The sequence below is a fragment of the Mirounga angustirostris genome, unplaced genomic scaffold (assembly GCF_029215605.1).
Source record: "Mirounga angustirostris isolate CCGP_5_RB_7025 unplaced genomic scaffold, mMirAng1.0.hap1 SCAF_13, whole genome shotgun sequence".
NCBI lineage: Eukaryota > Metazoa > Chordata > Mammalia > Carnivora > Phocidae > Mirounga > Mirounga angustirostris.
This window is the reverse complement of record NW_026991721.1, coordinates 4050892-4122126: the sequence shown is the minus strand read 5'-3', so window position 1 is coordinate 4122126 and position 71235 is coordinate 4050892. Positions and strand designations below refer to the sequence as shown.

The 71235-nt window shown below is 53.0% G+C and overlaps 1 long non-coding RNA gene across 1 annotated transcript; it reads right to left on the bottom strand.

Moving 5' to 3' along the window:
• Window positions 1-32207: 32207 nt before the first annotated feature.
• Window positions 32208-37295, bottom strand: LOC135362243 (uncharacterized). Its single transcript, XR_010406717.1, has 2 exons — window positions 37235-37295; window positions 32208-32837 (listed from the first exon to the last, which is right to left on the bottom strand). It is a non-coding gene; the product is annotated as an uncharacterized LOC135362243 (long non-coding RNA).
• Window positions 37296-71235: the final 33940 nt, after the last annotated feature.

Sequence of the window (71235 nt, the reverse complement as noted above, 5' to 3'; positions counted from 1 at the left end):
TCCAGAGGGCCCTGCCGGCAGGAGGCTCCTGGCAGGGGGAGAACAAGTGAGGAGGGGAGGGCGGGCAGAGGTCGAGGGGCAGGAGCAGACCCTGCCTGCCGTGTTCCTCCCAAGGGGACAAAGCCACCTGTGCCTTCTGAAGCTTTGGTCTCTGGCCGTGGGCTGCAGGCTCCGCTGGGCCGGGTCTCTAGGCCGCAGGTGGGGCTGCCCTTTGGCCCCACATCCTTGGTGGTGGTGTCAGGGGCTCCGGTGCCACAGAATCTTCGGAACAGGGAGGCAACTCCAGGCAAGGTGGGGACCTTTCCTCCACTGGTCACTGGGTGCAGGAGGGGCCACACCAGGAGACTGTGCCTGGTACCCGGGGCTGAGGTCTCCTCCGACCCAGCTTCACATGGGGCTGTTCAGGGCTTTGCCAGCAACTCGGGCCATTTCTCAAGGAGGGTTTCAGGAAACGTTGGTCCCAGAAGATGCTCCAGGAGAGGGACTTTGGAGGTGGAATTGGCTTGAGAAACTCTGCTTGCTCTCTTCTCTGGGAGGGGCCTTGTAAAGGCTCCAGCCAGTCCTCAGTAAAGACTTGGCTTTATCCTGTGACTTCCACCCCCCTTGGGTCCTGTCCGCATCCTATGGAAGCAGCGTCTGCTTTGGGAAACACTGGCCACGGGCGTCTGTGCCCGCCCTGCACTGGGAGGGCATCTGCGTGCAGGGTGATGGGCTTTCTTTCCCCGGCTTTGGGCTTGGGAGTGCACCTCGTCTGGAGGAGGCGTTAGCTGCTGCCCCTACTCCAAGCTGCAGATGGCTCCTCCTCCCCTCCCAGAGCCAGGGACACTCCAGAATCTTCCATGTTGCTTGCTCCCCTTTCTGCCTGTGTAGTGGGAAGGGAAGTGGCCAGGTGGCCGAGGGCACTAGGCTCTGTCCTGGCCTGGTGCTGGGGTCTCATGCAGTTCCAGGGAAAGAGCATGAGAGGTCTTTCTTCAGGCTGCTGGCCCTGGGGGAGACTGGGGCAAGAGAGGACCCCTGGGCCCAGCCGTGCTGGCCGTGTGCAGAGGGGGCTGGGAAGGAAGCTGCCTGGGCAGAGAGGGACTTCCCAATCCTCAGCTTCAGAGCTGGATGGCCTGGGGCTGCCCAGAGACCAGTGAGGAACCAGTGACCCATGGCAGGCTGCAGGCTCCGTGCATGAGGGCCGGGCCAGGGAGAGGCTCAGCGAGGCCAGAGGAGGGGAACCAGGTGTGCAAGGGGGATTTGGTAAAGGGTTAGGGATCGAGTCTCCAGAAGCTTCACTCGGAACATGGCTGGGAGCCTGCTGGCTGCCCTGGGGGCAGGGAACAGGATTTACCTGTGCGAGCTAGAGCAGAACCCGGACCTTGGCAAGTGGGGTGTGGGGAAGAATGGCACAGCAGTCGGGGGTTGAGAACATGGGCATCGGCTCAGTAGTGAGCACCCCATCTCTGGAGGTATTCTAGCAGGAGCTAGGCCCCATCAAGCTGTCAGCCAGGCAGAGACGGCCCAGGGTGGAGGCTAAGAGCGTGAGGGGTGGTGTTCGTTCGTTCACTCACTGCCCACCATGGGTGAGACATGGGTCTGGGTTTGAATTCCCTTTTCCCCTTCCTCGCTCTGCAACCTGGGGCTGCTCACTTAACTTCTCTGAGCCCTGGCTTCCTCACCTGTGAAACATCTGTGGTTTCTATCCCTTTCCCTGCTGGGATGAGTCAGTCTGAAAACTGGGGCCTCGAAAAGCCCTCTGGGAAGTTCAGGTCTCGGGTCAGGCCAAAGGGGGTGCCCTGGCCATGCAGGAGGCAGAGTGCAGATGTGGGCATGAGGAGGGACCCCACCGAGCTTGCCTTTAGCCTCTAGCTGTACCACCTCAGCCTTCATGTGACCCCAGGATCTTCCAGAAGAGCTGCCCAAACTGGCTCTCCCTGCCTTGGTGGGCCGGCCGCCCCTCTCTGCGCTCACAGCGAGGCCCGGCAAGCAGCGATGGGGGGCCCAGGAAACAGCCCTGTGTGCCTTGTGGCTGGGCGATCGTGAGGGTCTTGGGTGGGCTTGGTCTACTGAGTGGTGTAATGGGGACGCATGCGGCCTCTGTGTGCAGGAGTGGGGGCCCCAGGCCTATGACAGGCAGGAATCCTGCCGCTTGGGGCCCCTCCTCAGGGGCTGGCCCGGCGTGGGAATGCTCTGGCTCAGGCTTCATGTGCTCAAGCAGATTGACAAGGTCCAGGGCCTGCGCTCTGCCTCCCAGGGGACAAGATTGATGGTTGATCAGTGAGGGGCAGGCGGCCAAAGCAGGGTGTGCTGGGAACAGTGAGCCCCTGACTCCCTCCTGGTCCCTCCCTCTCCGCCCAGGCCTGGCCCCGGCCTCTCGGTTGGGATATCAGAGGGGAAGGGCCTGGCACCCCACGGTGGCCCTGAGTTGGTGGTGGCACCATGGCAGGAGGTCAGCCCCAGGCATCCACCCTGCCAAGGCCATGAAGTGTGCCGAAGGGGACGCGGCCCTTGTTCCCGCAGCCTGCCCCAGGTCCTCCTGCTCCTACTAGCTGCCCTTTCCCCCTGCCTCGGGCAAATGTGGCACATCACGGCTCTCATACCCCCTCTATTCCTTCTGTAGGCAGGCCGGCTCCCTGCCAGGCTCAGGACCTCCCAGACTCCTGCTCTGTAAAAATCGGTAAGTTCCTAACCTCGGCCGGCTTCCAAAATGGGCTCAGGGTAGAGATGGGAGGTGGTACTTGGGGGAGGAGTGTGGTGTGCGGAGATCGGCCTGACGAGATGAGGAACCTGGGCAAACCAAGTGTCTTCTCCTAGTCCAGCTGCTTTTCCGTGGTGACTTGTCCTGGCCAAGGTCTCAGCCTCCTGATGCTGGAAGGGCCCTTGCAGGTGGTCCCAGCAGGTGGGGTTCAGAGAGCCCTGGGCTCTGACGAGGAGCACCGGGGGCTGTGGCCAGGGTGAAAGTGAGGGCTTCCAGGGCTCCATCGGCTGTCAGCCTTGTCCTCACTCCTGTCTGCTTGCCTACTGGGGCAGCAGAGAACTGAGATGGGCAACACCCTCCAAAGACACGTGTCAAGGCTGGGGACACCCCCGGGCCTCCTCTCTCCCATCTGGGACTCTCCTCTGGCTTCTTCAGTGGGATGGGAAAGGAGCTCCTGGCTCATCTGTGGGAGGAGACGGGGGGTGAGGAGGGGAGTCTGTTCTGGGAGCCCTAAAGTAGGAGCCTGGACTTGGCAACGTCGGAGAAGAGAAAAGAGTAGCCCCCATACCTTGGCCAGGGCCCTGTGGAGGCCCCTACTACACTTTTCACCAGCCACAGGGTTGTTGGCCCAGTGGCGGGGATACTGAGTCCATAAGGTGACTCTGACATAAGGTCCGGGCAGCACCCAGACTGCAGAGCTGGATCTTGCTTGGGGTAGACAGTGGGTATTTGAGAGAGTCTCTTGTGCAACCAGAGTTAGATCAGAAGGGACCCATCCATCCACTCGCCATCTAACTTTTCATCCATCCTCCAGCCAGTCTTTTTCTATCCTTGATTCCAATCCTCCATGTAGCCATCCACCTGTCCATTGGTTCATTAACCCATTCATTACTTACTTATCTGTCTCTTCAGTCATCTGTTGATCCATCCATTCAAAGATCCATCCATCCATCCATCCATCCATCCATCCATCCATCCATCCATCTATCCATCATCCATCCATCCATCCTATCCATTCATCCATCCATCCATCCATCCATCCATCCATCCATCCATCCATCCATCTATCCATCCATCATCCATCCATCCATCCATCCATCCACCCATCCAACATCCATCCATCCATCCTATCCATTCATCCATCCATCCATCCATCCATCCATCCATCCATCCATCCATCCATCTGTCCCTCCCTCCCTCTTCCTACCCCACTCATAAAGGCGGCACTCATTTATCCAACTGTCCACTTGGTTACCTAATTATCCCACTGTCCATTCACCCATCCACGCATTGATCCAGCCAAGTATCCATGAACAGATAATGCCACTCAAAGCTGCCATAATGGTCACGGAGCGTTTCTTGGGTTTTATGACTATCCTTACTTGGTAGATGAAAACACTGAAACATAGAGGGCAGCATATTTATTAGAAATAACTACTCAGGGTAGTAGTTATTGAACCCAGTAGACCTGGGTTCAAATCCTGACTCCATCTCATTAGCTGTGCGGTCATGGCTCAGTCATTTGCCTCTCTTCTTGTGTAAAATAATGTGACCACTGAGATTTTTCTGGGAAGTAAAGACAAATGTTTTCTGCACATAGTAGCTGCTTAATGAAAGTCTGGTGCCCTGGAGAAGTGTCCATGGGAGGGAGGGCTGTACCCAGGGCTTGTTCCTCTAGTCTCTGAGCTCCTTGAAATCCTGTGCAGATGGCGCCTGTCCATCCAGTGCAGCTGACTGGTGCCAACACCAGGGAGGTCTTTGGGGCCATTGGGGATCATTGGAAGCTTGTCACCCAGGTGTGATATTGACCTGGCCTCCTGCTGCCTATGAGGGAAGCCTGGCTTCCCTGGCCCAGGCTGCAACCCCAAGCATGCGACCCGAAGACCCATGGCCTGGGCTCCCAGGTTGTAGTTTCCCACTGACCCCTCTGCCAATGTGCCCCAACTGGTGCCCAGATGGTGGACACAGGATGTGTGCACATACGGAGTGTAAGAGAAATCAGAGCTGAAGGCCTCCGAGCTCATCTTGCCAGGCAGACCTGTCCCTTTCCCGTGGTAGGTAAATACAGGACTCTATTTATGTGGCAACACAGCCAACCAGCAGTGGCGGGGTAGGTGGCTTATGTGATGGCAGCATGGCTCTTGGCAGCCCCTCGAGTGCTGCAGGAGAGGGAGGCCTCCTTCACGATGGGGCCTGTACACTGGGTCCCGCTGCTGGGGTGTCACCTGTTTGGCCCGGGAGTCCTAGATGGCCCCGGCATAAGGCCTCGCCTGCTAACTGGGCTCCCGGCTCTCGGTGCAGCCCCTCTGGGGGGACACACGTCTGCAGGCTCCCTAGTGCCCAGTAGGCATTACCACTGTCCCTCACAGAATCCTCCTGTCCTCATTTTACAGATGGGGTGCTTGGGGTCCAGAGAGGAGAGATGCTCGTTCCAGGTCACGCGGAGAAGGGTGGGTCTGACTCAGCCATGCTCTGGGTCACCTGTCCTCAGCCTGGCCAAGTGGGGCCTTCCCCGACCCCTCACCCCGGGAGTTCTGAAGCTGGCAGCCGCTGGTTGTGGAGGGGCGACCAGGCTACGGTGGACCCCATCCTCCTCACCGCCTCTCCCCCATCACACGGCTCTCAATACCAGAAACACACCTACCCTTTCCACCTCCGCTGGAGGAAATCTCGGGTGTGCTGCCCAAGCCTGCTCGGGTTGCCTCCTCTGAGAAGCCCTCCCTGAACTCCAAGTCCCAAGGCTGCGGCTCCTGAGGCTCTGTGGACCTGTTTCTTCTTCTGCCACAGGGCAGAGCAACCTGACCTGGATATCACCTTGTAGATGAAACGAGAAAACCACTACAAATCTCCTGTGTCCCACGCACACACACACGGAGTTCTAAAGCCCTATGGCAGATGGATACTGATGTGTCCCACTCCCTCGGCAGAAACCAACTCTTCGCAGACAGCAGCTGTGTCTGGTTTCTGTTTGGCCCCTCTTCCCATGCTGGCCCAGGACGGAGGCGAGGGAAGAGCCACTGGGGGGTTGAAAGGGTGGATGGACAGATGGACAAAGTGAAAGAATAAATGGATGCATGATTTAGTGGATGAGCCGGGGGGCAGGGAGAGATGGAAAGAGAAAGAAGGAGAGGTCCGGACAGCTCAGTTAACCCCACAGGCTCTGGAGCCAGACTAGGGCTCCTATCCCAGCTCGGCCACAATCGCTATGCGACTTGGGTTAAGGGCGGTACCTCTCTGTGTCTCATTTCTGTTGTTTCATCTATAAAAGAGAACATCACTGTACCTACCCAGTAGTGCTGTTGTGAAGTTAAAAAAAAACCAATCCTGCAAGAGCCTATCTTAGTGCAAGAACACCCTCAGTAAATGACACTTAAACTTCTTCCCTCCTGGACAGAACTGACTCCAGTTCCCAGCAAGGCCAGGTAGCTGCAAAGCCATTCCTGCCCTGGGCATGCCCCTGCCCTCCTCCCCCGGCACCACCAGCTCCCCACCTCCAACCTGTCAAAATCCCCTGGATCAGCGCCTCTCCCAGGTATGTCCTGGTTATGTAATCATTGCCGGAGCAGATACACACCAACTTGGGTTCTTCCCTGCTCTCTTGTGTTTACTCTTTGGCTCAGGGGAGAGTTCCATTCAGAAGAAACTGCTTTTGTTTCTCAGCCTTCCCTTGGGAAAGCTGCGTTAGGGAGGAGCTCAATGAGCCAGAAGGGGAGGGAAGGAGGGGTGGTGGCAGAGGGGGGGAGGAGAGAGGGAAGCAGGCCCTTGAACAGTCCAGGGCTTTCTTGATACACACACATGGCTTATCATGCATTTTATCTCTTTAAAAGAAAAGCCTCAAAGAATTTTTTGCATGACCTGAATTTTTGGTAACCCTAAAAAATGGTTAAGAAAAAAAGTGGACTGTTATCCACTTCCCTAGTCATGACCTTTTATTTCACTTCTTACCATGTTTTGTTGCCCTTTTATTCATACATGCATGCATCCATCTGTCCATCACACTTCCACCCATCCACCCACCCACCTATCTGTGCACCAGTTCATCCATCTGCCCATCCATCCAGTTATCTATCCATCCATCCATCATCCATCCACCTACTCACCATCCATCCATCATCCATCTATCCACCCATCCAGCCATCATCCATACACCCATCCATCCATCAATCCACCCACCATTCATCCATCCATCTATCCACCTACCCACTACCCATCCATTCGTCCATCCCTCTGTCCATCCATCTATCCACCTGCCCACCACCCATCCATCCAGTCATCAATCCACCCATTCATCCATCCATCACTCCATCCATCCATCCACTCACCCATCACCCATCCATCTATCCACCTACCCACCACCCATCCACTCATCCATCCATCCACCCATCCATCCATCATCCATCCACTCATCCATCCGTCCACCCATCCATCCATCCATCTACCCATCCATCCACTCATCCATACATCCATCCATGTACCCACTACCCATGCACTCATCTATCCATCTACCCATCCATCCATCCATCCACTCATCCATCCATCTGTCCACTCATCAATCCATCTGCCCATCCACCCACCTACCCACCACCCACCCACTCATCCATCCACCTATCTATCCGTCCATCCATCCCTTCTTTCCTCTAGCATGTGTTGAATTAGCAGTAGAAGAAATTCTGGACTAGAAGTTCTGTAACCTGGTTCCCATTCTCAACACAGCCACTGTGTTGAAGCAGATCACTCTGTGCAGAAAGCAAGGTTTGCGATTGTCATGTACCCATGTCTGAGCCTCAGGTCTGCCATTTTCTCTCATGCCCTTGGCCAAATCCTTTGATTTCCTCATCTGTGAAACAGGGCAACAATGGTACTTCTCTTATTATTTTGAGGGTACAATAAAAGAATTTACATGGGAGTTCCTGGAATCACATTAGGTTTCTAGTGGGAGCTATTCTAGAACTGTGCTTTGGGTGGAGGATGCCACAATGCAAGCAACAGATAGCTCTCCCTTTGGGGCTTCCTGGGCAGTGGAGGAGAAAAAGAACCAGCCAGCATCAGATGGGGGGGTCTATATTAGGTGGGGGTGGAGAAGAATGAAAGGGAATGAGGTCAGAGAGGCATTGCAGGGAAGGGTCTCGATGGCCATGGTGAGGAGGCTAGATGCAGGGTTTTGAGCAGGGTAGAGTGTGGTTGGATTGGTGTTTGGGAAGGACCCTTCTGGCTGCTGTGTAGAGAAGGGTTAGAAATGTTGGAAACGGGGTCCCACAGGGAGGGAGACCATTTAAGAGGATTGCAGTTACCTGTAGGAAAGACCAGAAGACTGCATGACATGGGGGTGTGGCACTAAACCTCACAGATATTTTTTCCTCCTAAATGCAAAAACTATCCAGGCATCAGAATCAATGGTTTAGGCATCAGGTGACCTAGGTCGAGCTAGAGCCCCAGTCATTTGGTAATGCAGTGTTCATGCCTTACCTTCCAATCCTGTGTCTCCAGCAGACATTGCTAATCAATTGCAGCTCTCCTTCCCTTAAAGCCTAAAACAGTGCTGTCTAATATGGTAGCCACTGGCCACCATTTAAATACAGCTTTTTAGATCCAAGTCAATTAAAATGAAATAAAATGAGCAATTCTGTTGCTCAGCAGCAACAGCCACGTTTCAAGTGCTTGATGCATACCTGCATGTGGCTAGTGGCTCCCAGGCTGGACAGAGCAGATAAAGAGCATTTCCACCATCATGAAAGTTCTCTCGGACTTCGCCGGCCTCGGTCAGGCTGCCGTAGCCAGTCCACTGGAGCTGGGAAGGATAATGAGCATTCTGTCCTGGGGCCAAGCCCCAGACCCGCCGTGGTCACATCTCACTCCAGGCTGGGTCTTTCCTTTCTATTTGAACTTTACATTCAGTAAAGTCATTCTTAAAAGACCTAAGTCCTTCTGGGCTGACCCTTTTTAAGTTCGCTTTCTTTTTGTCTCTTAAGGAAAAAAAAAAAAAAACAACCAAAACAAATAAAATCCTTGCCTTGCCATGTGGCCACAGACATAATTGGCAAGTGTCACTTCTGCCCTAAGCTCACCTTATTCTTCCAGCCTCCAGAGACTGGATGCTTCTGTTTTTGAGTCTATTTTTAGTGCTTCTGAGTGAATGTCATTGCTGCCGGAGGCTGACATTTCATACTCTGGGAACCTTGACCTGCTGCTTTTCCGGTTGTGAGCCGAACCTGCTTTTTCATGCCCCAGAAGGAAAGAACAATGATCATTAATAATTGGCATCTTCTGGAAAATCGGAAATGGAGCCTCCGTGATCTGAGGCTGCCCTTAACCCCAGCTGCGCTGCTTGTTGTGGCCACCGCGTGGCTGATCTACCCAAGGTTCCACGGCTGCCAGGGTCACAGCCTGGGGCCACCAGCCATGCCAAAGCAGGGCAGGTGGGCAGTCTGGCAGTAGGCTGGCCACAGGACCCAGGGGCAGAGGACGCTGAGGCAGAGTGGTAAGAAGTTGGTGTAGAGACCTGTGGCACCCCTGCAGAGATTAGCCCTGGGGACACCCTCCAGAGGCAGGGTTCTGTGGAAGTGGGAGGAGGGGGGTTTGCCTTGCTCTCGATGGGTGGGGGTGTCTCAGCTGGGCTGGGGAGCTTGATTGAGCCTCTGGTGCTGGGCTGGGTCCTATTCTGGGTCCTGGGAGGCACAGAGGGGAGTGAAGACCAGGAAAGAGGTGGGGGGTGGTTATTGGGACAGAGAAGGAGCCCTGGCTGGGGGCTGGCTCAGGGAGTGGGGACAGAAGGGTGTGAGGCCTCCCTCCTGCTGGCAGGGACGGATGATGCTGCATTTGTCCCCCATGCCCTTCCCTCCCCCAGGTGCAAAGGTGGCCCACTCAGTCCCTTCGGGAGTGGGAAACAAGGGCTGGCCTGGCCTTTAGGGAAGAGAGTCGGTGCTTGCCGAAATCACCTTTGACAAGGCAAGCAAAGGTCGCGGGAACAATTCCTCCCTTTCACGCTGGGCGATCTGGCAGGAGCGTGCTGGAGCTGACAGAGGGTGGCAGCCCCTCCCAAGCAGCCCAAGACAAACAGGGCGGCAGGAAGTTCCCACGCTCCCAGGCGGGAGCCGCCGGGAGCCTCTGCAGTCACCTGCCCGCCAGGCTGCAAGGGGGCGGGGCCTCAGCCGCCCACAGGTGAGCAGCAGCCGCACTGCCCGGGGGAGGGGCCTGCAGGAGCACCCCTGGGGAGCACCAACTGCACACCCCGAACTCACAAACATCGGCTCTCTGAATCCTTGCGAGGCTCTTACTGAGTTAATATTATGATCTTCACTTCACAGGGTGGGAGGTTAGAGACCCACGGAGGTTAGGCGACTCGCCTCGGGTCCTACAGACAAGAAAACGAAGAGCTGGGATTTGGACTCAGGCTTCTCTGGTTCCAAAGTCTGTTGATGCTCTTTTGTCTTGTCATGTATTCACTCTGCAAACTTTGCCCCACATCACGGCAGGATTTCACCATTAGCAGCGACCTAGGGTTCCATCTGCGAAATGGGGGACTGGGTCCCAGCCTGCTTTCTGGGGAATATGCCAGAAGGTGATAGGACAACATATCTAGCTGTGAGGGGAAGACCCTGGAGGGACACATTTTTGGTTCCCAGATTTTTGTTTTGGTGCTACTTTCGGGGATCTCTGGTGCAGAACTGTGTGGACTTTCACTCAAAATCAGGGTGGCCGAGAGCAAGCACCTCTACCACCCATGAACACCCCATTCCAAAGGAGGAGATGGAACGAAGACCGGGATCCCTAAGCCAGGGCCACGCCTGGCTTACCTCTTTCATTCAGAGAAATGTGTCCTGGAGGGCAGGACTGTCCCTTCCCTTGATCGACACTGACTGAGAGCCTACTGCATGCAGGCTTGGGGCTCTCGGGGTGCAGACAAGAACCCCCCCACCCTCAGCACCCCACACAGTGCCTGACACATAGCAAGCGTGGAGAAGGAGCCACTCCTAGATAACCAGTGGTCACCACCGGCTGCCAGGGACAGAGGCTCCCGGAGGATCCTTGAGCCTTCAGGTCTCTGAGGATCCCTGGAATGGCCACACAGCTGCCTCACTGGGGACCCCCACCTTGGCCGGTCCCCACACACAGGGCAGCAGGTCAAGGCACCGTCGTGCTGGTCCTGGGGCCTCATCAGGGCCCATGGTAATGACAGGTTAGGCCAAGTCGAGGGGGCCTGGCTCAGGCTGGAGTTTAAGGCAGGCTGAAGCTGCTGGAGCCCGGATGATGGTCAGAGCCAAGAGGCTTAGACCGAGGGTGGAGCCCTGGGGTTGGTCCTGGCTGTGTGGCTGCAGGAGAGGCTCTCGCCCTCTCTGGGCTCACAGCCATGAAACCAGCGTGACCCCTACAGCCCCTTGCACCTGTCAGATTCCAGATTCTCAAGGCCAGGAGCCCCTTGTACCGTAGTCTCAGAGCAGGTGCACCCGAATGACCCGTGTCTGAGGGCAAATCCCTGACCGAGTCCCTCCTCGGCCAGCCTCCCTCTGGCTCCTGGCTCCCAGCTGCGGGAACAGGGAGTCAGGCCCACGGTCAGCCCTGCCCATTCATTCCTTCCACTGCCCGCCAACTTCTGCACCTGCCCATCTGTTTATCCCCGCTTCGGGCCAACATTTGCCACCCCCACCCTCCCACACTTATCCAACCATCCCATCCCTTCAAGTTATCTGTCAGCCAGCCAGCCATGCACATGGGCGTCCACCCTTCCAGCCCGCCACTGGGCCGCCTGTCCATCCGCCTGTGGGGTTGTCCCTCTGTGGGCCTGCTGATGCACCTGCACCTCATCCGCTCCCTCGAGTCCCCAGCGCCAGAAGTCGTAAGTCGGCGAGAGCAAGGCTGTATGGATTCTGGGTGAAAACCCGCAGTGGTTAGAAGTGAACAATTCTGACCATTCTCCTGCCACCATGCTGCCCTCCTGGCCCGAGAAGGCAGGGTAACGACAAATGACCTCCTCTGCGGCTTCTCATTCCCCCACGCTCGGCCGCATCCCCTGCCCATTTTCCATTCCAATTTCTTTCTTCCTTAAGCCACACTGATAACACATTTTTGATAAAAGGAAAACAAAACTTCCAGGCGAGATAAAGGAAAGGCCAGGTCCTCTGTCGGCTGGGAAGGAGCGTTCCGCGTTCCCTGTTACTTTCCCTGTTGGAATGTGAAATATTTGTCCGGAGCCTTTCCCATCGGTGGGGGCATTCCAATGGCCCCAGGCACACCGGGAGGGAGCGACTGGTCTGGCTACTCTGGGTTTGTGGGATCAGTTGAACTGGCTGAACTGGGACCCGGACATCATGTTCCAAGGGTGCAGTGTGTCTGACCGAGTCAACCTCACACCCTCCCGGGGCTGGGCTGTGTCAGAGGCTGCACCCAGGCTCTGGTGTGGGCTCTGGACACGTGTGGCTTTCTTTCCTCTCCTGTGTGGGAGAAGCAGCTAAGCATCCCACTTTGGAGGGGGAGACTGAGGGCCAGAGTGGGTACGGGAGGCCTTGAGGTCCCACTCAGTGGACACAGGTCAGGTCTGACACCAACATCCAGTCTTGTGGCCACGGCCAGGAGGGCTGCCGTGCACGTGGCCCCCTCTCCCCAGGTCCCCATTCTGTGTGAGTGTGTGTGAGAGAAGGATGCCTCCTGCACCCACACACCCCTTGTGCTTAGTAAACGTGATGACGGCCTGGTGTTGAGGCTGCATAGGCCCACGCCTGCCTCTGTGGGATAGCTTTTGTCTCCTCTCAGCGTGGGGCCCTACCTGCCGTGTCCCCCTCTCCGCGAGAGCACCCCGGTCCCAGCGATCTCTGAAAAGTCCTTGGACACCAGACTCCACCGTATGACTGGCTGCTGGTTCCCTTGCAGAACACAGGCACCGGGGGGAAGGGTCAGGCCCGGGCTGGCAGCTGGTTCAAGATGGCCCCCGATGAGCCTCACCTCTTGGTATTGACTCTCTCGTGGAGCTCCTTCCCACCTTAAAGGGCTCACCTTGCAGCCAGTGGAAGCTGTGGAAATGAGGGTGTATGACTCCCCCAGGCCATGTTGGAAAGGGCGTTGTGGCTTCTGTCCTGCTTTCTTCAACCACTCACTCTGGGGGAAGATGTCCACCATGTTGTGAGGATGCTCACGCAGCCCTGGGAGAGGTCCACGCGGCGAGGGACTGGGCCTCGCACCAGCAACTTGGTGAGAGCGCCACCCTGGAGGTGGACCCTCCCAGCCCTTGCCAAGCCTCGGATGACCGCGGCCCTGGCCGACATCTTGACGCCAGCCTCATGATGGATGCTGATCCAGAACCACCCAACTCAGCGGCTCCCGGGTCTCTGACCCACGGAAACTGTGGGGGATGGTAAATATTTGTTGTTTTCAGCCAGTAAGTTCGGGGGGAATATGTTATGAGGCAAAAGCTAACGAATATGCGAGGTTTGAATTGTGCTCCCCTGCTGACTAACTTTGAGCCTTGGTTTCTCCCCTGTAAGACAGGATCACCACAACTCCCCTGGAGTGCTGTTTGCAAAGCACCACGCTCCATGCCTGGCCTCCCCACGCGGGGATCACTGCTGTGCTTGGACCCGCCACCGAGGACGGGACAGCCCTTGCCGGCATGGGCAGCTTCTTACACCCCTAGCGTGCCCTGCCACACACACACGTAAACACACAAATGTGCATGCACGCACGCACACAGTCGCCGGGCCCAGCGCCGAATGATGGGGGCACCCTGCAGAAACAGTGAATGAAGTCAGTCGTTTCTCCTTTGCGAAATTTGTTAAGAAAACGTTAATTATGATAAAATACCCACAACGTAAAATGTAGCATCTTAATCCGTTTTTAAGTGTGCCGTTCAGGAGTGTTAAGCACATTCACACTGTTGCGTGGCCATCAGCTCTGTCCCTCTCCAGAATGTTTTCATCTTCCCAAACTGCAACTCTGTCCCATGGACACTAACTCCCTGGCCCCCTGCCCCTGGCGCCCTTCGTCCTCCTCTCTATGTCCGCGAATCTGGAGACTCTAGGACCTCATATGAGCGGGATTGTGCAGCATCTGTCCTTTTGTGTCTGGTCTGTGTCACTCAGCATCATGTCCTCCAGGTCCATCCCCACTGTAACAGGTGTCAACGGGCCCTTCCTCTTTGAGGCTGAAGAACATTCCATAGTGGAGTGTCTCTTACACTCCTTTGTCCTGACCATGAGGTCACTGAGGTCAAACATGAAGTCTTATCTATTTTTTTTAAAAGATTTTATTTATTTATTTGAGAGAGAGAGAGAGTGCACACAAACAGGGGAAGGGGCAGAGGGAGAAGCAGACTCCTTATTGCACAGGGAGCTGGATGTGGGGCTTGATCCCAGGATCCGGGATCATGACCCAAGCTGAAGGCAGATGCTTAACCGACTGAGCCACCCAGGTGCCCTCTATCTATCTATTTATTCCCCACAACCCCTTCTTGGGAACTGGCTCTGAACAAGCCCGACTCGAGTTGTATTTATGGAAGAAATGACTAGAGTCCGAACATCTGGGTTTGTGTCTTGGTTCTGCTGCTTGCTGGCTGGTGGCCTCAGGCAGGTGGCTTGCCCTCTTGAGGGCCCAACTCCTCATCCACAGAGTGGGGATGGTGGCCCACTCACAGGGCACCTGTAGGGGTCAAATGGGATGACTCTGTGCAGCTAGTGGGGTGCATGCGGGTATAGACTCTTCCTGGCTTGACCTCCAGAGCCAGAGAGGGTGCCGCTCCTTTGCTTGACCCTGGCCGGCGTGCCACGCAGCAGGGGGCCGGGCGTGGCGGCCCCTCCATAGCTTCAACATGGTGGCACCGGAATTACCACCCGTCTTCTGAGATAAGGCAGTCCGTCCTGCATTCCATGCCTGCTCATTCCATCCATAAGCCCCCGGGGCCACGCTGAGAGGTCTTGTACCCAGGACTGCCAGCGGAGGACAGCAGGGGAGGAGCTAGACCCTACCTGTTCCACACGAGGTGTAATTTCATACGTGAGCCCGTCACTTCCCTGGTGGCTGGTGGCTCTGCGATTCTGACTGCCCTCGAGGGAGTCCATGTCGGGACAGCCAGCATCAGCTTCGTGTCCAGCCTGGGCCTGTGGGACCTCGGGCGAGTCGCCTGCCTGGGGTGACAACAGGGGCTGGGGGGTCAGATGGCCTGGGTCGAACCTCGGGCCAGCCACTGGCATCTTAGGTGGCCTCGGGGACCCTTGCTGAATTGCTCTGTGCCTCGGTTTCTCCATCTGTAAAATGGGGGTAATAATTCTCTTCGCCATTCTCTGAGGTTGTTGTGTGGACAGAACATGTTGAGGCTGGGGGTGTGCTTGACACATGCCAAGTGCACCGTGAGCCTTCCAGGCTTTGCTCCTTGCTCTGAGACTTGGTGCTTTTGTCTGTACGAGGGGGAGCCCTCACTGCACCCCGCGGGAAAGGCCTATTTCTCTCTTTGCTTCCCCACCCCGCGTAGGCGTGGTGAACTGGCGAAGCTGTCTTTCCAGAGTAGAGGAGCTTCTCAAATACATTTCTTCCAAACTTCCATCAGCCTACTTCCCGGAGCCCCGCGTACCCGACCCTCTACCTGCGTCCCCACATGGGTGGTTCGTGGGCACCGCACCCCTTGCCCCTCACTCCTGCTCAGCAAATGCACTGCTGTCTACCCAGGTGGGAAGCCAGAGCCCCATCATCAACGCCTTCCAGCCTCGCTGCCCACACCAGCTCCTCACTCAAGCTGGGCCACTCGGCCCTCCTCGGCACCTCTCAATTCCAACCCGCTGCCGCCACCCTGGAGAGGCCACCAGCAGCCTTCTCTGGACACCTTGGTGCTGTACCTGCCTATACCCTACCATTCACTTGGAACCTTTTAAAGCCCCGAATCTCACTGCTGTAGTGGCCTCTTGGGACAAACCTCCCCCGGCTCTTGTACACCAGCCTTACTCCATTCCTTCTAGTGCCTCCAACAACCTGGGTCCTTTCCAGCCCCAGGGCCTTTGCACTTACTGTTCTCCTTGCCTACAGGGCCCTTCGCTCCATTTCCCACATCCTTGGCTCCTTCCCATCCTCAGGCCCCATCCTAAGTCTCCGTTGTCGGAGGGTCATCACCACACTTCATCTACGTGAGTCTGAATGAGAGAAACACGGGCACCAAAAGTACAGAAACAGCTCTTCTGTTTCTCTGTGCGCCTACCTCTCTCTGTACTTCACTTCTGACCACCCAAACCCTTCTGTGTCTCCATGACTCTCAGACTCTTCCAGAACACTTCTGGCCACCAAGTGTGTGGGTTTTTCTCCACACCAAGCAACTCTCAGATTCTCCAGACACCAGCTGGGTGTCTTACAAATTAACTCAATTTTGATGATACTCACCCACCCTGACTGCTCGGTCCCACAAGACTGATGCCTACTGAACTACTCAAGACAAGAGTTTACTTACCAGATTACCAGTTTATTATACAAGGATATAACTCAGGAATGAGACAGAAGTCTCTGCAGGGAGCGATGCGTGAAGGCGAGGTGGGGCAGAGGGCGCGGAGCTTCTGTGGGCTCTCAGGGGCCCGCTCTCTCGGCACCCCCACGTGGCCGCCAGCCCAAGCTTCCTGAGCATGGTCCTTTTGGGTTGGCTATGGAAGCCTCTTTACATAGGCACGATGGACTGAGTCATTGGCCACTGGTGACTCAGCCAACCCCCAGCCCCTGTCCCACCTTCTAATCATACTATTGGTTCCCCTGGCAACCAGCCCGTCCTGAGGCTGCTGGGTCAAGGTGGGGGCTTTCCTAGGGTCACCTCTTAACGTAAACCCAGGTGTGGCGGCCTGGACTTGAACTTCTGTGCTTCTCCCATCTCTCCTGCTTCTGGGCCTTCGTGCCTTCAGTTCCTGCTGCCGATTCTTCCCCCTTCTTTCTCCCCCATTCCTCACTTGCCTGCCTAACTCCGGCTTGGCCTTTGGCTCTGTGGTTCCCACTCTGTTGCCTCTTCTTGGGTTCAGAGGAAACTTCCTTTCTCAGCCTCCCTGACGCTGCGGACCTCAGTTTCTCCAGGTCCTGTCCAGTTTGAGGTGGTTAGAACCAGGTGTGAGCTCTCTGCATCTCTTGCTCCCATCCATGGCTGGAGGCAGCCCGGATCCCTGCATCACTGCTGGAGGAGACCCACCAGGAAGACCCTCACTGGCCCACAGTGAGAGTAAAGAACAGATGTCCGTTGAGTTAAGACACTCACATTCTGCCTTATTTGTTAGTGTAGCCCAGCCTTGCTCATTCAAACTAATCCAAGGTCCCCCCTTAGACACAGCTTTCCCTGTGAAGGTCTGTCCTGCCCTGGGTGGGATCAAGTGCCTTCCCTGGGCTCCCCCAGCACTTGGCCTTTCATATCGTGTCCCATCTTGCCAGAGTCGCCGGGGCACGGGACCACCTCCTGACCTAAGGGCGCCCTGAGGCAGGTGCATGCCAGCCCTGCCCATGTTCCTATCCCCAGGCCCAGCTCCGAGCCTGTCCTCCCTGGGGCTCAGGCACTGCCTGTTGAGCCTGTTGAGCCACTGGGCTTGGCAGGGACCCAGCTGTCCCCCGCGTGCGCATTCTTCTTTTCAGAGGAATGTCCCGGATCCAGGTTCCCACAGAGGTGCCCGAACCAAGGGGAGTGACTCTCTAGGCTCTGGCTGTTGTTTTGCTGCAGAAAAAGCCATTCTTTTGAACTCTGCTAAGTGAGCCTATGAACGGGGCATAACTGAGACGCAGGAATGCCTGGGTCAATGGGCATTCACTCGGGCGGGGGCTGCCCTCCCCCTGCGGGCCAGCAAAACCGTCAAGTGAAACCCATTCTAATGAAAGGGAACATTAAGCAGGGAGACTTTTAAACATGGCTATTTCCTAAAATCTTGTTTTTGATACCAATTAATTCCCCTGAGGAAGGGGCAGGGGTGGGGTGGGGGTGCCCGAGAGCCCAGCCCTCCCACCTCCACTCACTCACTCTGCATGTACCTAGAACTTTATCTCAACAGTGATTTAAAGGCTTCAGAAAAGTTCTCCAGGCCTGAATTCATGAACTGCCTCCTGAGAACACGGTCCCTCAGCCTCCGTCCCTTTCCAGGGAGGGAGATGCTAACCCGGAGGGCCTCAGCAAGGTCGCTGGGGTGAGACCAGGCCAAGAGACCGTGCTGGTGAGCATGGGATCAGTCTGAAAACAGGCTGGACCCATAGATGTCCCTGTGCTCAACAAAGATTAATTGGGTGACTCCTGTGAGCCAGGCACTGTCCTAGACACTGGGACAGAGCATGAGATGGGGCTGGCAAGTGCCCTCCAGCACGTGGCTTGCACTTCACTGGGCTTCAGGTGATATGTGATGCAGGTGCTTTGTCCCGCCTATGTTCCTGAAGTGTGCATGCACACGCATGAAAGAGAGGGAGGGAGAAAGAGAGAGACAACTATCCTGTGCCCCCTCTATGCTGGCTTCTGCAATTTTCCAAGTGTCTTGGTCAACAGTGGCCAGAGCATGGAGAGGAGAGTCAGACCCTGGTGGGCTTCATGACAAAGCCGGGTGTCCCTCTCACTGAGAAGAGTGGACCAGACCCCAAACAGCCCCAAAGATCACTTACCTGAGTACTGGGTTGAGGATTCTACAATCAATTGGTCTTGTCTGCCATGGGTGCAGAAATGGGGAGTGATGGCGTGCCTACTCGGCATCTGCTGACCTTCCTCTAAAATCTAAATGGAAGTAGCATTTGAGGAAAAATCATGAAAGCCACTGGACAAAGCCACTGGACTTTCTTGTCTCAGGGGCCTGGAATACACTGTGACATGTCCTGAGATAAAAACCCAGATTGGCCCTGCTCATTGCTCAGGGTCTCCTAATGGACTCAGCACCTGTGAGGACAAAACCCACACCAGGTGACCCCACAGTTGCCAGCATTACGGCTGCCGTCCTCACTCTCTGGGGTCTCCCGTGTGCCCCATTTGGCTGCTGGATCACAATCTGCAAAACTTGCCGGGAAAGTAGTGCATTTACTTAAATAATCATCACACGGTCAGTCTTGGAAAGGACAGAGGCTGAGACACGAGTCCTGTGCCAAAGCAAGGCATAGGGCTCCTTCCCAAGGGAGGTGGCCCACCTTTCATGCTGGATAGCTTGTGGCTCCCCCTCACGCCATGCCCATTCTGGCCTCTGTACCTTTGCCTAGGCCGTTCCCTCTACCTGGGATGCTTTTCGTCACCGGTCTGCCTGAAAAAAGGCTCTGGCTCCATAGTGCTCAGCGCAAGGTCCCCTGCCCCTTTGGCCCACACCTCTCAGAGTTCCCACAGCCTCTTCGACAGTCCTGAGCGTTGCACCAGCCACACCGTGTTGTGAACAACCTGTGTGCCAGGGTCTCTCTCCTCTGCTCGATTCCAGAGGTCCAGAGGACTCGGCAGTCCAGCCCAGGGTGTGATACGCAACAGGTGCCCTGGAAACATCACAGAATGATTGCCTCTCGCCTTCGTGTCTCGTGCCAGCCATGACTGCTGAGTCTGCCTCTCTCAGAGCTCACGGAAATGCCAATCTGGCCCATTTTGGTCCCCTACGGTGCCTGCGCGGGGCCACTGTCAAGGTGACACTGAGTCCTTGGACAGAGATAAAAGGATCTCTTAGGTTTTTTAAAAATTTGTCTTTTTTTTTTTAAGATTTTATTTATTTATTTGACAGAGAGATAGCGAGAGAGGGAACACAAGCAGGGGGAGTGGGAGAGGGGGAAGCAGGCTTCCTGCTGAGCAGGGAGCCCGATGTGGGACTCGATCCCAGGACTCTGGGATCATGACCTGAGCCGAAGGCAGACGCTTAACGACTGAGCCACCCAGGCGCCCTAAAATTTGTCTTTTATTATTGTTAATATTGGCATGCGGTTACCATGCATGGTTTCTTAAACACCTACTATATTCCAGACACTGAGCAAAACGCTGTTCAATGCATTCCTTTTTTTCACCCTCCCACAGTTTGCCAGCATCAATCCTGTTTCACTAGAGAGGAACAGGAGGCCCAGGGAGGTGGTATGAAGTCTCCCTGCGTCTCACCACAGCCGGGGCTCCCACTGTGGCACCAGCTAATTCTCCATACTTGAGCTCCCTTCCCTGACCCCAGGGAGAACTCAGACTTCAGGAACTCTCCAAGGAAGGCCCACTGACTATGACCTCCAGAGTCCCACCGGAGGCCACCTGAATGCATACCTGTATCAGTTACCTATCCTGTGTTACAAATCACTGCTAACTTAATGGCTTAAAACAACACTCATTTATTAGCTCCCAGCCCTGCAGGTCAGAAGTCGGGCACAGCTTAGCTGGGTCCCCTGCTCAGAGTCTTGCATGGCTGAAATCAGGTTGTGAGGCAGGCTGTGCTCCTTCTGGAGGCTCTGGGGAAGAATCCACATCCATGCTCATTGAGGTGGTTGGCCACATTCAGTTTCTTGCAGCTGGAGGACTGATGTTCCATTTCCTTTCTGGAGAAAACCCTCTGCTTTTAAAAGACTCCCGTGATTAGGTCTGGCCCGCCTGGCTAATTAATGTCCCTTTTTTGGAGTGGACAAGTCAACTGTGTAACACAACCTCAGGATGGGAGTGAAATCCATCATATTCCCAGTGGCAGGGGTAATATTCACACAAGAATATACACAGGATGAGGGGAGCTTGGGGACCTAGACTTCTGCCTGCCACAATATGGACGATCAACCAGCATTAGGCTTTTCCACTCTTAGCACAGATGTTCCCGTTTTCCAAGGAAGCCGTCGTATGTTGGGCTGGGGTGGGGTTACCCTTGGCTTCAGGCAGCCGTGGGCCAGAATCATGGCTCCATCTCCCATGACTGAAGGCTTCAAGGAAGCAGCTTATCTGTTCTGGGCCTTGGTTTGCTCATCTGTAAAATGGGATTGACAATAACGCACGTTTTCGGGCTCAAACACACCCAAGCACACAGCAGGCCCCTTTCACAGTCTAAGTCCAAGACCCCAGGAAGAGCCTGCTTGCTGGACAGGGTCTTGAGAGTCATGCCATGTGCTGACCAATGTCCTCCCTGGACTAGGCTTGCCGCAGGTCCGTTGTTCATGAGGGGAAGGATGTCAGGGCCATGCCTGATCCATTAGAGCACACACACTGGGTGAGGAGTCATGGCACATAGAACATTCATATGCCCACATCATCAGGGTGGCAGTACCTTAAGGGGCACCTGCGACCCCATGGAGAGCCCCACTCTTCAGGGACCTTGTTTTCCTTCCTGTGTCTCATTGGGGCAGAGCAACCAGTCTGGGGGATGATGGTGCCCTTTGAGGGCAGACGAGGGGGCCGCAAGATAGGCTCTTCCATAGCCAAAGGCACAGTAGGGCAATGGTTAGTGAGCAGGTTCTGATACAACTGCCTGGGTGTGCCTCTCACCTTCACTGCTAACTAGTCATGTGACTCAACCTTTCTGTGCCACGTTTTCCTCCTTTATAAATGGAGGGAATAATAGACTTAGCTCACAAGGTTGTCCTGAGGATTAAATGAAAGTGTGGAAATGCAACTGGCATGTAGTGACTGCTGAATGAAAGTTATCTTCACCATTATCCTCCTCTACCTCCTCCTCCTCAGCATCGTCATCACTGTCTTCACCCTCACTACCATCACCAGCCTCATCATCATCATCACCACCATCATCATCACCACCATCACCGCCATCACCATCATCATCATCACCACCATCCCCACCAGTACCATCATCACCATCATCACCACCAACACCATCATCACCACCATCATCACCATCATCACCACCACCATCATCACCATCATCATCATCACCACCATCATCACCACCATCACCACCACCATCCCCACCATCACCACCATCATCACCACCATCACCACCACCATCCCCACCATCACCACCATCATCACCACCACCATCATCACCATCACCACCACCATCATCACCATCATCATCGTCACCACCATCACCATCATCATCATCACCACCATCCCCACCATCACCACCATCACCATCATCATCATCACCACCATCACCACCACCATCCCCACCATCACCACCATCATCACCATCACCACCATCACCATCATCATCACCACCATCATCACCATCACCACCATCCCCACCATCACCACCATCACCATCATCATCATCACCACCATCCCCACCATCACCACCATCACCATCATCATCTTCACCACCATCACCACCACCATCCCCACCATCCCCACCATCATCACCATCACCACCATCACCATCATCATCATCGCCACCATCATCACCATCACCACCATCACCATCATCATCATCACCACCATCCCCACCATCATCACATCACCATCACCACCATCACTACCATCATCACCACCACCATCATCTCATCATTGGTTTAACAGGTGGGCTCATGCTATGAGTGTTGCAGACAGAGGGAGAGAATCAAGCAGGGATAGGCCAGATTTCTACAGTACTCACCACCTCTCAGCCAGACCCAGCTGGGCTGTTGGGGGTGGTGGTGGTCACAGAAGCAGATATTGGCCCAAAGGAATGAACTTCGTTAATCAAAACTAAGCTCTGGTGGGACTAAGCCAGGGGTCAGTGTTGGGGTGCTGGAAGTATCTAGGAATGTTGGAAAGTTGACAGCAGACAAGAGTGGGATGAGGCATCTACTGGCATCTACCCCCTTCCACCTCCTCCTCAAAAGAGGCTCTTTGGAGAGAAGCTACAAGGCAGGACTCTGGAGGTCTCATGCGACCTCCACCTCTCCTCTGCTAGATGACCTCAGACAGGTCTCTCTTGGCCTCAGTTTTCCCATCTCTAAAATGGGACATAACAAGACACGCTGAGACATTGCTGGAGGCCTGACCTGAGCAGTCGGTAGGTGGCGCTGACGGGCATGAAAGCCACCCTAGGGCAGGCACGAGGAGGAGGGGGTAGGCAAGAGGTCCTTCTGTGGCTCTAAGGCCGCTGTCAATGGGAGGAGCCCCAGCAAGGCACTGGTGAGGACTTTCATGATTCCTGGGGCCAGAGGAGCTGGCTAGTGTTGGAGGCTCTCCCCTCTGGTGGGGCTGCAGACCCTGTCTTGGGTATCTTTTTTTTTTTTTGAAGATTTTATTTATTTATTTGAGACAGAGAGAATGAAAGAGACAGAGAGCACATGAGAGGGGGGAGGGTCAGAGGGAGAAGCAGACTCCCTGCCGAGCAGGGAGCCCGATGCGGGACTCGATCCCGGGACTCCAGGATCATGACCTGAGCTGAAGGCAGTTGCTTAACCAACTGAGCCACCCAGGCGCCCTGTCTTGGGTATCTTAGCTGTCTATGGGCATCTCCAGCTCAGGGTGAACCAAACAAGGGGTAATGCCTCTCTTTATCACCCCCATCTCCCCATCTCACTGAATGGGGACTCCTCCCAGGAGTCATCAGGACACCCCATCCCCTTGGCCCTCACCTGGACCTTGTCCCCGAGTCCTGTCAGGGTCACGTTTAATCCCACCACCATCTGCCCCCTGGGACCTGTGTGACCATGGTAACCTCCTCTCTCACCCCTTCCAACCTCCATGTAACATCCAGAAGAAGCTTCTAAAGTGGCAAATAAGGCCCTGTGCCTGCAACTTGCAGGGCCCCCGGCCCTCAGGATAAAGTGCAAGGCCCTGACGAGGCCCAAGGCCCGTGAGGCCCTGTGAGGTCTAGGGCTGGTTCAGGGATGTGGCCCCATCCCTCATCACAGGCTGGTTTGCCCCAGGGTCCGGCAGACCCGACTGACTCTGAGTGGGGGCTGCTGTCTCTCCCTCTGCCTCTTGCACGTGCTTTCCCCGCTCTTCCTGCCCAGGGTAGGCTGTGTGGGTTCCGTGAGTCACTGCTTATCTTGCTTGTGGGGTGCCCGGCATATAGGAAGCCCTCAAGAATGCTCTGTATTCGGATGCCTGCTAGTACTATTCATATTACCCCGGAAGAGATGATGAAGTGAATAAATAGGTGAATGAATCAATGAACAGATGAATGAATGGCACCTGAGCTGCCTCGTCCCCTGGTCTCCTGGCTGGTTCCAAGGAAGGAGGTGGCCATGTGAGTCCTCCACAGGTGGGACCCAGATAAGCTGGGGAGTCCTGACTCACCCAGGGCAGGTCTTAGGCTGGTTGTGGCTCTGCTCTGACCTTAGCCCCAGAGGGAGGAAGGAATGGGGGCAGGGAAGAAAGCCCCGCCTCCCAGGGCAACCTCGCCCTTCTGAGGTCTTGCTTCTGTTCTTTCTGTTAGTGCCGCACCCACCCACCCACCCAACCACTCTCTTGCAAAGAAGGAAAGTCAGACCAAGCAGATGGGGCTGCAGGCATAGACCAAGAGGTATTTTGGAAGCGAGACCAACAGACATTTTGGGAGGGGCTGGGGCCACAGTTGAGCTGTCTAGGTCTTCCTCTGGTGGGCACCTCCCACCTTAAGATGGTGCCAAGGCTAGACCACCACAGAGCACAGAGCCTCCAGCCCTCCCACCCAGGATGGCCCAGCTGGCTTCTGCCTGGTCATTGCCTCCTGCACAGGGCAGGAGGGTCCTCAAAGCCCCAGGACTGGGCTGAGGACTGGTGTCTGGGTCAATCTCCACTCCTCACCAACTCAGGCTGAGAAGGCTGCCCACCCACTTTCTTTGAGAAGGTGAGGCTGGGGCCCTGGGGTCGGGGCGGGGGGACCCCTGGGCTAGGACCGCTTCCATGGATTTGAGCAACTCACTCTCTACCTGTCAGGTTCTGGGCCTGTGAAGGGACCCAAGGCCATGGGGGCCCCACATAGAAGCCAGCCTCCCACGTGGGGCATAAAAGTCATGACCATTCAGAGGCAGGAATGTTCTTCTCAAGCTGTAAATCAAGTTGTGGTCACACCACCCCTATAGTCACCAAGACTTCCCCTGGCACTTAGGACAGTCGTCTACTCCATGAGGCCCTGGCCTGCCTGGGTCTGTCCTGCTCACTCAAGGTTCCCATCCCTGTCCCCAGGCCCTGCTGGTCCAATTCCCTGAGCTCTCCCCAACCTGTGCCTCTGTGCATGCTGTTCCCTCTGCCTGGAACGGTCCCCCTCCCTCCTCCCCCACACCTTCTTGCCTTCGGTTCTCAGTTTCAAGGTCACCTCCTCAGCATGGCCTTGCTGACCACCTCGCTGAGCAGCCGCCCCAGTCTGCCTCCTCTGTGGCCCTGCACACAAGCTGTTGACGTTTGGGATTGTCATTGTGTGTCTTCTTGTCTAGTCCCTGTCCCCCTTGAGCACAGAGACTGGCCTCTCTTGTCCACTGGGCGGGCTGGTGGACGTTCCGTGGAGGGGTCCGAAGCTGGGCCCCTGTCGCCTCATCCTTCCCTCCTGGCCTGGCCGCCTCATGAGGAGACATTTGTTTCTCTGTTTCTCAGGAGGACGTCTGCCACTGGATCCGAGGGAGAACCTGGGAGGAAGAGGGAGTCTGGGCAGATGTGGGCTCCCGGCCGGGAGGCAGAGACACAGCCACGCCTCGGGCCAGCCACGGATGCCACCAGGAGCCCCGCGTGGAGTCAGGGACAAGGGATTCTGGGAAACGGCTTCTGCAAGCATCTCTCCCTGAGAGATCAGCCCTCCAAGTGGAGGTTGAAAAGGCTGTTAGCTCGGGGTGTGAGGAGATGCACAGGACACAGGTCTCGCGTGAATGCGGTGCTGGGTCGACACCTCGGAGTCCCCGAGTGTCCCTGGCTGTGCAGAGGGAAGAAGGGCAGGCCTGACAGACCCCACCATGATGCCCTCCCTGGGGGTGCTGGGTATCTGCAAGAGCCTCCACCCTGGGGGCCTGGGGCCTGTGAGTTGGGAGCTCTGGCCAGGCAGGGGCCCCTGCGCTCCCACCTGTAACGCCAGCCCCTTCCCTGCACGGCTGCCACCTTCAGCACTGTCATCTCCAGCCTGGCGTGCTGGGGACCCCCGTGAGTGAGCGGTTTACGTGCCCAGCTTCACTTCACTGTCGGGACACCTCCAGGAGAGTTGCTCTAAATCGCCACTTAACAGATCAGGAAACTGAGGCCCAGAGAAACACAACAACTTGCCCAAGACCCTGCTGCCCTCCATCCGCCTGCCTTCCTCCCTTCCCCGGTCTCTCCCCTTCCCTGCTTTAGCAGATAGGATTTTACTGCGCAGGCACGGGCCAGGTGCTGGGAATACCAAGATGACCAAGGCACTCCTGAGCCTCTCTGCAGCTCGTCACTGGCAGGTGACAAGCAGGTCAGCCCCCAGGCTGACTCTGGAACACTGGGGGTGGCCCCTGGAGAGCTGTGTGGGATGGGGCTGTGAGGCAGGATCTGCGGGCCGGGGTGGGGGCGGGGGGAGTGTGCTGCGATCCATTAGTGATGTCTGCCATGCCCGTAGGCGTGGGGAGAGGGTTAAGCGCTGCTGTCTACCAGTAGATCCCAGACCAGCAGAGCGTCTAAAACCCATCCAGACAGCGCTGGATTCTTCTCTTCATCTTCAGATGAGAAGGCAGGTTCTGCGTAAGGTCTTACAGCTCAACTACGGCAGAGCTGGGATCTGAGCCCAGGCTCCAAGTCTCCCAGTTTTCCGTGGTGTCACGCTAACGCGCCCTGTTCCCCTCTTTGCTTCGGCCGCTAGGGAGCTCGGAACGGAGCTTCAGGCTGGCCCTCAGATGCCACAGTAGCCTGGGGTTTGGAGCATTTTTGTCGCCCCCTTCTTTATCCTCCCTGCTGGGCCTCCCGTGGAGCAGGCCGGACATAAGTTATCAACTATAAATAAAACCAAGACTTCCGTTCTGGCTCTCACTTTACTTTCCTGGTGCATTTTTTTAAGTCCTTAATGGAAGGAGGGGGGAGCCTCCTAACGGAAGATGACATCACCATCAGCTGGCCCCCAGGGGGGAGGGGCAGGCCCCCAGCCCCACAGGTCCGCGTGGGCCCTGAATGCCCCCTTTATGAGGGGTAACCTCATTCCACACATTGTGCCGCGTGGTGGAATTTCAAATGGGGTTTTGTGGTTTCTGCCCTTTGCAACAGAGAGCACGCAGGCAGCTGTGGTCACCGACTTCCTCTGCGCGCAGCCCTGGCGCCCGGCCAGCCCAGTGACCACCCTTTCCACCGTGAGTCAGCTTCATTCTTAACTCTCTGACTCAGGCCCCTTTAAAGGGACAGCAGAGCCAATTGGCCTGGGCAAGGACAGGGAGGTGGTGGCAGCGGAGGAGGTCCTGGGGAGGGGAGGGAGGGGACGCAGGTCCGGGTGGTGGGGGTGGGGGGTGGGGGGGTGTCTCTGGCAGGTAGCCATCCTCCGGAGCTGGGTGAGCGGTCCCTGCCTTCCTCCATCACCCTCCCCCCACCCCCGAGATGGAGGGGGTTTCCTGCCTGCTCCCAGGGAGAGGAGCCTGTGATTTCCCCAAATCTGGCTGTCTGGAGGGTGGGAACCCCCGGGCATTCGGCGACCTTGCTTTTTGTCTGGCCAGAAACCCCGCCCGTGCTCTGGCCCAGGAGGCCATCGGAACCGTGCAGGCTGCCCTCTTTGTCCTGCCTAATTCCCATCACTGTGACCTTCCACAGCTCCCAGAGCATGCCGAGCGGCCTCCCAGGCGGTGCCTCCTGCCACCTAGGGTGCATGTCCCCTGCTCCCTGGGGCTCTGTCTCCTCTTTTAGGCTCCCCCTGCCACCAGGTCAGAGTAGCCGGCTACTTCCTCTGTAGCATGAATAACAGCCCGCAGCTCTGCCCCCCTTGCTTGTGGGCTAACTGGTTCCCCCTGCTAAAGACTCTCAGCCCCATGAGGGCAGGGACCCTGCAGGTCTTGCTCACAGCACAAGGCCTGGCACATAGTAGGTGCTCAGTACAAATTTGTTGAATGAATGAGCAAATGGGTGGATGGCCGGCAGGATTCCTCCACAGCCCCCCCACCGCCCCCCAGTCAGAGAGTGTGGGGACAGCTCCTCCTTGCCAGATGGGGCACAAGGGGACAGAGGAACCTGTGTGGGGGCAGGCCAAGGTGACTTGTGGACATTCCTGAGTCCAGGGGCTCCTACAGGGGCAGGTCTCTGTCTGGGGCCTTAGTGAAACCCAAGAAGAATTTCCCTGTTTTCCCTTCTGTCTGACTCACACTTAGGTTGTGAAGTTCCCCTTTCAGTCAGCATCTCTCCCGAGGCTGCAGAGTGGCCAGGTGAGGCTGTTGGGGCCTGGGTGACTGGGGAGGCTGAGCTTCGGTTCCATTCACAAAAATGGGACCTGACTGGTGCCCGTGTCCTGCCTGAGTGTGGGCCCCCAGCCGTGCCCAGCGTTGGCAGTTTTGCAAGGGATGGCGGGGGTGTTAATGGGGGTCTAAGATGCCCAAATGCCTGCATCCACATGGCCGGTGCTCATCTGGGCCTCCCCCTTCAGCCTCCTGGCTCACCCTCCCCGGGGGCTGGGGAAGGGACTGGAGTCTGGACCCGCCCCAGAGGCGTTGGTCCTCCCTAGGGACCCAATTGGTCTTCATCCCAGGCAGCTGGGAGGCCAGGGCCCAGGTGGGGCAGCCAGCCTGCACGATGGGCCCACTCCCCTCCCTCTGTGCTTCCCTTCTTGAAGCCTGGGATGGATCCAAGGATGAGGGAAGGAGAAGGCATTCCTCCACCTGGCCACGGGTCTCCTCCGAGGGGCGGTCCTCAGGGAGTCCCCGGGGTCTTGCGAGCATCACTCATACTTCACTTGGCAGCCGGTCCTGGAGCCCCTTGGCGCCAGGGTGCCCCGGGGACATCAGGGACTTGACCTGATCCCCCCGGGCAACCAGACAGTGAGGACACAGAGTGGAAGTGCCAGCTCAGCTGGGGGGTTGGGGAAACCTCCCAGGAGGAGGGGGTATCTGGACAGACCTGGGAGTAGTGAGGCGACATCAGCCAGGGGAAGGGTGGAGGGAGGCGAGGTAGGGAGGGCCTCCAGGCAGAGGACAGTACGTGCAAAAGCCAGAGGCAAGAGGGCAGGTGTCACGTTGGAGGTGCTGAGGACCATCAGGGCAGTGAGAGGGGAGAGTGTGCCCCAGGGGAGGGTGGGGGTGCAGGGCAGGGGAGAGCTGAGGCTCGGAGGGAGGCCAGGGCCCCGCTGAGCTGGAAAGCCAAACCAAGCAGCTCTGATGTTTCCCAAGGGTGGTGGGCTTTGTTTGCTTCCGGAACCAGCTTCTGGATGCCTCTGTGGGCAGGGTGGGTGAGGGGAGGGGCTGTCTGGGCAGGGGGCCTGAGAGGGGAGGCCAGGGCACCCCTCCTGCCAAGGCTCTGCCAGAGCTGTGGGGCTCCTCGGACACCCTCAGGCCCAGTGGGCAGGGGCAGCCAAAACCATCACGGGAGGGGAAACTGAGTCCCAGTGCCATGGGCAGTTTGGGGAGAGCTGAGGCAGGGTGGCCACAGGTGACACTGAGCTTAAACCAAAGAGGAAGGACTGTCGGGTGAGAGGCCCAGCCAGTCCCGCTCCCACCACCCAGGCCTGGGCCCCTCTCTGGGCCAGAGCAGCGACCCCGGACCATCCCCAGAGACGTCTCAACAGCTCCCTTGTTTGCAGGCTCTGGGGGCTCTGGGGGCTCTGGGACCCAGAGGCACAGGGACAGGGATGAATCTGAGCAGCCATCAACTGTGGCTGTGGTGCTGGGTCCTGGACTGGACATTGGCTCCCACCTGTGTTGGGGGGTCCCATCTGTCATCCATGGCCACTTGTGACCCGTGGAGACTCTTTGGATTGGCTCCTCTGTGTCTCACAGTTACTAATGGGGAACGGTAGTACCGTGGAGACAGTAAAAGGTAGGCGCCGATACTCAGAAGTGATGTGCAGGGCACAGGTGGAGGAGGCAGGCAAAGGATGCTGTCAGGGAGGCTCATCCATGGCACCTTCTGGACCATTCAGGAGACCCCCTTCACCTGCAGGTCACAGCCTCCTGTTCTGCGTACCTGCAGGTCTCGGCATTGCTGCCTCTTGTACAGTGGAGAAGACTGGGGCTCCAGAAGACTGTCCCATCCAGGGCCACACAGCGCTGCGCAGCTCGGTGGGCTCCTCCGCCCCGCCCCCTCAAGCCCCTCCAGTCTGGGCTGCTGCAGGCACCAAATCCAACCATAGGAGCGGAGCACTTTGAGCACTTTGAAATGCAAAAGCTGTAAGGTATTATTATGATTATAAAAACACAACCATTTATGGTTTTATGAGGCTGAGCTGCCCCTCTGGAATTCCCTCTTATCCAGCGATCTCAAAGCGCTGGGCCAGTCCAGAATTAATTAGGCCCTGCAGCCCGGGACCACAGACGCACCTAGGAGCACCGGCAGGGGCAGGCTGGGGCCAGACAGGAGGCGACAAGCATTGCTCATACCCACTGCTGCCCTCGAGTCTGGAGCCCCAGGCCTTCCCGGCAGCAAGTCCGTTCTCCCTGAGCCAGCTGGCGGGAGATTGGGGAGCTCTGGGGCCTCTCCCTCTCCAACCAGATGAGGGATGAAGATCAGCAGCAGCAGGAACAAGACCAAGGGCTCCACAGTTGACAAGGAGGGTGGGAAGGGCAGTTTTGCCTGGTCTAGAGTTTTCCTGATCCAGAACCAGAAAATTGGTGACTGTGAGCTCCTGAAGGTCATGAGCCATGACCTGAGTGATGGAGGCTGCTGGGATGGACAGGTTTGACAGCTAGAGAGGAGGAAGTGGGGCATGGAGGACTGGGAGATGTAAGGGAAGCCACAGGACCTGTGACCTTGTTGAGGTTTACTAAGTTCACTGAATAAATAATTCATAGATGGGTGGATAGATAGATGATGGATAGACGTGTAGGTGAACAGATGGATGGATGCATGCATTAATGACGGATGGATGGATGAGGGATGGATGGACAGAGGTGGAGAATGGGGCATGAATGAACATAGGATGAAATGTGTGTGTGTTCCAAAGGGATGCTGAAGACATGGGCAGGTTGCAAGGAAGGGCTCACATTGGTTGGAGATGGATAGATGAGTGAATGGATGGATAGATCAATGGATTGGTGGGTTGGTAGACAGTGGGATGAGCACCTGAAATTATCTCAGGGAGGGAATGTGGGAAAGTGGGATGACCTTGGTGGGGCCAATGGGACCTCTTGGACAGAGTTTCGGCATGCATGGAATGATGCCCATGTCCTCCACCAACTGGGCAATAGCCTGGGGGGTCACTGATCTAAGCTAGGACCAGTATCTTGGATCCTCCTCTTGCTTCAGCTTTCTCAGCTCCTTGACCTTTTCCTCATATCCCTTCCAGGCCTTGATTTCCCTGTCTGAACATGAAGACTTGCTAGATGAGATGGGCTTCTAAGGAAGGCTAGTGGAAGCTCCTCGGTTCTCCGGGGGGCGGGGGTAGCAACCCAACCCCTCTCCCCTGCTGCTCACGGTTCTCCCTTGATCCACTCCTGGTGCTCAGTCCAGGCACCTGCCACGCACCCTCTTCCCCACCATTCTCCAAGCATCTGGCTACAAGGCCAACCCAAGAGATGGGCCCTGGGGAAAGGAGAGCTGACCTCTGCCCCGAGGTGGATGGCTGAGGGGCTTCTGTGGCCGCAGATGGCTGCTCAGTGGGTCCCTGGCAGGCTCCAGGTTGAGTCACCCTGAGTCACCACTGTCACTTCCTACCCCACATTCCTTCATTCATACAGTGTCTCATCCCTAAGGCCACTTCCCTGGAATCTTCTTGGGCTGTTGCCAAGGGTGTGAGGGCACTTAGCCTGTTCCGGTCGGACGGGCCAAGAGCTTGGCCCCTGGAGCCCTACAGGGAGAGAGGCTGGACAGTGTGGCCTCCCTGGAAGGAGGCGAATGCCCTCTAAGCCCCACTCTGGCCCAGGAGCTCTCTGACCCTCACTGGGCAGGCACTCCCTCCTGCTGTGAGCGCCTGGATCTGCCACCTTGAGACATGGGCACCTGGAAACACACTGTAGTTCACAGGGCCAAGGAGTGGGAAATGGCTCACCTGCATGCCATTCATTCATTCATTCATTCAGCCCCCACATATTTCTTGTACGCACTCAATCCGCCTGGCACTGTGCCAGCCCTAGAGAAACACTGACCCCACTCCTCGCTCGCTCTCTTTAGATCTTGCAAGGAGGAAGCGGCTATTGCCAGAACGCCATTCTAGTTCAACAGTCTTGCAGAAATCTCTCCCTCCGCCAAACGCTGTATCCCAATAATGCTACATTCGCTTTGTGTTTGAAATTCCACTACATTTTCATGTCGCAGCATTAATGATTTCTCTTTAAACATCGAAGGAAAGCCTAGGACGTTTTTACTCCTAACCATTTTGTGCAAGAGGTGGCTGATCACCATGCATGGCCCCTCGGATAGGCTGCGCTCTGAATTCCCAAGGTCACAAGAGGAAATTCAGCTAATTACAGTCCCCAACTTGACTATGGTGTGAAGGTGATATGCGCTCGGTAGAGACCATGTTTCGAAGCTTGAAGGTAGATCTTTTCCTGGGCCAGCGCTCTTGCCTTGGGATGGAGGGCAGAGGCAGGAGCCCCAGTTCCCCATCAGCCCGCAGTCATGGGGGGGTCGACAACCAATGCGCCGACAGCCATCTGTACCCACATGGATGCTCTGTCTGTCACTTGCACTACAGGGTTCAATACATTACACGAGACATTCATGCTTTATTATAAAATAGGCTTTGTGTATATGATTTTGCCCAACTGTAGGCTGACGTCAGTCTCCTGAGCACGTTGAAGGTCGGCTAGGCTAAGCCATGATGCTCGGTAGGTGAGGTGCGTATTAAATGCATTTCTGACTTAACAATGTTTTCAAGCTGGGATGGGTTGATCAGGACGTTACGCCATTGTAAACTGAGGAAGATCCGTAGCATCTGATAAAAATGACAGTCCTGCCAGTCCCCGATCGACTTGGCGGGTCGGCATGAATCCATGTGTTCTTTGATAAGACTTCATTAATCTTCTGCAGGAATCTCAAGAGGTAGCTCAGTGCGGGACACATTTATTTTGTGTTCCTCTCCTGTGAAGCAGCTGCCCGCGTGATGTCTGGAAGATATGGAGGGCCTGGATGATGTGGGCACGGAAGTGAGAAGAGAGGCCTTGGGGTCAAGAGGCCTGTGTGAACGTGGCAGGCTCCTTGCTTCTCTGGACCCTCTCTGCTTCCCTGGAAGGGAGGCAGGTGGCACAGTGGTTAGGAACATGGGCTCAGGGCTCAGGCTGCCCCTCTCTGGCTGGTGTGTCCTTGGAAAACCTCTTTGAGCCTCTGGGTGTGCATCTGTAAAATGGGGATACTCGTAATAAGTCAATGAGCTAATATATGTAGGCTGATCTAAGATCTAGGATATACGTACAGCAGCTGGCATGCAGTGAAAGCTCAGAAGCCACCAGCTATTTTCTCACCCCGGCCTGTGATGGTCAGAGCCACTAGGGGCCAGGGTCCCATCTCGCAGATGGGAAAACCGAGACTGGGAGGCTCTGGGACAGCTTCTCCGTCCCACAGGCAGCAGGAGGCCTGCAAGAGATTCTGCATGTCCCCCTTCCCAGCACCGTGACTGGTGGCCTCTCAACGTGGAACTTACTCAGGAGGAACACACGACCTTCACGATGGCCATGGCTTGGCAGAATGCTGGGCACATGGCAACAGACAGTACCGAGGCCCTCTTGTCTCTGCTGTGGTCAGGGATCGGGGCCCCTGATGGGCATCTTGAGGGCAGTTGTGGCTGGAGGGTGGGGGAGGAGGAACCGGGAGCACCTCCCAACTCGCTTAAGCCTCAAAGAGACCCCAAGAGGCCACAAGGTGATTCCCAGCGTCACTGGCAATGGCACGGTCCCCGCCCCCCGGCCCCCCTCTCTGGACCTGCCTGTGGTCATACGTCCTCCATACACTTTGCAATAGTAAGAGGTTTCACCTGCAGCGGTTCCAGTCACTATCCCCATTCCCACGTTCTCTGCCACCCTTCCCCTTATGTTGGTGGCGCCGGAACCGCTCTAGACAGGTTTGGGCTTTGGTTAGGGAGAATGACCTGGGGACCCATTTGGTTTGGGTTCATGAGATGTATCTACATCGTTTGGGGACACGTCTGTGTGCCGATGAGCCATTTCTGGTCGTCCCGGCACAGGAAGGGCTGCCAGAGGGGCCCCTGCCGCTCCTGGGACTCACCCAGCCCCACACGGAGGGGAAAGATGCAGGGTCAGGGAGGGCGCTGCAGGGCAGGGTGCCGGCCTCGGCCCTGGAGTCCGGGCAGAGGGTGCAAGGCCCCGGCAGCCCGGAATCGGAATTCTTCCCATCGGTGGAGGGAGAGGACAGTCTTTGTGGAGGAGTGAAGGTCCCCTCTTCGCAGGAATGCACCCCAAAACACAAGCAGGGGACACGAGGGCCCTGAGAGGGAAGGGAACTCGCCCAGAGGCACAGATCCAGGATCTGGTAGGACTGCCAGGACCTCAGGCCTCCTCTGCTCCCACCACATGGTGGGCTCAGGACTGGACTCACCCAACAAGTTCTCAAGTGAAGAAACGTGTCAAAACGGAAACTGCTGACTGGCAGAACCCCTTTCCACAAGCCACCCGTGTGCGTGTCTCCAGAATGTTCTGCTTCCTTTTCAAGGAGCATGTGCAGTATTAAGGATGCCACTTTCCTTGGCTGTCAGGAAGTTGGCTGCAGGGTCCAGAGGTCAGCTGAGTTAGAAAGCGCTGGTTCAGAAACCAGTGGACACCCAACTCCCCTGAACCCGGCCCCCTTGGCCACGGGTGGTGTTTCTTACACAAACTTTTGTCTCGACTGTTCCTCTCACTCCAAGACCCAGGAGGATGCCAGGTCCTGCCCAGTCAGAGCCAGGAGGGATTGGGACTGGGTAAGGCATCCTCCAATTTCTCCCACGGGGGCCACATGATCCCCAACCCAAACGGTCCACACCACCTTCCCAGGCCCAGGTTGGAGGCCACGACTGTCCTGGTCAGAAGAGCGGCCCCCTGTGCCTTGGTCTCAGTAATCATCATTGTCCCCTGCATCTTCCTATTATTTTTTTTAAAGAGAAGATGTTCCCGTGTCTTTTTTTCTTTTTAAGATTTTATTTATTTATTTGACAGAGAAAGAGACAACAAGAAAGGGAACACAAGCAGGGGGAAGTGGGAGAGGGAGAAGCAGGCTCCCCGCCGAGCAGGGACCCCAATGCGGGGCTCGATCCCAGGACCCCGGGATCATGACCTGAGCTGAAGGCAGATGCTTAGCAACTGAGCCACCCAGGTGCCCCTCTTCATGTTATTTTAATCAGTTATTGACCACATGAAATTCTCCCACCCCCGAAGCATGTAACTCATGCGGGGCACGCCCCAAAGGGCTCCACGTGTCCTGGCCTTCCCGTCTGCACGGTGCTCAGAACTGGACCACTTCTGGCCATCTCTTCTGCCACTTCAGCCCAAGCCACCCTGGCTGACTGCAAAGTCCCTCTGTGGCCCTTTGCTCCTTCTCTTGGCCCTGAAGGCAATGATCTTGTTACACTCTGAGGTTTGTCATGCCCTTTCTGTGCTCACCCCCAGGGCTCCATCTTAGAGGAGATTGCAGTCTTGACCAGACCTGCAGCCCACACATGTCTCCCTGCTCAGCCCTGCCTGGCCCTTCTCTGATCACATTACCCCCATTCCCCCATTCTTTAAGTCTAGCCACAATGGCCTTCCTGCAGCTCCTCAAACTTTGTAGGCAGCTTCCTACCCCAGGGCCTTAGCACTTGCTATGCCTTCCACTTGGAATACTCTTTCCAGGATAACCACATGGTTTGCCTGCTTCTCTCCTTCAGGTCTTTTTTTTTTTTTTTAAGATTTTTGTATTTATTTGACAGAGAGAGAGACAGCGAGAGAGGGAACACAAGCAGGGGGAGTGGGAGAGAGAGAAGCAGGCTTCCCGCGGAGCAGGGAGCCCGATGCGGGGCTCGATCCCAGGACCCTGGAATCATGACCTGAGCTGAAGGCAGACGCTTAACGACTGAGCCATTCAGGCCCCCCTCTCCTTCAGGTCTTTACTTGAATGAAGGCTGCTCAGTTAGCCTCCCCTGGCCTCCCCATTTACAGTTGCCCGACGGTATTCTGTAGCATTCAGCACTATCTGACATGCTGAATTCTGCATTGGTCTTGTTAACTGCTGTCTCTCTACCAGGATGTCTGCAACTTTGCACAGGGGTTTTGGCCGTTTCCCTCACTGCTTTATCCCCCTGCATCTATAACCATCATGGGCACATAGTGGGTGCCCCATAGGGAATGAAGGAATATCCCTATAAGATAGGTCCCATTGTTCCCTATTTTTATATACCGAGGAGTGCATTCTGGGAGGGGGAGCAGCATGGGCAAAGACAGAAAACAGGCAGATCGGCACCTGGCCTCATTGGGCCTGACTGGAGGCCACACGGAGGTGCGGGCAGTGGTGAGGACCCCAGGACAGGGCCTGGAGTGGGCTGAGGAGTGGCAAGGTCCACTGGTAGAGGGCCTCATGGGCCACCAGGAGCAACCGAGGTCCACGCAGAAGGAGGTGGGACATTAGCAGGGTCCTGTTGGAAAGACTTCAGTGACAGGTGCAGGGCACACCAGAATGTGAGTCTGGAGGTGGCAGCGAGCTGGGGGAGTTGTCCGTGCAGGCTGGAGGTGCAAGGGAGGACTCGAGAGCAGAAGAGGGGGTCAGTGTGGCTCAGGGGAGGAGTCATCATGTCCCCAGGTTTGTGGTTAGTGGCTGGATGCGGGGGGAGAACCTAGGAGAAGGGAGGTGAAGAGGGGGGTTCGGTTTGGGGTGGGCTGAGGTTCTGCTGCTCTTGGCCCAAGAAAAAGATCTGGGGGTCCCAGTGCTCCCATGGTGACTTTAGCGTGGAGGGATGAGATCCCTCCAGAAGGGGGTGTCTGGAGAAGAGAGGGCAGTTGCCTGAGCTCCAGGCCCTCCCCGCCCCCACCACCTGTTGTCCCTGGGCATAGAGCCCCTCGCACCTGGCTCGCTCGGGCCCCTTCTGACGCAGGAGGCCAGCTGGGGATGGGAATGTTCTTCTGCCTCCAATTTCACAGTGTTAGTGACCAAGGCAGATTTGCTATTATTTTCACCAGAAAAAAAATGTATAGATTTTGGGCTTTTGCCAATAAGTCAAGAGGAAAACAGCTGAAAGGATTTGTGTTTTCAAGGGAACATTCCTCTTTGGGCTTCGTCCACCCTGTGTCCTCTTGGAAAACTACAGGGATGGCTGGAAAGAGTATCCGGGCTGGGTGGGGGTAGCGGAGACTGGGCCCTGGTCCCAGCTCTGCTCCTGGCTCCCTGCGTGCTTCCCGGGCGAAACACGACAGTAACGGCTGGGCATCCCAGAGCTGCAGTGTCTCTGCTGAGCCCCAGATCTATCTCCCAACATCTCCTCGGTGTCCCCATCGGGTGCTCAGGAACACCCCAGGTCTATCTCCCAATATCTCCTCGGTGTCCCCATCAGGTGCCCAGGGACACCCCAGGTCTATCTCCCAACATCTCCTCGGTGTCCCCATCGGGTGCTCAAAGACACCCTCAACTCACCACACCCCTGCCCCAACTGTTGCTCACCCACCAGCCCCAACCTGGTTCTCTATGGTGCTCCCCACCTCAGGGAATGGAGCCTAGCCTCGCACGTGCCTGTCGCCCCTGACGCGTCCTTCCATAGACCATCCAGGCAGTCTTACCCATTGTTGCTCTTGGATCCAGCTCTTGGACTCATTCCAACCTCCTCCCAAGAATCTCAACTCCATCTGATTCACTGTACCTCCACCACCTCCCTTATACTCTACGCTGCCATCACGGCCTCATTATGGGCTCCCTCCCTCCATCCCTGGGCGTGCCTCCAGAGGGAAGGCTTTAGCTCCAGTTCCCTCCCTGCCTTCCTGTGGGTTTCCACGGGGCCTGGGGAGAAGAGCAGAAGGAAGACAAGCAGAGGTAAGCCATGCACTCCAGAGTCCAAATCCAGTAGGATGTAGGCCCAAGTGGAACCCACGAGGGAGGTCGGAAGTGCTGAGAGCAGGGTGTGCGGAATGCAGGGTCCAGCCCCAGTAACCCTGAGCTGGGGAAAGCTTCCAGGAGGAGGGCCTGTGAGAGGTGAGCCTCCAGACAAGGGAGGCCAGGCTGTGGGGATAGGAGAGGAACTCCCAGCAGAGAAGGTGCATCCTGACCTCGGCCTGGGTGATGCTTGGGGAGATGGCTGGGAGATCGGCTCCAGAAACATCCCGGGCTGGCACTGAGCTTGGGAAGGAATGATTAACAGTCACAGACATCATGCTACCATTGAGTGCCTACTGTGTGCCAGGACCTGAGTTGATACGCATTAACTCACCAATCATCCCAGCCACCCAGTGACTATGCCCAGTTTACAGGCTTAGAGACAGAAGCTAAGAGAGGTTCAGTGACTTGCTCAAGGCCACACAGTGAGTAAGGGCTGAAGCCAGGCTGCCTGGCTCCAGGGCCCAGGCCTGGATGGAAGGGGCAGAGTCTTGGGCAGGTGGGACACGGAGGGCCCAGGTGCTCCCTCAACCGAGGCTCTGGCACGACAGAGGGTGTCTCCTGATGCTGCAGCCCCACCCCTCTCATCACCCCTGCAACGGAGGCCCCTCCAACCCCCAGCCTTGGGGCAGGCATGCCACCGCCCTCTGGGGAGACCTCAGACGCACTACCTGCCTCCCACCCTGCTGCAATCCTGCATCTTTCCTGCCACGTTCACAGTGGGGACGCGGCGGGTCCACGAAGCCAGATGACATTCCCGGGTACACGTACGTCCAGAACTGGAACCCCGTTTGTCTGATAGCCGAGCCCACCTGGCCACTCCCAGAGAGACCCACAGGGGTCATTGCCAATGTTTGCTGTGCTTCCTTCTATGTCTCGCCCCAGTTCACGTCCTTTGTGATGACTCAGTGTTGTGAACATTGTTGCCATTTCCCTCCTACAGACCTGGAAACCGAGGCACAAAGAAAGCAAGCCAGCTTCCCCGAGCCTCCTGCTGGCCCACGAACCAGGCAGCCCTCTGTGAACCCCTCCATCCTGTGCACACAGACAATAGCTGCGAGCGTTCTGTCTTAGCACGTGGCCTGGCTTCCAACAAGCCGAGAGGAAGGAGCCTCACATTTATTGAGCACCTACTATGTGCTGGCCAGTTACATACCATTGCTTTGCACATGACTATTCTTTGTCGCATTTTACAAATGAGGAAATGAGCCTCCGGGAGACGAAGCTTACTCACCGCAGGCCCGGACCCTTGGGGATGGGGACGGGGTCTGGCCCCCCCTTCGGCAGCCTCCTTCCTTCTCCCCCTTCCCGCCTGGGGAATTAAGTGGTGAACATTTTCAAAGTCGACTGTCAAAAGAAAAGATTGGAGGAAGGAAATGTGCAATTAGGAGCTTCAGAGTAATTTCCATCGTGCGGTTTGAGCCCGACTGTAAACACTCAGGATGGAGGGGACGCGGCTTTCCTCCTGCTTGGGGTTCCTGCCAGCGCTGTGGGCCCCGGAGCAGGAGAGCCCGGGCGGGGGGCCGCGGGGAGGCCGGGGGCGGCCGGCCTCGCACAGGGGAGGTGCTGGGGGCTGCGGGAAGCTCCCATTCCCCAGAGAGGTTTCTTCCAGCAGAATGTGCCGCATTACAGAAAGGAAATATTAACATTATAATTATAATTCTGTTTATTTAATTAAGTTATTAAACAGGCCCGGCCCAGGGGAGAGAGAGAAAAACCCTCAGTTTCATCCTAATTGTTTCTCCCAGGATGTAATTAGAGCCTGTTAGGAGGGATGGGAGCCAGAAAAGGCAGCGCCTTGCAGGGCCGGGGGGTCCTGGCCAGTGAGTGGGCCCCAGGTGGACCCCAGGTGGAGGAGGCTGTGCATGAGAACAGCCTCCACGAGGGCTGGGGCTTGGCCTGTCAGAGTCCCGTGCCTGGCATGCAGTAGGTTCAGCGAGTGCCTAGTGAGCTGTGAAAATGCTGAAGACCCCCGCAGATGTTTTTTCTAGAAGAAACGCAGCACCTCCCTGCAGGGCTGGGCGCCTTCCCTGATGGTCAACGCTGGTGTCCATTTTGGCTGTGGGTGACCACAGTACATGTAACTGTCGCCACTCTGGTGGCTGATGACTGAGGAGAGGGGTCCACAAATTCTGCCAGCCCCCAGACTCCCATGGAGCTCCTGATCGCATGCCTCCTTCAGGGGCCAGATTCCCTAAGGCCCTGGAATGTTGGGTCTCAGAGGGGTTGAGCAGCTAGAGCCTGTCCCCCTCAGAGCCTCCATCCCAACCTTTCCATCTGAGAAGCCAATTCTGGGACCCAAGACCAGGCCTAGAGGAGCCTCTGCCGAGGGAGGGGGGCCCAGGAAGGGTGCTGGCCCTGAGTAGGCCTCAGATCCGGTTCTGCGCCCCCGAGCCGACAGCTGCCCTCAGGCTCCGTGCAGAACCTCCCGTCGGACGGGAAGTGTCTCGTTCCAGCTGGCGCAGCCTTATCGAACAGTCGGGCTTTGTAAGTGCGGACAGCTGCAGTGATGGTGGTTGACTCTGGGCTGGGGGCGGGGGCCGGCTGGGCGACTGGATTTGGGGAGCTGAGGAGGGGGAGGCCAAAGCCAGAGGCATCTGCAAGGGTTGGGGGAGCAAGGATCACGGAGATTTCATTCAGGCGGAACCTCCCAGAAAGCTGAACCCCTCAAATGGGTGCCAGGACATGAGGCCTAACAGGGAAGTGACCGCGAAGGAGGAAGAATGTGCCTGGGGAAGGTGGGAGGGGCTGGGCCTAGCCCTTGGCTCTCTGCACACAAAAGAGCCATCTTGCGGTGGACAACACTGAAGTAGCCACAGAACCAATCATTTTGGAGGGATGGAAGGGTGTGTGGACCTTTTCTTCATACAACCATTTACCCACCCTACTACTCATCCAATCCATCCATCCATCCATCCACCTGTCCATCTATTCATCCATCCATCCATCCATCCATCCATCCACCTGTCCATCTATTCATCCATCCATCCATCCAACCATCCATCCAACATTCAGACAAGTTTCACTCATACTCAGCCACTTCCTCTGCTGGACTCCAGGGACCCAGGAAATGATCAGACTGTCCCTGCCCTGGTGGCATTCCCGGTGTGTGTTGGGTGTGGGGGAAGGGGAAACCATCAGAAGACAAATTCCTATGGTGACTCAGGGAAGTTCTGTAGCTGAGAAGGTGTAAACCAAGTATGGATGGGAGTGTTTCTCAGGGACTCACCCTCAGGTTCTCATCAGAAAAATAAGGATAGGGTAGTGGCCACCACCATGATTGTTATGGTGTTAGACAAGACAATGCACTTAAGATACATAGCACCGTGCCTGGCATAGAAGGTGCTTAATGACTGTTATGACCTATTTGCATCACCATCGACATTATCATTATTATCTCTGCCCAGGATGGGAGTGGGGTGGTTTAGGGAAGCCTTCCCAAATGTGGGGTCATTGAGGCTGGGTATCAAAGGATGAGTAGAAGTTTGCTAGGTACAAGCCTATACTCCCTACCCTCCAACACCCCAGGAGCCCACATTTATGCTGAAAATATTCTTGCCTCTGCACCATACTTGCCACCTCTGCTCCTCTTCTCCAGGGTTTCCTTCCTTTGAGATCAGCTTTAGCTCCAACTCCTCCTGGAAGACAACCTACCCATTCCAGGCACTGTCTTGCTTCTTCCTCTGGTCTTGTAGCACACAGACTACACACCATCTCAGGGCTTCGATACTTCACCTTGAACTTTGTAACTCCTCATCTAACTCTTCAAAGCAGGATAGAGTCTTCTTCTTGATTCTCTCTCTGGCCCCAGAGAGTGAAGACTTATCCACAAACAGGAGCAGCTTTCCAGGGCTTTCCCTGGTGCTGCCTACAAGCAAGGTGCAGTTTCTGCCTGAGCCAGCTCAAAATATGGGGAACAGAGGGAACAGGAGGACTAAACTGGGAGTTTCTCCAGGCCAGACTCCATGTCCTGGTAATCTCAGGGTCCTCAGCACCCAGCATAGAGTGGTCTTCTGGGTCCTCAATACCCAGCATTGTGCTCAGGGAATGGATGGTCTGATGGATCGTTGGATAGATGGATGGGAACAAGGCAGACACAATCCATGCCCACATGGGGCTTGAAATCTAGTTGAGAATACAGGCAATATGAAAATAAACCCCCAAACAAAATATTTTAAGAGTGATGACTGCTGGAAGGTGTAATAGATGAGTTTGGGGGGGCTAGTACTTTAGTTAAGTGGTCATTGAAAGACTTGTAACATTTGACTTGAGACCTGATAAGAAGTCAGCGATGTGAAGATCTGGAGAAGACGTAGGAACAGTAAATGCAAAGGTCCTGAAGAATGAACAAAGTGAGGCTTTCTCAAAAATTGAAAAAGGCTTGTACACTTGAGGCAGATACAACAAGGGACTTATGACTGAGATGAGGATGAGAAGGAGGGAGGGCAGATCATGCAGGGTCTTGGGGGTAGGAACTGTGGATTTTGTTTTGAGCAGGATGTGAAACCAAAGGAAGGTGTTAAGCCGGACAGTCACTGGTCTGAGTAAGTTTTTAAAGGATCACTCTGGCTACCATGTGGGGCTATACAGGGAAGGCAGTGAGAAGGTTATCGCAGTAGACAAAGCCAGCGAGGGCAGTGGAGGTACAGCTGGAGAGATGGGGCAGGTTCAAGGCATATTTTGGAGACAACAGGGTTTGGTTTATAAATTGGGTGTTGTGGGAGAAGGGAAAAGGGTGATTCCCAGATGTTTAGCCTGAGCAACTAGGAAAATGAGGAGCCATTTACAGAGCCCAAGATGACTCTGGAAGAAATAGATTTGAAAAACAGATAGGTACACACCTCCGTCTAGACACACAGGCTCTGGAGTCAGAGAAACCTGGGTTCAGATCCTAGTCTTAACTGCTTTCAGTCTTATCCTTGTGTTAGTCACTGAATTTCTCAAAACCTCTGTATCCTCACCTGGAAAATGGGGGCTTGTCACTTCATGGGGATATTATGGCAATTAATGTAACATGCTCAGCACAATGCCTGTCCAAGGTAAGCGCTCAGATAGAGACTATAATCAATCATTACTTGTCCACTGGATGGGGAGCTCCTCATCTTCATCTAAGCAGCCTGTTCCAACAGGCCCTGGGATCTGGGCTGCCAAGAGCAGCTCCTGACAGCTGCCATTCTTGCTACTCCCCTCCTCAGGTTCTGGAGCCTAGGGGTATGGGGCCTCCATGGGAGGGCTGCTTGTTCCAGAATCAAGCAAGATCACAGAGCACATTTTGCAAGGGTGGGAGGGAGTGGGAGAACTTGTCTGCCTGGCACCCAGCAAGGAACCCCATTCAAAGCTGTTTTCCTAAAGCAGCTCTAATTATCAGAGAAGTCCCCCCAAGGCCCCTCTCTGCTTCATGAGGGGCTTGTAGTTAGTAGTTGGGAATTGAAAGGGGCAAGGTTGGCTGAGGCTATGCTTGGGGGTCAGAATCCTCGGAGAGGTGGGATTGAAAGAGTGGGTGTTCTGTTCCAATCCTTTCCCCACTCAACAGCTCTAGAGAGCAGTCACCTAAGCTCTCTAGAGATTAGTGTTTGTTTATTTTTCCTCCCCAGTGGGAGTGAAGGCTTTGGCTGAGGTGGATTATCCCACTCCCCACAGCCTTAGGTGTGAGCTTATCCATTCTCATCTCCATGCTGATGACTTTCAAATATCTTCCAGTCTGGTCTCCCTCCTGAATTTCAGACTCACATCTCCAACTATGTATATTAATTTCTCCACTACAGGCATTATGGCATATTTCAAACTGAATAACACATGATCCCATCCAATGAATTTTTCATTTCAGTTATTATTATTTTCGGTTCTAGAATTTCCATTCAGTTCTTTATTACAGTTTCCACTTCACCACCTAGATTCCTTATATCTGCTCCCTTATTATGGCCATATTTTCCATTAATTCTTCAAGCATATTTTTCTTTAATTTTTGATCATATTAGCTTTGAAAGATTTATTTGATAAATCTATTATCCAAAATATCCCAGTATTGATTTCTATTGAAATCAAATTCTGTTGTTTTTCCCTCTTGACTGTGAGTCACATTTTCCTGTTTCTTTGTGCATTTGGTAATTGTTGATTATGTATCGGACATTGTGGATGATATATTGTAGAAACTCTGGATTCAGATACCTTCCTCTAAAAAGGGTTGATTTATGTTCTAGCAGGAAGTTCAATTACTGACTGATTGCTTGAATGTGTGCAGTCTTGGTTTATTATTTGTTTTGACAGTTCTGTCAAAAGCCTAAGATGTCTTCCAAATTTCTCTAACTTGGTGGGAATTAAGTTCCAAACCAAAAATCTCGCTGAGGCTTGGTTTTAGGATTTGTACCCTACAGTGGGCTTTACTCTAAGGTGTGGTCCTTATTGGTGAGGGCTTTCTGATGTCACAGCTAAATGCCCCAGAGTTTAATGAAGTTGCTCCACTCCAGTTGAGCAAGAACCCCAAATTTCCCTAGTACTGCTTGACGTTCAGTATCTCTGTTCCATTCTCAAACATTTAGGGGTTGATATCACCTGGTAAGTGTCAGGTGACCTCACACAGACTTCCTTCCCCTACCCATACAGCTTCCTCCTCTCCAGATTTCAGCCCTGCAGATTGTAGCTTCCTCAGCTATCCCAAACTCTCTTCTCTGCCCCCTTAGTTCAGTGGGATAACCACTCTTTGTTCTACTTGGATGCCTGCTCACTGCACTGTGATCAGGGAAGTGTCCTCAAGCACAGGTCCAGGGAGATCGTGGGGCTCACTTGGGTTTTTTTCTTCTCTTGGGGATCACAGTCTTGTTCTGCCTTTATTACAATGTTGAAAACCATGGTCTCATATATGCCATTCAGTTTTATGATTATTATGCTGGAGGGGCTAATACAGTTCCAATTACTTGTGCCATGACCAGAAAAGAAAAACTCACTATTTTATCCCAGACCTCTTTCTCCTATGTTCTACATCTGCAGACTTATTACAACCCATCCATTTCTCCAAACAGAACCCCAGGAGTCATCTTTGGCGCCACCCTCTCTATTACTCCTTGTCAGGGAGCCATCAGCAAACTGGGCTCTGACATTTATTAGAGCTCTTGGATCTGTCAAAATTTCCTTCCCCACTCCCACGGCCACTGTCTGTTCTCACTGGGGCTGCTCTGACAGCCTCCTTGCTGGCCTTCCAACCTCCAGTCTCACTCTGTTTCAATCCTTTCCCCACCCAGCAGCCAGAAGGCCCCTTCTCAACCTCCTTACATCTGTCTTACATAAAACCCTGCCATGTTGTCTTGGTTGGTGGCTCTTGAGATCTGCCCCCACCTATGTCTATGACCCCTTTGATTGCAACCCCCCCATATTCCTCCTCATGGTATCTCTGCAGCTTCCAGATGACATCATCATTTCTTGTCTCAGAGCTCCCACTTGGTGGGTGACTGCAATGCCATGTTCTGGGTATTTTGCCAGATACAGCACCTCTTCATAGCACCTCTTCTGAGTGACCTTCCCTGATCTTCCAAGCCTGAGTTAGATGCTTTTTCACTGTGCAAACACAGTGCCTGCATCTCTTCCATCATAGCAGGCTCTGAGCTCCTCAAAAGGAGGAGGAGTGGCAGGTTCATCGTGTGTCCCCAGAGCCTGGCCAGGGGACATGCTCCATCATCATCAGATGAAGGACTCCATGTCTGAGGTTGCTGAGGAACCAGCAGAGTGGAGGTGTTCATGCAAAAATAGTGCTGTAGTTGGGGCCTGGGCATCTTCTGACAGGGATGCAAGCCCCAGAAAGGGAAGGATGTTTCCACAGGCTGACCACCACTGGTGACGATTCTGGGAGTTTTGTGATGGACTCCCACAGGAAAGAGGTGCTTTTTGAAGGAAGAGTGGACACACTGCTGAATGAGAGAGTGCCTCATCCAGGGCCACCTGCAGCCTCCTGAGGATCCCAGACCCACTGAAAGGCCTGACATTGGATGGATTTCCTATTCCTCCCACCTGCTTCACAGTGGGGAAACTCACTTTGGCCACCTATCTCTCCTTCCTGATGTTTTCCTGTTCCTGGCAGGGCAACCTCAGTGGATATCTTTACTTTTTGTGACATTTCAATCTCTGGCCTCAGGCCCATTCCAGGATTCCCCAAACCAAGGATATTTTCTCTGCATCTCAGGAGGCTCTGTGGATCCATAGGGCCAGATGCCCTGTGCTGAAAACTCTTTCCTTTGCCCCTCCAGGCTGCTCTCTGCCCTGCTCTCTGTCCCGGGGGCTGAGCCTGATGGATCCTATTTCAGGGCTTCCTCTGGGGTTTGGCCAGGGGCGAGCCTGGCTGCACATAAGAAGAGGGGGAGGAGGGTGAGGTCAGAATATTCATGTCACAGCATCTCCCCTTTCGGGTCAGCTTGAACAGGCTGTGTGCTTGGATTGAAGGTCACATCTTCTCCCTAGGCCACCCTTTCTACAGGACTCTCTCCTTCCAGGTTCTGGCAATGCCTCCTTACCGTTAACCCTTCAGTTTGAGGGTGGCAGCACCCCTGGGGTGTGGTGCACTGCCCACCCTGTGTGGTTTCCTTCCACCTCACAGTTTTCCCAGTTGAAGTCAGCTCTTTCTTGGTGGAACCCCAACCTGTGGCAGCTCAAGAGGATGCTCTGTACCCCAGAAAGGCCTTCTGATGTGCCGCAGGACTCCTAAGGGGCTTTGATGGAGTACACCATTAGCACCAGCCAGGACCACATAGCTGTTCTCCCCACAGAGGTCCCATCTCTCAGTGGGGCTTCCCCAGTCCACGAGCCACTGGCAGAGCCAAAGGGCCAGCCTGGGGACAGCATGGTGACGAGCATGGTAACAGCATGGGGCAATGATGACTGGTTGGCTCTGGAGTCACACAGATTGGGTTCAAGTTCTGCCACTTCCTGTTGCTCACTATGCAAGCTTGGGGTGGGCTACTGCAGCTCTCGGTTCCACCCCAAATTCCATGAGGGAGTCAATAAGAGGCCGGACACACAGCTGCAAGCATCGACCCCAGCTTCCAGTGGCCCCAGCGGAGCTTATGAGGAGGGCATGTTTTCAGCTTCACCAGTCTGTTTGCTGGGTGAATCGCTGCTGAGTCAGTCAGCAGGTTCCCAAAGTAGAAACCTTGTCAGACCCCAAGGAATGTTAACCCCAGTGACTCACGTGTGTTTCTCCCCAGAACATGGTCACAGGCTTTTGGAATCTGCTCAGCCATCTTGGAAAGACATTGCAAGGCAGGGAGTGGAATGCTGGGTCCCGGCCACAAAAGAGCTAGGCCCAGGTCTGGCTGCCAAGAAAGGAGTTCCCACTAGGAAAATCTGACTCAATCAAATCTCCGTTTTGGTTTAGGTCCACAGTTCCTTGGCTGTGCCTACAGCTAAGAACTGTGGCTCTGTGATGAATTGTGGACAGCTGGTGGTAGAGATGTTTTTGTTGTTATGGTGATGGTGTTGGTGATGACGATGGTGGTGATCCTGACGGTGGTGGTGGGTTGTTTTCGATGGCGGTGGTGATGGTGGAGGTGGCAGTGATGGGATGTTGATGTCGATGGTGGTGGTGATGAAGATGGTGTTGACGCCTGCCAGCCTGAGCTTGAGAGCAAAGCAATATAAGAAGCCAGACAACCTAAGTGCTAGTCCCAATTCTGCCACTTGCTACCTGGTGAGCTGGGGTGACTTACCAGTCTCTCTGAACCTCAGTTCCCTCATCAGTGAAGGGAGAATGAAATTGTCTGCCTTTCTGGGCTGCTTGGGGATCAGAGGACCAGGGCCTGTGAATGCCCAAGATCTACTAGAAACCATGGAAGACAGAAAGCTGCAAAGCACTGAGTGTGTATTAACTGTTCAAACAAGTCCTAGAGTCCACAGAATGTAGCTGTGGTGGATCCTGGTTTCTGTGATTTTTTTCCTGCGGACCAGGATTCCCCTCCTTCTTCGGGCTATAGCACTCCCTTTTCTTTGGAGAATTGTTTACAATTTTTCTTCTCCTGTGGTTTAGAGGGGGCTGGCAATCTTGGTACCCCACATCCCCTGGTCACAGGGATGGGCATATGGCCCAGGCCAGGGCAAGTCGAGTTCTCCCTGGGGCTTGCTCAGGAAGTAGGGGTGAGAAGAACTGAAAAAAGAATAGAGAGAGAAAGAGGAAGAGGAAGAGAAACTGATGGTGACAAAGAGAGCCCCAGGGGCTTTGTCTAAGCACCTGGATCCAGCTATACCTGAAGATAGAATCATCCACTTCTGAATCTCCAAGTTATATGAGCCATATAACAACCTCAGGGAATTTGAGTTGTGTGTCTGTACTTTGCAAACCAAAGCATTCTTCCCTATACCTCTAACCTCCTCAGTCTCCTAGAATCCCCAGAACCTTCCCAAGAAAGCAAAATTTATGACAGGGCTGACTTCCAAGTTTGAGGACAAAAGGCTCTTGTCTTGCTGGACCCAAACCTGGCTCATTTGTCCCCTCTTTCCAGGGAACAGATTGAGACTGACCCAGCTCCCAAATGTCAGGGGACAGAGGCTGAGATCTACTGCCGCTCCCCTTTCCCACGTCCCCAGGGAGCACCTTGGCAGGGAAACTTTGTTATAAACTGTAAAATGCTGTGGCTACTTTTGCTGATTTTATTGGAAAAAAACCCCCAATTTGAACAATGTAGGAAGGCACAAGGTAAGAAGTAAAAACCACCTGATAACCAGCCCTGCCTCCAGAGATAACCATGGAGACTTCTCTCCAGGTCTCCACAGCTATAAACGTTCTGTTCCCTGTCAGGGGATCTCTTACTTGGTGTTCTGGAACTTTATCCAGCTACCAGCATAGTGTGGAATCTTCTGGACACTGAACACAGCTTCCCATTTTGTTAGAGGGGAACTTAGCAGTATCACGTGGGTGTATTTATTCAATATCCAATGATGCATATTTAGGTGTTGCCAGGTTTTTTTTTACTACTTTAAACATCATTGCAGTGAACATACATATATATTCAGTTTTCCTATATCTGATAATTTCAGTGTGGGAGGGGTTTTCTAGAAAGGGAATTACCAAGTCAAAGAATGCTAATATTTTAAAAGTATTTGGCACGTTCTGCTCAAGGGTTCTCTGAGGAGGTGAGGGTCCACGGTGGAGGAAGGTGCCAAGCTCTACATTATTTTATTCATCTCAAAAGAAATCATTTTTGTGGTAGGAGAGAAAAGTTGGTGAAAAAGCCCTACTTTTAAGAGTGGTGGCTTCCTCAGTGCTCAGTACAGGTTACTCTGCTCTTTGGGAAGGACGGGGGGCGGGGTGGCGCAGGAAGAGGAAGAGGAGATGGAGGAGGCACCATTGTGGGTGGTGGCTCTGTTAGACTTGCCTGGTTGGTTGAATCATGAAAAGCCCACCGTCCTGGAGGCTCCCTCCACCTGGGCACCAGGACAGTTGGTCACCTACTGCTGGGGATGGCCTCGTGAGCCCCAGAGGTGCTGCTGGGACACTCTGTTTCTGGGACAATGGGTCCCGCTGCTGCCTCTCATACTGGCTTCTGGGAAAGTGTGTGCTGAGAAGTGCCCAGGCCGAGTGCCCAGGCAGGCTTGGCCCCTGGCTACTAGAGGCTGGCAGCACAGCCTGGCCCCGGGTCCTCTGAATCCAGGTGCCCATTCCCATGCAGGAGGTGCTTTATTTAGTTCACCCAGTGAGGGTGTTCATACTGGAGACTCACAGGCTCTCACCTCGTCCGTCCACACCCTGCACAGAGGGAACTGAGGCACAGGGACAGAAGTGACTTAGCAAAGAGAGCGCCGTGATTCTGATGCACTTTGGTCTATTTTTCTTCGTGTTGCTTGTGTTTGAGGTTCATTGAGCTTCTTGGATCCATGGGCTTATAGTTTCATCAAATTCAGAAACTTTTTAGCCATTATTTCTCCAAATATTTTTTTTCTGCTCCCTATCCTCCTTCATTGACACTTACATCTGAACACTTGAACATTTCCTACAGTTCACTGCTGCTGTTCATTTCTTTGCTGGTCATTTTCCTCTCCATGTTTCATCTTGGCTAATTTCTATTTCTCTGTCTTCCAGTTCACTCAGCCTTCCTTCTGCAATGTCTAACCCACCATTAATCCCATCCAATGTGTAATTCATCTGAGATGTTATAGTTTCCATCTCCAGAAAATCCAAACTGGGTCTTTTTATATCTTTTTTGTTTCTATTTAATATGTTCAATCTTTCCTCTAGCTTTAGAAAACATAAGCATTTAATTTGGGAATAATCTTAGATTTGCAGAAAATGTGCAAAGGTAGCACAGAGTTCGTGCATACTTCTCAACCAATTTCTGCTAATGCTTCCCTCTGACATTACTGTGGTGTGGGATTACAGTGTTTACACCTGCTTCCATGCTCTCATCTACTAATCTTACCACCTTTGTCACTTGTCTGCCCATTTGATGGACTGATTTTTCTCCTCATTTCGGGTTATATTTTCCTGCTGATAATTTTGGGTTGCATGGTTGACATGACAAGTTTTACTTTGTTGGGTGCTTGTAATTTTTGTATTCCAAAAAAGCATTCTTGACCTTTGTTCTTGGATGCAGTTAAGTTCCCTGGAGATAGTCTGATCCTTTTTTGGTCTTGCTTTTAATATTTGTTGGGTGAGGCCAGAGCAGCATTGTGTCTGGGGTTAGTTTTACCCAACTTCAAGGCAAAATTCATTCTATGTAGTCTAGCTGATGCCCCATGAATTATGAGCTGCTGGAGTCAGGCACGATTCCCAGCCCTGTGTGCTCAGGGCACCGTTCCCTCACATCTCTTTGGGTGGTTCTTTTCCTACCCTCAGGTAGTTTTTTTCATATGGGTTACTGAAAGCATGCAGCCCTGCCCTGTTAAATGAACCTTAGCCAGCAGGCCTCCTGTGCCTGAAGGTTTGGCTGCCCAGAAATGGGAGTGGCCTGCTATCCACTTCTATTCCCATGTTAGCCCAATAGATGTGGGCAGCGACCATGGACAGATGTGCAAGTTGTGCACTGCACAATGCTACGGAGTGCTATTTATTGAGAACAGAGCCAACTTTAAAGAAGCAAAGCTAAGAAACAGAGAGAAAAACAACCCCAGTTCTTGGCCTGATAATTTGAGCTTCTGGATCAAGCTGTGCCTGGGTCCATGAATCCCTGTGTTGTTTAATCTTGTTCAAGCTGGGAGTTCTGTGCCTTTAATAATAAGCATCCTCCATGACACACTTATTGGTCGATGTGGAGAGTTAGGGGAAGGAGAGTTAGAGAGGAAGCCTAGGTCTCCAACCTGGGGAACAGGGGACTGTAGGACCACCAGTCGGTAAGGAACATCTGAGGAGAATTAGGTCAGCTTGGGGGACTGGGTGATGGATAGAGTTTACAAAGGGCTCCCTATCCTAGATTGCCCCCCTCATCTTTAAGTCACAGACGGCCTACACCTGCCTGGCTCAGTCGGAAGAGCATGAGACTCTTGATCTGGGGGTCGTGAGTTCAAGCCCCACTTTGGGTGTAGAGATTACTTAAATAAATAAAACTTAAAAAAGGTTTACAAAGAGGTAACCACAGAATGGGAGAAGATATTTGCAAATGACACCATAGACAAAACGCTGATTTCCAAGATCTATAAAGAACTTCTCAAACTCAACACCCAAAAAACAAATAATCAAGTCAAAAAATGGGCAGAAGACATGAACATACACTTCTCAAATGAAGACACACAAATGGCTAACAGTCACATGAAAAAATGTTCATCATCATTAGCCATCAGGGAAATTCAAATCAAAACCACATTGAGATACCACCTTACACCAGTTAGAATGACAAAAATTGACAAGGCAAGAAACAACAAATGTTGGAGAGGTTGTGGAGAAAGGGGAACCCTCTTACACTATTGGTGGGAATGCAAGTTGGTACAGCCACTTTGGAAAACAGTGTGGAGGTTCCTCAAAAAATTAAAAATAGAGCTACCCTATAACCCAGCAATTGCACTACTGGGTATTTACCCCAAAGACACAGATGTAGTGAAAGGAAGGGCCATATGCACCCCAATGTTCATAGCAGCAATGTCCGCAATAGCCAAACTGTGGAAAGAGCCGAGATGCCCTTCAACAGATGAATGGGTAAAGAAGATGTGGTCCATATATACAATGGAATATTACTCAGCCATCAGAAAGGATGAATACCCAACTTTTGCATCAACATGGATGGGACTGGAGGGGATTATGCTAAGTGAAGTAAGTCAAGCAGAGAGTCAATTATCATATGGTTTCACTTATTTGTGGAACATAAGGAATAGCATGGAGGACATTAGGAGAAGGAAGAGAAAAATGAAGGTGGGGGAATTGGAGGGGGAGATGAACCATGAGAAACTATGGACTCTGAGAAACAAACTGAGGGTTTTGGGGGGGGGGATGGGTTAGCCCAGTGATGGGTATTAAGGAGGGCACGTACTGCATGGAGCACTGGGTGTTATACGAAAACAATGAATCGTGGATCACCACATCAAAAACTAATGAGGTATTGTATGGTGACTAACATAACATAATAAAATAAAATTAAAAAAAATTTTAGAAAATGGGTGCCTGGGTGGCTCAGTCAGTTAAGTGTCTGCCTTCGGCTCGGGTCATGATCCCAGGGTCCTGGGATCGAGCCCCGCATCGGGGTCCCTGCTCAGTGGGGAGCTTGCTTCTCCCTCTCCCTCTGCCCCTTCCCCCACTTGTGCTCTCTCTCTCAAATATAAAAAATAAAAATAAATTAGCCTCTGACTTTGTTAAATGGGACTGTGGCTATGAAAAGACTTTGCAAGGCATGAAACTGTATGTAAGAGTCCATTGTGTGTGTGTGTGTATGTGTGTGTGTGTTGATTAGAAGATTGAGAGATGCCATTTTTGTTCAAACTCTACTGCGTCCCCTTCCTATAAGAGAATGGGACATCCCCGTGGAGGCCTTGTATCTTGGCAGTGTCTCCTCCAGAAAGGGCCTGTGTCCCCGCCCGTGCTGCTGGGCTTGGCTATCTGCTTACTTTGGTCAATGGAATGCAAGAGGATATCCTTCTTTTGAGCGGAAGCGCCACTGAGTGTTGCCTGGAAAGATGACATGTCCCACACCGGGGACTGCGCCTGAGATCATGACCTGAGCCAAAATCAAGAGTCGGACGCTTCACCGACTGAGCCCCCTGGGGATCTCCAGTTTGCTCCTTTTTATTGGAAATATACCCTAGATTGCTTACTTATCCATTCACGTGTTGAAGCCCAGCAGGCTTATTCCAGTTTCTGCTGCTATGAGCACTTGTGCACGAGTCTTTTTGTGGGCATATGCAATCCTTTCTCTCGGGGAAATACCTAGCCATGGTAAAACCGGGTTGTAGAGTAAAAGTGTATTTGAACTTGTAAGAAACTGCCAAATGATTCCAAAGTAGTTGTACAATTTCACACGGCCCCCCAAGACGCATGAGAATCCCAGATGTTCTGTATCCTGGCCAGCACCTGGTGATGCCCATCTTTAATGGGAACCAATTGTGGTGGGTGTGAAGTGGTGTCTCCCTGTGTTTTTTATTTGCATTCCTATGATCACTAATGATGATGGGCGGCATTTCACGTATTTATTGGTAGCCGGTTAGGCCTCTTCTTCTGTGGGGTGTAAATTGACATCCTGTGCCTATATTTTTATTGGGTTGTTTGTCTTATGATTCGGTTGTAAGAGTCCTTGATATATTCTGAATAGAAATCTTTTGCCAGAGATGTGCATTGGGAATATTCTCTCATAGTCTGTGATTTGCTTTTTCAGTTTTCTTTACCATGTTTTTCTTTTTTATTTTATTTTATTTTATTTTATTTTATTTTATTTTATTTTATTTTATTTTATTTATTTATTTCACAGAGAGAGAGAGAGAGAGTGCATGAATGGGGGGTGAGGGGCAGAGGGAGAGGGAGAAGCAGGCTCCCTGCTGAGCAAGGCGCCCGATGCAGGGATCGATCCCAGGACCCTGGGATCCTGACCTGAGCTGAAGGCAGACGCTTAACCGACTGAGCTACCTGGGCACCCCCCTTACCAAGTTTTTCTAAGGGCAGAATATTTTAGTTTTGATGAACTCAATTTATCTATTTTTTTTCTTTTATGGTTAATGTTTTTTTTGTGTCATTGTAAATACTTCTTTGGCCCATGGGTCACCTTGTGGTTGGTTTTTACTGACTGCTTCTTCGGACTATGGGTCTCCTTTTCCTGGCTTTTTTTTTTTTTTTTATGTCTCCTGATTTTTTACTGTGTACTGTACCTTGTGGGTGATATATGTTGTAGGGATGCTCTGTTCTCTTTTCTTCCTCTGGAGGGTATTGATGTGTGTCCTAGTGGATAGCTCCACTTCTCCCAGCCAACCCTGAACCTGTATGTACTCGACCTCATATTTTGGGCAGCCCTCGGTGTCCTCAAGCCCCTCTGGCTTGGGGACATGCACATTCTACACCGTCTCCTATAGATCCCAGCAGGGCTTGACTGAAGTGTGTTATGGAGAGTCTAAAGTGGGTCTTGCCTTAGGATGTCGTCTCTCCTCCTAAGGCATGATCCAGCTGGATGTGCGGGGGTCAGGGAGGCTCTGCACCCTGGTGGTCCATGTCCCCCAGCACGGTCCAACCTCTGGAATCACATTCTACCCCCAACTCCATAGCTCCTGGCTGGTGCCCTGCCCCAGCTTCTGTGCCCTAAACTCTGGCCTCTGCCCTCCTGGCTCAGTGGGACCCACGTGCTTTCTGAGGGGCCCAGCCTGCCAAGCCGTGATGGGAATTGTGTCAGGGGATCTTGTGGCTTCCCCTCCCTAGCATCCTTTCTCTCTGCTCATGGTCACGCACAGCTAGCTACCCAGGGTCTGTCAGGCATTGCCTCAAACCTTTGTCAGGGTGTGTGGCTGTCGGGGAGGCAAGGTCAGGCCAGCTCTGGGTTTGCCAACAGAGCTGGAAGCAGGAGTTGCCTAGAACTTTTTAATCAAATTTCTGGACCCTATTTAGAGCCATGAGCCCAAGGCGGACACCCCAAACAGGCAATCAGCCCCTCTCCACAGGTGCGAGAGTGAGGGGTGGGCCAGTGGGCCAGTGGGCCAGGCTCTTTCTCTCTCTCTCTCTTACTCACACACACGCACACACGCACACATGCATGCAGAAGGAGTGTAATGAAGGAGGGCCTGCGTGGCTCCTGTCTCTAGTCCCTCCCTTGTGTCCCAGGGCCCATTTCTCTCACAGTTTTTAAGGAAACTTCTGCATTTCCTATTTACTCCCTGGAGAAATGCCACCGGCCCAGCACCTAGCAGAGCCTCCCCTGCTGGTCTCGGAGCCCATCCTAGAAGCACTTGCTCCCGGCAGCCGTGTCTGGGCCCTTCTGAGCTCTGAGTGCAGGGCTCCTTGCCACCGTGCGCCTGCCCTCCCCCCTAGGTGGGGCGCCTGCACACAGAACGTTCTGGTCAGTGTGGGACACAGAGGTCCCACCAGGATGAAGCCAGGGCCTGGACCGTCAGCCCTCCGCAGAAAGGACACCGAGACCCAGAGACAGACCGGCCTGAAGCCAAGGCTAACCCCTGAGTTTGCACCGAGGGCTCTGCTCCAAACTGCTTACATGTCCATCTCCCCATGCGGCCTTTTTATTATGTGGATACACTTCATGTATCACATCATTCATTCGTTCGTGTGGGGGCAAAACTGGCTGTGTGCTCCCGGCCCGTCCTCGCTTTCCCCTGAAGGGGATTCTGTTTTGCCTACTGGGCTTCCTCCCCTCCCTTCCACCCCTGGAAGGGTTTCTGTCCCTCCAGAGGCAGTTTCAGATGGAAAAGTGCTTGGGAGAGGGAAATATCCCATTTCTGGGCCATTGAGACAAAGCAGAATTCTTCTGGGAACTTCTGGGGTTTTTAAAACTTTCTTGATGAAAAAGAAGGGAAGGAATGACAAACACAGCGGGCGCTGTCTCACCTCTTTTTTCCTAACTTGAGGGTGGAGGTGATGCCCAGAGCTGTGGCAGCCATCTTGCAGCCACGAGGCAACACGCAGGAACAGCAAGCCAAGAAAACTGTAGCGATGCCAGTCACTGAACCAGGACCCTATTTCCAGACCTCTTGTGTGAGAACAAAATAAACCTCTACTTGCCTAAGTCGAGGTTAGTTGGGTTCCCTGTTATTTGTTATCGAAGGCATTGCTGTGTGATACACTGACTATGTGCATGCATGCATATGTGTTAACCGTAACGCTAAAACTGGACCCCATGAAGCAAGGTTCCAACAAGTTTGTACAGTTTTCCACCAATATTTGCTGACCATTTGCTCTGTGAGAGGCACTAGGTTAAGTGGCGGTTATAAACAGATGGACACCTGTCCTCACCGAGGCTGGTGGATTTAGACCTTGTTGTGAGCTGAAGTGGGTCCCCCAAATTCATATGCTGGAGTCCTAACTCCCAGGATCTCAGAATGTTACTTATCTGGAGAGAGGCTCTTCACAGAGGTAATCGGGGTTATTAGAGTGGACCCTGATCCAGTGGGACCAAGGTCCTTACAGAGAGAGGGGATCAGGACACAGACCCGCACGGAGGGAGGACCCCGTGAGGACACAGGGGGCGCACGGCCGTCCACACACGAGGAGAGAGGTCTCAGGAGGACCCCGCCCTGCCCGCGCCTGCGTCTCAGGCTTCGGCCTCCAGGACGCCGAGGCGGTACATGTTTGCTATGTGAGCCCCCCATCTGTGGGACTTTAAGGCTGCCCAAGCTGCCTCTTACAGACCCGGAGGATGGATGGACCACAACAGGAAGGGACAGGGTTGCATTCCAGGCAGAGGGATCAGCATGTGCAATGCTGGGGCAAGCCAGAGTCTGGGTTCTCTGGAGGAGCATAGGCAGGGCACCCCACTGGAGGCCAGACGCAGGCCAGGCCCTGCAGGTCCGGATGTCCTGCCCAGGCAGTGTGCGTGCATGCGTGCGTGCGCCCGTGGGTGTGTGTGAGCGTGCGTGCTTGCATGCATCCGTGCGTCCGTGTGTGTGCGCGCGTGCGTGCATGCATGAGTGCGTGCGTCCGTGCGTGGATGCGTGTGTGTGCGTGCGTCCGTGCGTGGGTGCGCGCGTGTGTGCGTGCGTGCGTGGGTGCATGTGCTTGTGTGCGCATGCGTGCGTGGGTACGTGTGTGCGTGGGTGCATGTCTGTGTGCGTGCGTCCGTGCGTGGATGCGTGTGTGTGCGTGCGCGCGCGTGCGTGCGTGGGTACATGTGTGTGCGTGGGTGCGTGTCTGTGTGCGTGCGTGCGTGCATGCGTGCGTGCGTCCGTGCGTGGGTGCATGTGTGTGCGTGCGTGCGTGGGTGAGTGTGCGCACGTGCGTGCGTAGGTACGTGTGTGTGCGTGGGTGCGTGTCTGTGTGCGTGCGTGTGTGCATGCGTCCTGCGTGGATGCATGTGTGTGTGTGCGTGCGTGCATCCGTGCGTGGGTGCATGCGTCCGTGCGTCCATGCGTGGGTGCATGTGCGTGTGTGTGTGCGTGTGTGTGTGTGTCACAGGAGGGAATGAAGCAGGCATCTGGCCTGCTCTGATATTCTGGGCACTGCTCTTGAGACGTGGGGGTCCGGGGCTAAGGCTGGGGCAGAGGGAGCTGGAAAGAGAGCAGAGAGGGGTCAGGAGGAAGTGTGGACGGGCGCCCTGGTTTCGCAGGACAGGGGCAGGGCCCCGCGGCAGGGACCCACGGGCCGGATGACAGGCAGCCTGCAGCCCGCGTGCCTTTGTCTGCAGACAGGGCAGGGCTTGTGCTGGGGGCCGAGGGGCTGAGCCTCCGGGAGGCTGAGCCCCCGCTGGGGAAGGGGGTGATTAGCGGGGCCCCTTTGAAGAAGCCGCTGGGCTCTGGGCTAAGCCGCCAGGCACAAACAGGGAAACCACCTAACAACCGGCCCCCATCTGACACATTGCATTTGAATTTAATAAGGGGGAATATTTCTCTCCTGGAGGTGGGATGAAACGTCGCCAGCCGAAGAATTTTAATCACTCACGTAAAAGGTACACAGTCTGCATTTTTTTCTTGGCCCCCTTGCATTTACTGATTTAATTTTCTCTGGAGGACGAGGTGTGTGTGTCTGTGTGTGGACACCGTTGACCAGCCCTCGGGTCTCTGTGGGTTCGCTCTGGAGGCAGCCGGAGGCATCCACCTGTTACCTGGAGCGCGCGGGCCCCAGGCTGCTTCTGCTGACCAGCCTCTCCCCGGCTGTGCTGCAGTCCCCTGGGCCTTGGGACCACTGTGGTCCCTCCCAGAGGTCAAGCACCCTGCCAGGCTCACACAGCTGGCCCCACTCCAAGGCCCCCGCTGCCTTGAAGCTCTGGGACATTCTTAGGGCAGCCCATGTTCTTCTGTGGACAAGGGCAGAGATGCCAGCCGTGTGGGGGCTGTGGCAGCCCGCAGACCCTGTACCTTGGGGATTTTTCCTGGCTTTGGAGTCACTTCCTGGAAACTGTCCAGGTCCCCTTCCAGGGGCCGGGGGTCCTCGGTCAGGCCTGAACCCACGAGGGCTCCAGCTCCTACTTCGCCCCTTCGGGGGGTTCTTACTGTCCTCACCCCAAACCTCCTCCCACATCGTCAGGTGTAGGGGCTTGGATGGTGACGGTCATGTCTTAATCCCCTAGACCTGTGACTGTGACCTTCTTTGGGAAAAGGGTCTTTGCAGTTGTGATTGAGTGAAGGATCTTGAGATGAGAACATCCTGGATTATCCAAGGGGGCCCTAATCCAGTAGGTGACAGGTGTCCTTATGAGAGAGAGGCAGAGGAGGAGAGGAGCGACATGGCCACCAGCTCAGGGACACCTAGAGTCCTAGGATTGGAAGAGGCAGGAAGAATGCTCCCCCCAGAACCTCCAGAGAGAGCGCCTGCCCTCACCTTCATCTCAGACAAAATACATTCCCCCCCTGGGAAGCCTGCCTACACTGGGGCAGCCCTGCGTGGGGCCCTTCAACATGATCTCATAGAAGGTGCATCTCTCCCCACGACCCCTCGAGATGGGACTTTATTGTTTCATTTTATAGACACGGCAATGCCGTTGGGTAGGGGAGATAGGAGGTCAAGGTCCTGGTCACTGTGTGTGTCCCCTCTGGGGTGGCCCTTTTGGCAAAGCCTAGAGAGGTTTGACACAAAGCTGCCCAGAGACCGACGGGGGCAAGCCTGGCACAGGGACTCTGCAAACAGTGAGTACCCCAAATCCCACCGGCAGCCCATGCTGACACGGCGTGGCAGAGGCCTGGTCTCTCGACTCCCGCCACCCACATCCCCCCTCTGCCACCTGGGCCCGCACAGATCTCCCCAAAACCCAACCGGCCACCTGTCCTAGGACAGGTTTCCAGAGCCGACTCTGAGAAGGGATCCTGGGAAAGGCATCTGTTGGGAAATGAGCCCAGGGAAGACAGACAGCTGGTGGGGCAGCGGGACTCAGGATGCAGGGAGCCCAGAAAGGGGTGATCTTGAGCAGCATCCCATGCAGACAACTTAGCCTCATCCTCCAAAGGGCTCTTAGACGTGTGGGTCACACCCCAAGCTGCCTAATCGAGGGTGAGGAGCCGAAGCACATACGCTCCCCCCACACCTGCCAGTCACTCTTCCCCCCGGATAGAAATCCCCAGGCTCATCCACCGAGTGGGTGCTGGCGCCAGCAGGTGGAGGGTGACCCTGCCACGAGAGACACGGGAGCCATCACGGGCTGGATTTCATCAGCGCCCATGTGGGCACCCACCCCCCTGCAGGGCTCCACGCCCACTGGGTCTGCGGGACACCCAGGGACAAGGACACCAGTCCTCACATGAGGCAGCTCCCACTTTGCTTATGGGAGCTGCCACAGGAAAGGGGCTGTCAGTGAGGAAACAGGCCCAGCCGTCGGGCAGGCTGCATGGGCTGGGCGGGGCTCGAACCTGGCCCTGTCGGCCCCACTGCCCGCGCTCTGGGGCCTTGGCCAACCGGGGTGGGCAGCCCCTGACACCCTGGCAAGCGCCCACAAGCACCTTGCATCCCGGCCCAGGGAAGCAGCGTCCGCCATCCTACTTTACAGAGCTCATTCCTCCCTTCCCACTGCTCAGGAATCAGGCGCTGGGGCTTCCTGCCTGCCCAGCACAGCCCAGCACAACCCAGTACAGCCCAGCCCAGCCCAGCCCAGCCCAGCACTGCCCTCCTGGCCACCCGGAGGGCCTGGCTGGGGAAGGTGGGTCAGGGTGTCCCCGGAGAGGGCCTGGGAAGCATGAGGGCTTGTCTCCAGGAACCCAGGAACCCTGGCCCATCTATCTGGCGGTGGCCTCTTGCCAGCCTTGCTGCTAAACGTAAGCCCGTTTGATCTTCTTCCAGCTCAAGAAGGTGCAAACGGCAATTTCAGGCTTTCTGAGACCTCCTTCAGCCGAGGGAGAAGCTTGCCAAAGTGGCACAGACCGCCTACAAAGCAGTGTGACCCCCACACTGGATCCCAGTGCCCTCTAGGTCTGGAGAAGGTGGAGGAGCAGCGTGGCCAGTTCAACTCCCTCATTCACTGGCTCGCTCATTCATTCATTCATTCATTCATTCACTGTGCACTCAGTTAGCACAGACTCCCCGAGCACCGCCTAGGTCCGTGCACTTCACCAGAACCTGAATTAGCATAGACACCAGCTATGGTGTCTATGGAGGCGGAGGCGGGACCAGAAGTGACCCATGAGACTTGTATTGCAAGATACATGCGGGCTAATGTGGCCAGGGGTTCCCGGAAGTGCCTGCTGATGAAAGAGAGTGGGGAAGGGGTAGGTGGGAGTGTCTACGGGCAGCGGGCAGCGGGTTTTACAAGGAGGGGGTGTCGTGAGCTGAATTGTGTCTCCCCTCAAATTCATATGCTGGAGTCCTGACCTGGCCCGTACTTCAGCATGTGACCTCATTTGGGCAGAGGGTCTTTATAGAGGTGGTCCAATTAGAGTGAGGCCATGAGGATGGGCCCTAGTCCCATAGGACAGGTGTCTCTACAGGAAGAGAGTTTGAACACAGACACATGGAGGAAAGACCTTGGGGGCACAGTCAAGGAGAGGGACCTCAGGAGGAACCCACCCTGCTGACACCTTGAGTTTTGGACTTCCAGCCTTCAGAACTGAGACCACACATTTCTGTGGCTTAGGTCATGAAATCTGTGGGACTTTGTTGCAGAAGCCCTAACATGCAAACACAGTGGACTTCCACATATTCAAATGAGGAGGTCCTGGAGTGAGAAAGGACAGCGTTTTGAGGAAATGGAAGCTGCCCACTAAGGGTGATGGGATATGGATTTCTACCAAACGCAATAGGAGTCACTGAAGGATTAATTTGGGGGGCAGCAGAGAGAGCTCAGGGGGATGGGGATCACATACTCAAGTATGCATTTTTAACTTTTATTTACTTTTTAATTGAAGTATAACTTAGGATAAATATAAGTGTATATGGCTCAATGACTTTTTACTTTAATTTTATTGCGGTTCTATAATGGATGTACAATAAACTGTCCCCATCTAAGTGTTCAATTTCATGAGTTTGACATATGTAAACACATGTGAAGCCAGGGACTCAAGCAAGGTCATGAACACATCCACCACATTCCCTGTGCCCCGGTAATCCGCCTCTCTCCACGCGTGTTCCCGCTGATGCACTTTCTTTCACTATAGATTCGTTGGCATTTTCTATAATTTTACACAAATAGAATCACAGAGTACATCCTCTTTCTTTTGGTCCAGCTTCTCTCACTTAGCGTGATTATTGTGAAGTTCATCCATGTTGTCATGCATGACAATAATCCACTCTTGTTTGTTGCTGAATGGTATTCCATTGTGAGGGTGCATCACATTTGTTGTGCATTCACTCACTGATGGACATTTGGGTTGTTTCCAGGTTTAGCCTATTACAAATAAAGCTGCTCTGAAGATTTCTGTACAAACCTCTGTGTGGACATGGGTTTCCCTTTCTCTTAGTAAATATCTAAGAGTAGAATACGTGGGTCACACAGTATGTATATGTTTAACTTTTGAAGGAAACGCCAAACCTTTCCCCCAAAGTGATTGTACCATCTTAAACTCCCACCAGCATAAATGAGAGTTCTGGTAGATTTATATCCATGCCCAAACTTGATGTGCTTAGTTTGGTTTTGTTTTTTTTTTTTTTTGACGTTAGTCATCCTAATGGGCATGCGGTGGTAGCTCACTGTCATTTTCACCCACATGTCTAGAATGGCTAATGATGTTGATGATTTCATCATGTGGCCATTTGTTTATCTACTTTAATGCAGTATGTATTCAAATCTTTTGCTCACTTTTATTGGCTTGCTTTCTTAGGGCTCTTGGAAATACGCATATATTTGGATATGAATCCTTTGTCTGACATATGTGTTATAAATATATCTCCTGGTCTGTCATTTGCCTTTTCATTTTCTTACTGGTGTCTTTCAAAAAGTAGAAAAATCTTAAAGACTCATTTATCAATTTTTTCCTTACATGGTTTGCGTTTTCCACGTTTATTAGAAAATCTTGGCCTACCCCAAGTCACAAAGATTTTCTCTTCTCTTCTGCTTTCACCTAGAAATCTCATACTTTGAAATCAGTCGATCCAAACCATTTTTTGAGGACTTGCTGTTCCCCTTCTCTGAACTACCATAGCACTTTTGTCAAAAATCAATCAAGCACATATATGTGGATAAATTTCTGAACTCCATTCTGTTTCATTGATCCATGTGTCTGTCCTTACACTGACCCTGAACCATCTCAATCACAGTAGCTTATCAAGTAATTTTGAAATCAGAGGATTTCTCCAACTTTGTCATTCTTTCATAAAATTCTTTGGTTCATTCTAGGTCTTTACATTTCTATGTAAATTTTGGATTAACCTGTAAATTTTTACTAGAATGTATTGAATGTGTACATAAGTTTGAGAACAATTGCCATCTTAATATTGGGTCTTCCAATCTATGAACATGGTATATCTCTTCATTTATTTCGGTCTTTTTCTTTTTTTAAAAAAAGTGATTTGATATTTGTATACTTTGAGAAATGATCACCACAATAAGTCTAATAACATCTGTCGCCTCAAGTACTTACAAAATTTTTTTTCTTGTGGTGAGTGTTCTTAAGATTTACTCCCTTGGCAACTTTCACATATGAAATACAGTATTATTAACTATCGTCACCATGCTGTCTGTGACATCCCTGTGGCTTACTTTATAACTGGAAGTTTGTACCTTTTGACTCCCTTCACCCACTTTGCCCACCCCCAACCCCCACCTCTGGCAACCACCCATTTGTTCTCTATATCTACAAGCTTGGTTTTTTTGGTTTTATTTTTTTAGATTCCACATATAAGTGAGATCATACAGTATTTGTCCTTCTCTCTGTCTGACTTACTTCACTTAGCATAATGCCTTCTAGGTCCATCTGTGTTTTCTGTCACAAATGGCAAAATTTCATTCTTTTCTATGGCTGAGTGACATTCTATTGTGTGTGGGTGCATGTGTGTGCCCACATATATATCCATTTGCCCATTGATGGACACTTAGTTTGTTTCCATATCTTGGCTATTGTAAATAATACTGCAATGAACATGGGGTGCAGATATCTTTTTGAGTTAGTGTCTTCATTTTCTTCAGATAAATACCCATAAGTGGAATTGCTAGATCATATGGTAGTTCTATTCTTAATTTTTTTGAGGAACCCCCATACTGTTTTCCATAGTGGTGCACCAATTTACATTCCCACCACCAGCTCACAGGGGTTTCCTTTCTTTCACATCCTTACCAACACTTGTTATTTCTTGTCTTTTTGATACTAGCCATCGTGATGATTGTGAAGAGATATCTCATAGTGGGTTTGATTTTCATTTTCCTGGTGCTTAGTGATGTTGAGCATCTTTTCATGTACCTGTTGGCCATTTGTATGTCTTCTTTGGAAAAATGTCTATTCAGATCTTCTGCTCATTTTAAAAACTGAATTGCTTTTTTTTCTTTTTGCTACCGAATTGTATAAGTTCTTTATATATTTCAGATATTAACCTCTTAGAAGGTATATGATTTGCAAATATTTTCTCCCATTCAGTAGGTTGCCTTTTCATTCTGTTGATGGTTTTCTTTGCTGTGCAGCTTTTTAGTTTGATGTAGTCACACTTGTTTTTTTGCTTTTGTTGCTCTTGCTTCTGGTGTCAGATTCAAAAGATCATCATCAAGCTCCATGTCAAGGAGCTTACCACCTATTTTCTTCTCAGAGTTTCATGGTTTCAGGTTTTGTGTTCAAGTCTTTAATCCATTTTGAGTTATTGTGTATGATGTGAGATAGTGGTCCTGTTTCATTCTTTTCCACCTGTCTGTCCAGTTTTCTCAACACCATTTGTTGAAGAGACTGTCCTTTCCCTATTGTATGTTCTTGACTCCTGTGTCATGAATTAACTAAGATAGATGCATGGGTGTATCTCTGGGCTCTCTATTCTGTTAGGCCTTCTTAAATTTCTCTCAACAATGTTTTGTAATTTTCAGTATGGGGTCTTGGTTTTGTTAGATTTTTGTTAGATTATTTCTAACATTTTTGTTAGATTATTTCTAAGTTTGGTTTTTTTGGGGTTTTTTGAGGGAGGCTTGCTGTTTTAAGTAGATTTTTTCAAAAATTTTGTTTACCAACTGTTTGCTGCTGTTAGTTTTAGTGGCTGTTTGGTAGGTTCCCTGGGATTGTCTATGTAATCACATCGGTGGCAATTAGGAACAGTTTTATTTCTTTGATTATAATTTTTAGTCCTTTTATAGGTTTTTCCTCCCTTATTGCAGTGGCTAGGACTGCCAGTATGATGTTGAGCAGACATTCCGAAAGTGGAAAACTTTAGCTTTTTCTTGATCTTAAGGAAAAGAAATTCCAGGCTCACCATTAATTATATTGTTGGCCATAGGGTTTTTGTAGATATTTTTTATCCATTTGAGGAGTTTCTCTACTATCCTAGTTTGTTGAAGTTGTTTTATCATGAATGGGCATAAAATTTGATCATATGCTTTTTCTATAGCTTTTTAAAAATTTATGAGATTTACCTCCTTTACGTGGTTAATATTATGAATTATATTTCGAATATTTAGTCAACTTTGCATTCTTAGGTTAAACCCTACTTATTCCTGATGCACTATTATTTTTGAATATTGTGGGATTTGACTTACTAGTATTTTAAAAGGGTTTTTGTGTCTGTATTCCTGAGGAATGTTGGTCTACAATTTTATTTTTAAAAAATGTGTTTGTCAAATTTTTGTATTAGGATTGTGCTGGTCTTATAAAATGATTTGGGCCATGTTTCCTCTAGTATCAATTGGTTAAGTTTGGTTTTTCTACAAATTTGCTCATTTAAGTTGCTGAATTTGTTGGTATAACGAAGTGATACCCTTTAAGAGTCTGTAGGATCTGTGGTAATAATATTCTTTCAATTTCCGGTTTGAGTACTGATATCTGTATTCCCCCTCTGTCTCTCTCTCTCTTCCTCTCTCTTATTTACTTCAGCAGTCTGGCTAGGAGTTCATGAATTTTGTTGATCTTCTCAAAAAATTAGTTTTTGGCTTTTTTCCCCTCTTCTGGCTGTCTGTTTTCTATTTTATTGTTTCCTACTCTTCTTGTTATTATTTCCTTCCTTCTTCATTTGAATTTACTTTGCTCTTCTTTTTCTAGCTACCCAAGGTGCATCTTTGGGTAACTGATTTTAGATTGCTCTTGTTTTCTAAGGTAAGTGTTTAAAGTTCTAAGTTTCCCTGTAACCACTGCTTTTGCTACATCCCACAGATTTTGATATATTTCCCTTATCATTTAATTCAAATTATTTTCTAATTTCTCTTGTGATTTCATTCTTAATTCATGAGTCATTTGTAGATTCATGAATCATTTATAGATACTTGGGATTTTCCTAGATGTCTCATTATTAATTTCTAATGAGATTCAGTTGTTGCCAGAGAACACACTCTGTGTGATTTCTATCCTTTAAATTTTGCTGAGACTTGACTTATGGCCCAGCGTATGGTTTATCTTGACGAAAGTGCCCTTGAAAAGAATATGTACTTTTCAGTTACGGGTGTAGTGTTCCATAAATATTATTAGATCAAAGTGACTAATAGTGTTGTTTGTACCTTCCATGTCTTTACTGATTTTTTTTTTTTTTGTATATTTGTTCTATTGATTGCTGAGGGAGGGGTGTTAAAATCTCCCTTTTATGATTGTGAAATTGTTTATTTCTTCCCTTGATCCTGTCAATTTTGCTTCATGCCTTTTGAGGCCTTATTATTAGGCACATAAAAATCAATAATTGTTACATCCTCCTGGTTAATCATCCCCTCTATTATAACAAATGTCTCCTTTATCTCTGATAATACTTTCTGCCTTGAAGTCTATTATTAATATAAATCTTAATTAATATTATTATAAACACCCAGCTACCTGATGCTTATTATTTTCATGCTGTATCTTTTTCAACTTATTTACTTTCAACCTATCTGTGTCTTTATATTTAAAATGAATCTCTTGTAGGCAGAACATTATTGGGTCTTGCTGTTTTTATCCATTACTGTCAATCTCTTACTTTTAATTGGTGTTTTTAGAATATTAATGATTAACACTGGTACATTCTATTTTTTGTTTCTTTGTTCTTTCTCTGCAGGCCTTTGGATTATTTGAAATTTTTAAAATATTCCATTTTAGTTGACCTACTGGCTTTCTGGCTGTATTTCTTTCTGTGCATGTGGTTACTCTAGGAATTGTAGTATATATACCTAATCTTTCTAAGGCTAATTAGAATTATCATAGTGATACTTCACAACCCACCTCACCTTGAGTATCAGAGAAGGGAATAGTGGGGGGCATCTCCCTATTAGCCTGTACCCCTCCTTAGTTCCAGCTTCTGGCCAACCCAGTGGGGGCATAAAGCCCTGAGAGCATCAAGAAGCAACACTTCTCTCCAGCGGCTGGTGTGCAAGCCCACAGGGCTTATGAGGGTCTCCTAGCCCATCTGCCCTCCTGTCAGTCCTGGGTCCTGTCCAGGCCACCACTGTGGGTGTGCAGGTTGTGCACTGCACAACTCTAAGGGCACCATTCTCATTGCAGTCTTGGGGGCCCCACTGTCCTGGGGCTCCCTGGGCCTTGTCCTCTGTGCATAGACCTTTAGCTTGCCCGGCCATTCCCCTAGCAAAGGGCAGTGCCAGAATGCCAGGGCTGGAGGGTGAAGCCACAGGCACTGCCCAGATGCCTGGGTGCTGTCTGGGCTCTGTGGGGCTCTCTTTCCCCAGGGCTGTCTGGGATGGTGGGGTGATCAGCTGGTCTGCAGGTGCCCAGAACCTCGTGAGGGGCCCATCCCAGCTGTGGGGTCCCCAAGGTGCTTGGGGTTCTGGTCCTGGGAGGTGCTGTGAGTGGTGAAGGCCAACCTGGGGTTTGAGTTCTCCTACGTGGAACCCAGAGAAGATTTCCTCCCCTTCTTGTGCCTGGTTTCCCCATCTGCAAAGTGGGAATAATGATAGTACCTGCGTCACAGGATCCAAGTGGGGATGACGTTGGATGACCTAGGTGAGGTGCATGGCAGTGCTGATCATGGTTATGCTTGAGGTAGACAGATTGGGGCAGGGCCACCAGAGGTGTCCAGGGGCCACGCAGGCCTTTGAGAGGTGCCGAAGACCTTGGGTCCACATACCAATTGCCACCCACACAGGCCGACGTCCCTTCCAATGTCGCAGCGGGGCTAAGGTCAGTTGGAATCACGGAGAGGGGCGGGTGAGCTGGGGGTGGGGGCAGGACAGAGTCCCTGATGGGCGGGGCTCAGCTGCTCCCCTCGGAGAGAACCCAGGGCTGTTGCAGGCCAGGCCCAGCCCCTGTCATGGGCATGGGAGAGAGTTGAAGACTCTATGGCCCCCCAACAAGAACCTGGGGCCACACGGTAGAGGGTTGGTTGAGATGGGGAGGCAGGGGCCAGTGGGCAGCTCTGCACATCACTAGGCCAGGCCCATGGGGATAAAGAGGCAAACTTCAGGTTAATGTTGAGCGGTGGGGTGTGTGTGAATCTTGATGCTTCTTTCTGTCCTGTCCCCCCAGCCCTTTCTCATCCTTAAGAGAAGGATTGGACTTCAGTGAGCATCCCCATGTGCCAGATCATAACCACAGAACCCCTCTGCAACATGGCAGTTGTCACCCCCCCCCCCCCATGTCACTGATGAGCAAAGGCAGGCTCAGAGCTGCCCAGGGTCATGGCCAGGGCCACCTAGCCTGGGAATGGTGGAGTCAGAACCAAAGCCCAAGCTGGTCTGACCTCCTCCTCCCCACCACCACTTTCACAGTCTTGGTGCAAAAATAAATCTAATTGGCTAGACTTAGAGCTGCCATAGGACCCGGCAATTCCACACCTGGAGACAGACCCAAGAGAAGTGAAAACATACATACACACGAAAGTGTGTGTGTAAATGCTCATAACAGCCAGGGAGTGAAAACAACCTGAATGTAAACCAACCGACAAATGGATAGAGAAAATATGATGTATCCAACCAAGAGAATATTGTTCAGCTCTAAAAAGCAACGATTTCCTGATCCTAATACATGCTACAACAAGGACAAGCCTAGGACACATTCTGTCGGATGAGAGGACCACATACTGTGTGATTCCACTTATATGGAATGTCCAGATAGGCAAATCCACAGAGCCAGGAAGGAGACACGTGGTTGCCAGGGGGTGGGAGAGGGTGGGAAACTGGGGGGTCTTGGGGGTGGGCCTAAGGAGGGTATAGTTTCTTTGGTGGTCATGAAAATGTTCTGACGTTGACTGTGATGATGGTTGCACGGCTCTGAATTTACTAGACACCCCTGAATCGCACACTTCAAATGGGTATATTATAGGGTATGTGAGTTATACCACAGTAAAGTTGTCAAAGATGAAAGAATGTAGACAATTTAGAAAGTGCCTGGCCCAGGGTCCTACCCCTTGTGTGTAAATAAATCAATGAATACATAAAAGATCATACATGATAAAATTAAAAAATGAATCAAGACCACACAGAGAGGTGCCTGGCCCAGCAGCCTGCATCTCTCAGCACCCAATAAATGTTGGTCTCTTTCCTCAGGTCCACACTCTGGGGCTCCCAGGCCATGCCAGTCACCTGCCTTGGGCCAGGTCCTGGGCTGGGTACAGAGAGCCCAGAGCCAGCCAAGTCATGGTGCGTGGCAGCCTGTAGCATGCTCACTTTCTTGGCAAGACACCTCAGGGTCCCTCTGCCAAAGTCACAAAACCAAAAGTGGACTGCATGGTGTTGAAAGATGTGAGTGCCTCAGCAACGCTGTATTAGTCAGTATACAGCTGCATAACAAGAAGGCCAGAACATACAGTGGCTTGATCTCAAAATCAATTTCTCCCCAAAGGCCAGTAAGCAGCCTGGGGCTATGTGGGCTCCCTTACCTCCTCTGCTCAGCTGTCCTCAGCAAGTAGCTTCCCCCTCGAGTCCCAGATGGGGAAGGAGAAGGGGAGGACACACTTCTTCACATTGTCTTGGTCAGAACTTATTTAGGGCCATGACTTGTTGCAAAGGAGTCTGGGAAATACAGGCCGTGTGCCCAGGTCAGCATGCCGTTACTTGACTGCCGCAGAATGGGGAGGAAGGAAGGGATATTGGGCTCCAGGCACGTCGCCAATCAGCTCCTTCATTTGTAAAGTAATAGTATCGAGGGTTGCTTGCGAGATTTGTGGTTGAGGGTATGTATGCCCTCAAGACACAGGAACTGCCCCGAGAACCCCGCGCTGGGAGTTGGGAGGACGGAGTGAGGAGGTCTGCCCAAGAGAGCCCCCGAGGGTGGAGTGCAGTCCGGGCACTGAGTGAGTCATCCCCGCTTCCACAGCAACGGCCCAGGATGAGTGGAACCCACTGGGAGCCCAGAGACTCAGCCTCTGCTGCCCTCAGCTGGGGTGGCCCAACCAGGAGCGCTACCTGCTGCTGGGGACCCAGGCAAGCTCCTGCGGGCACTGTCCACCCGTGAGGTTGACTCGGCGTGCCCAGTGGTCATAGCTCTTCCCTCTGCTCTGGCTCCACTCTCACTGGTCATCCGGACGCTCGATACAATCTGTTTTGAAAGTAAAACAAACTCTTTTGAAACTGTTGCTGAGTGCATAGACCGAGAGTCTCGCCCCCTCCCTTGGGGTCTGATGGACATCTGAGATTCAGGGAAACCTGACAGGAGAGGCTGCGTGTGGGACGACTGCCCTGCTCCAACCCTCTGAGGCAACAGAGGCCTGCAGTTCAGACTGAAGGCAATAGGGAGCTTGTGAGGGATGCAGAGGGAGAGCATGGGTCAGAGCATTTCAGCAAGTCTGGACAGCACAGATCCATTAGAAGGATGATGTATTTGTTGGTAGAGTTGAATTGGAACAAGATAGGGGTGGCCTACTGAGTGATATTTTAAAATAGGAATCTGGATTTAGTGGCACTCAAGCCGAAGGGGGTCCAGGTCATGCCCAAGTCCCCCAAAATGGGCTCAATCTGACGTCTCAAAGACAGGAATTGGGTCCCCTACTGGGGAACTCTGGGCCCTAGCAGGACAGACGGTTTGAGGCAGGGCCCTTGCCATCTATGGTGGCCAAGATGAAGGACAATAGCATCAGGAGCCCCCTTTGCTGTTTCTCTCACCTTAAATCATCTGCAGAGCCAATGGGCCAGGGGAAGGAAGGCTGTGGTGGGCATGGAATGACAGGATGCATGTGGGTGTGCCCAGCCAGTTCTTCCTGCCACAGGGCCTTTGCACACACCATTGCCTCTGGTTAGCATTCCCACTCCAGCCCCCAACTTCACTCAGGTGACTCCTATTCTGGCCTCAGATCCCAGATCATGGGTCACTTCCCAGGGCAGGTGTCTCTGATTTCCTGGGCTAGGGTCACCAGGCACAGAGCCAGGCCGCTGGTGGGCACTCATGACTGCTTGTGGAATGAGTGAAGAGAAGAAAGAGTACCACAAACGTTCACGCCCCAGCCCCTGAGCCTCGGCAGCCACAGCAGGGTCAGCCCAGGTGCCCTCCAGGGCAGCTCCAGGTAGGAGCCTTAGATGGTGGGAGAGGAGAAGGTGGGGTGGGGGTGGCATAGTCTCTGAGGCTGGGGGGTCTCAGTGGCGGGTGGAGTCGTGCTCACAGTCGTGGATTCCGTGGTCAGGCTGCCGGCGTCCTGCCACTGATGTGCTGAGGCACAGGGACAAACGACTCAAGCTCTCTCCCATGTCACGTTCTCTTCTGTGAGCTGCGGATAATGACGCACCCCATAGGGCTATTGCAAGAACTAAATAAGATGTTCGTGGAAAGGTTTTAGGACACTGCTTGGCGCATCATAAGTGGACATGTCAGCTTTATTTCTTCCTTATTTGCTCCAAAATAAAGTTTTTTTTAAAAAAATTTATTTCGGGGCGCCTGGGTGGCTCAGTCAGTTAAGCGTCTGCCTTCAGCTCAGGTCATGGTCCCGGGGTCCTGGGATCGAGCCCCGCATCGGGCTCCCTGCTCGGCGGGAAGCCTGCTTCTCCCTCTCCCACTCCCCTGCTTGTATTTATTTATTTGACAGAGAGAGACACAGCGAGAGAGGGAACACAAGCAGGGGGAGCGGCAGAGGGAGAAGCAGGCTTCCCGCCGAGCAGGGAGCCCGATGCGGGGCTCGATCCCAGGACCCCGGGACCATGACCTGAGCTGAAGGCAGACGCTTAACTGACTGAGCCACCCAGGCACCCCCAAAATGAAGCTC